At 57.8% G+C, this 65423-nt stretch overlaps 4 protein-coding genes across 9 annotated transcripts in view; 2 read left to right on the top strand and 2 right to left on the bottom strand.

Moving 5' to 3' along the window:
- The first annotated feature begins 13645 nt into the window (after positions 1-13645).
- Positions 13646-32078, top strand: COPG1 (COPI coat complex subunit gamma 1). The gene is made up of 24 exons (XM_069497727.1): positions 13646-13785; positions 14960-15012; positions 15811-15891; positions 16177-16248; positions 16439-16518; positions 18583-18658; positions 18875-18967; positions 19337-19423; positions 20202-20359; positions 20449-20582; positions 21115-21182; positions 21935-22123; positions 22900-22995; positions 23861-24104; positions 24802-24877; positions 25875-25978; positions 26129-26254; positions 26553-26621; positions 28190-28332; positions 28680-28851; positions 29616-29713; positions 30073-30211; positions 30361-30459; positions 31558-32078. The coding sequence occupies exons 1-24, from the start codon at positions 13749-13751 to the stop codon at positions 31686-31688; spliced, it is 2625 nt and encodes an 874-aa protein (XP_069353828.1). The 5' UTR covers positions 13646-13748; the 3' UTR covers positions 31689-32078.
- A 2919-nt stretch (positions 32079-34997) lies between these two features.
- On the top strand, positions 34998-44295 carry HMCES (5-hydroxymethylcytosine binding, ES cell specific). 4 transcript variants are annotated; one of them, XM_069497699.1, is made up of 6 exons: positions 34998-35589; positions 38270-38413; positions 39711-39836; positions 41381-41562; positions 42978-43170; positions 43945-44295. In XM_069497699.1, exons 1-6 carry the CDS (start codon positions 35407-35409, stop codon positions 44215-44217), a joined length of 1101 nt encoding a protein of 366 aa, XP_069353800.1. In that variant the 5' UTR covers positions 34998-35406; the 3' UTR covers positions 44218-44295. The 4 variants fall into 4 exon arrangements, with proteins under 4 accessions (XP_069353800.1, XP_069353802.1, XP_069353803.1 ...); XM_069497700.1 differs by having other exon boundaries at positions 35001-35589; positions 43984-44295; XM_069497701.1 differs by lacking the exon at positions 39711-39836 and having other exon boundaries at positions 34999-35589; positions 43984-44295.
- Positions 44296-49158: 4863 nt separating this feature from the next.
- H1-10 (H1.10 linker histone) lies at positions 49159-50579 on the bottom strand. Its single transcript, XM_069497710.1, has one exon. The coding sequence runs from the start codon at positions 50353-50355 to the stop codon at positions 49639-49641; it is 717 nt and encodes a 238-aa protein (XP_069353811.1). The 5' UTR covers positions 50356-50579; the 3' UTR covers positions 49159-49638.
- Positions 50580-58463: 7884 nt separating this feature from the next.
- Positions 58464-65423, bottom strand: part of RAB7A (RAB7A, member RAS oncogene family) — a 23027-nt gene continuing 16067 nt past the window's right edge. For all 3 annotated transcript variants that reach the window (XM_069497706.1, XM_069497707.1, XM_069497708.1), the window contains exons 4-6: positions 62457-62675; positions 60692-60820; positions 58464-58730 (exon numbers count right to left, since the gene is read on the bottom strand). In XM_069497706.1, coding sequence (XP_069353807.1) covers positions 58635-58730; positions 60692-60820; positions 62457-62675 — 444 coding nt within the window. In that variant the 3' untranslated portion in view covers positions 58464-58634. The remainder of the gene's footprint in view (positions 58731-60691; positions 60821-62456; positions 62676-65423) is intronic.

The following is a 65423-nucleotide window of genomic DNA, read 5'->3' as shown; positions in this document are numbered from 1 at the left end:
CTATTTCATTTTCGCTTGTAGCATCACATCTGAGATTGCCGAATGCGTGCATTGTCCTAAGAGCCGTATTCATTACCTTGCACGGGAGAGTCGCTAAGACTCAGGCATTTTCCACAGGCTTTTCCTGTTTTTTAAGTTCCTTCCAACTCTGATTTGCTGGCGACAGCACTTGGCTTGTGTTTTGTGCTGGCCCTTGTGATGACACGGATAACACGGCCAAGGGAATCTGGAATTTCCAGCATCGGTGTTAAGACGGATAGTTTTTAAGTGGAGCTATCGTACAACATGGGAAGGCTGGTGGCTAACTCAGGAGAGCGGGTGAGTTTAAAATAATGCTCTATAAGTAGTTTTTATACTATACATGCTACTTAAATGTCGTCTTGAGTGTCACCGTGTCAGAAATCAACCGATAGCCGGGCGCGGTGGCTCACGCCTGTCATCCCAGCACCCTGGGAGGCCGAGGCGGGAGGATCGCTCGAGGTCAGGGGTTCGAGACCAGCCTGAGCAAGAGCGAGACCCCGTCTCTACTAAAAATAGAAAGAAATTAGCTGGACAGCTAAAAATATACATAGAAAAAATGAGCCGGGCCTGGTGGCGCATGCCTGTAGTCCCAGCGACTCGGGAGGCCGAGGCAGGAGGATGGCTTGAGCCCTGGAGTTTGAGGCCAGCCTGGACAACATAGCAAGACCCCATCTCTACAAAAAAGAAAAATGAGCCGGGCGTGGTGGCACATGCCTGTCATCCCAGCTACTCGGGAGGCTGAGGCAGGAGGATTGCTGGAGCCCGGGAGGTTGAGGCTGCTGTGAGCGAGGCTGACGCCACGGCACTCTAGCCCGGGGGACAGAGCGAGACTCTGTCTCAAAAAATAAATAAATAAATAAATAAAATAAATTATGTAATGAAATGAACTAAAAATTTAATAAGCTTAGAATAAAAAAATGTAGATAGTATCCTATTTTTCGTATGAAAATGGATATAGGCCAGATGAAATTGACAAAATTTTTTTTTTTTTTTTTTGAGACAGAGTCTCACTCTGTCGCCCGGGCTAGAGGATAAAAAATTCTTGATTTCTGCATGAGCCCTGAACCTGGATCTGCTTGTAAATAACATGTTAATTTACCATTATTCATTTAGTTCCTGGCTCCCTGTGATGAAAGAAATGCTACCCCCCGCCCACGGGGTCCACGTAGGAGAGGAGGAACACAGAACCGTATGTGAGTCCATGGTCCCTTCGGCAAACATTTATTGAGCACCTACTGTGTGCCCGGAATGGGTTCCATGTAGGAGAGGAGGAACACAGAACCGTATGAGTCAATGGTTCCTTTGGCAAACATTTATTGAGCACCTACTGTGTGCCCGGAATGGGTTCCACGTAGGAGAGGAGGAACACAGAACCGTATGTGAGTCCATGGCCTCTTCGGCAAACATTTATTGAGCACCTACTGTGTGCCCGGAATGGGTTCCACGTAGGAGAGGAGGAACACAGAACCGTATGTGAGTCGATGGTTCCTTCGGCAAACATTTATTGAGCACCTACTGTGTGCCCGGAATGGGTTCCACGTAGGAGAGGAGGAAACAGAACCGTATGTGAGTCGATGGTCCCTTCGGCAAACATTTATTGAGCACCTACTGTGTGCCCAGAATGGGTTCCACGTAGGAGAGGAGGAAACAGAACCGTATGTGAGTCGATGGTTCCTTTGGCAAACATTTATTGAGCACCTACTGTGTGCCCGGAATGGGTTCCACGTAGGAGAGGAGGAACACAGAACCGTATGAGAGTCGATGGTTCCTTCAGCAAACATTTATTGAGCACCTACTGTGTGCCCAGAATGGGTTCCATGTAGGAGAGGAGGAACACAGAACCATATGTGAGTCAATGGTTCCTTTGGCAAACATTTATTGAGCACCTACTGTGTGCCCGGAATGTTCCAGGCACTGGGGATGGCCATAAAGGATGCGGATTCTTGCTCTCAGGGAGTGCGGTTTGCAAAGGGTATGTGTAGAGAGAGCTTTGCCAAAACCTAAGCAAGCACACAAACCCTGCCCGAAGGAGAATGCGGTGCATGCAGGTTAGCAGAAAAACCAAACGTCTCCCTTCTCAGCCAGGGAAAGCTCAACTCTCTGCCTTAGCAGAATGACCAAGTGACACTATCACGGGCCTTCGGGGTCACCGGAGGACAGGCCAAACCTACAAATGACAAGCAGATCAGGCTAGGACACCAGGAGAAGGGCTGAACACTGGGCCTGCGTATCCCTCCAGCCACACTGGACGGTGGGAAGTATTCTAGATGGTTCCGGCCTGCAGGCCTTAGCGTGTGCTCTTTGCTCTACCTGGAAGATCCCCGTCTTCCCCCCTGTCGCTGACTCCCGGGTGACTCACTCGTCCTTTGGTTCAAACATCGTCTCTGCAGACAGAACCTTGCAGAGACGCCTCAGGGACGAGATGTCCCGGCTCCCCGTGTCCCCTCTCTCCAGCGCCCGGTCACCGCCATTCATTCCCCTTTCTGTCTCTGTCGCTGTGACTACTCTGGGGACCCCACAGAAGGAGAATCATGCGGTCTTTGTGCCTTTGTGAATGACTTATGATACACTTAGCACAATGTCCCCAAGGTTTATGGTGGTGTAGCATCTTCCGGAATTTCTTTCCTTTTGAAGTCTCTCGTCTGGATTTTTCATGCCTTCATTTGGGGAGGGGGCCCGTCCGTGCGGGCCCCTGGCCACTGTCCCCAGACGCCGCCTTTGCGAGGATCAATCATTTGAACAAGGAGCTCAAACCTCTCAACATTGACCGGGGCTGAGAAGGAGCACAGCGGTCGTTTCTGTTTGCTTTGCCAAAAACCAGAAATCTCAATTGTGCTGAATCAGAGGAACTCTCAACGTTGTTTGCTTTTAAATATTTTACTTTCTCCCGCAGGCTTTCAGAGAATCACCCTGCAACTCGGTTTCTGAGAAATAGATAACAAATGAGTCAGCAGAGTCCGGATGCAAAATATCTGAGGCCTTCCCAGTCTAGGGCGAGACAATGAAATATAAATCATGGATTTTATTGTGTTCTGTAAATCTTTATAAAAAAGCGTGCATTAATTGGTACAAGGAAATTTGCGGTCTACATGAAACTGTAATATATAAAATATTTTATGCTTTATTTGTATATTTTATTTTATTTTATTTATTTATTTTTGAGACAGAGTCTCGCTCTCTTGCCCGGGCTAGAGTGCCGTGGCGTCAGCCTAGCTCACAGCAACCTCAGACTCCAGGGCTCAAGCAATCCTCCTGCCTCAGCCTCCCAAGCAGCTGGGACTACAGGCATGCGCCACCACGCCCGGCTCATTTTTCTTTTTTTCTTTTTTGTGGAGATGGGGTCTTGCTATGTTGTCCAGGCTGGCCTCAAACTCCAGGGCTCAAGCGATCCTCCTGCCTCAGCCTCCCGAGTAGCTGGGACTACAGGCATGCGCCACCACGCCCAGCTCATTTTTCTTTTTTTCTTTTTTGTGGAGATGGGGTCTTGCTATGTTGTCCAGGCTGGCCTCAAACTCCAGGGCTCAAGCGATCCTCCTGCCTCAGCCTCCTGAGTAGCTGGGACTATAGGCATGCGCCACCATGCCCGGCTAATTTTTCTGTATATATATATTTTTAGTTGTCCAGCTTATTTCTTTCTATTTTTAGTAGAGATGGGGTCTCGCTCTTGCTCAGGCTGGTCTCGAACTCCTGACCTCGAGTGATCCTCCCGCCTCGGCCTCCCAGAGTGCTGGGATGATAGGCGTGAGCCACCCACACCTGGCCTGATTTTTTTTGTATTTTATTTAGAGATGGGGTCTTGCTATGTTGCCCAGGCAGGTCTCCCCGGAGTGCTAGGATGACAGGCGTGAGCCACCGCACCCGGCCTAATAAGAAAGTTTTAAGGAGAGAAGAAAATATGTACCAAAGCAGAAATTTTCTGGAACAAGGGAGCGCTAATCACTTGGCTGAGAATCATCAGACAGTGGGCTATATTAGAGTTAAAGGGGGAGGTAATCACTGTTGAATTAAACACCGACACCGGAAGGAAAAGAAACTTTTAGGGGTGATGTTGCAATAGTCTAGAATCAGGCAGTTTGCACAAGAGAAATATTATAATTTCTCCGTCCCTTAGGAACACAGCAGCAGGTCTGGAGAGGCAGGGGTTCGGGGAAGGGGACCTTATCCCAGGCCTGCTCAAACCTCTCCCTTGGGCGTTGCTGCTGGAAACGTAAAAGAGGACAGCTGCCGTGGAAGACAGTTTGGTCGTTCCGCAAAAAATCGAGCAAGGAATTACCGTCTATATATAGAAAAAATGAGCCGGGCATGGTGGCGCATGCCTGTAGTCCCAGCTACTCGGGAGGCTGAGGCAGGAGGATCGCTTGAGCCTCGGAGTTTGAGGCCAGCCTGGACAACCTCGCAAGACCCCATCTCTACAAAAAAGCAAAAAAGAAAAATGAGCCGGGCGTGGTGGCGCATGCCTGTAATCCCAGCGACTCGGGAGGCTGAGGCAGGAGGATGCCTTGAGCCCTGGAGTTTGAGGCCAGCCTGGACAACATAGCAAGACCCCATCTCTACAAAAAACCAAAAAAGAAAATGAGCCGGGCGTGGTGGCGCATGCCTGTAATCCCAGCAACTCAGGAGGCCGAGGCAGGAGGATCGCTTGAGCCCAGGAGTCTGAGGTTGCTGTGAGCAAGGGTGACGCCACGGCACTCACTCTAACCCTGGCCACAGAGTGAGACTCTGTCTCAAAAAAAAAAAACAAAAACAAAAAACAACAACAACAAAAAATAATGCGAATGTACTTATGGTAACTGGAATACATTTTTAAATGGTTAAAATGATCAATTCTAGGTTATTGACATTTTACCCCAATAAAAACAAACACAAATATAATATATTTGGCACATAAAAAAAAAACAAAAAATGAATGAATTTCTGATACATGATTCAGCATGAATGAATCTTAAAAACATTTGTAATGGACACACCTGGAGCTCTGACTTGAGGGGACAGGCGGTACATGGGCAACGTATGTAACCGGAACTTTTCTGTCCCCCATAATAAGCTGAAATAAAAAAAACAGATTTGGGCCGGGCGCGGTGGCTCACGCCTGTAATCCCAGCACTCTGGGAGGCCGAGGCGGGAGGATCGCTCGAGGTCAGGAGTTCGAGACCAGCCTGAGCAAGAGTGAGACCCCGGCTCTACTAAAAATAGAAAGAAATTATATGGACAAAATATATATATACAAAAAATTAGCCGGGCGTGGTGGCGCATGCCTGTCGTCCCAGCTACTCGGGAGGCCGAGGCAGGAGGATGGCTTGAGCCCAGGAGTTTGAGGTTGCTGTGAGCTAGGCTGACGCCACGGCACTCACTCTAGCCTGGGCAACAGAGCGAGACTCTGTCTCAAAAAAAAAAAAAAAAAACAGATTTGTAAGTGACATCTGCTAGACACAAGAGGACGAATGTTGTAGGATTCCGTTTATATTAAAACCCTACAATAGGCAAAGTCGTAGAGACAGATCAGAGATCGCCAGGCGCTGAGGCAGGAGAACGCGGAGTCATTGCTTAATGGGCACAGGCTTTCTGGTCGGGGCGGTGGTGGCAAAGTTTTGGAAATAGATCTTGGTGACGGTTGCACCATGGTGTAATGAACACCACTGCGTGGCAACCTGCAAAAATGGTGACGATGGCAAATTTTCTGGTGTATGCATTTGGCCACCCGAACTAAAAAGAAAAAAAAAAAAACAAGACAAACCAGCCCTTATAGTGGTTCTGTTTTTTTGCAGAAGTAAAACTCCACGGGGCTCCGTGGCTGGCAGGCAGGTCCCCTCCCCCTCCCTGGAGCTGGCTCTGTTCCCCTCCCCCGGAGCGACTTCCCGCTTGTCACCTGCACTGGCCCGGCTCCACGAAGCCTTCTCTGGTTCCCTGGTTCCCTGTCTCAGCGTCTGTCTCTGTCCTGTGAGTAACCCAGCACTCGAGCACCACCCACCACCCCACCCTGCCCCTCCCAGGCCTGGGCTCTGAGTCATCCGGGCTGGCCTGGGGACTTTGTGCTCACTGATCATACAGACCGAGAAAGAGGAAGACAGCCAGGGCCGGCCAACCGCCAGGCTTTGGGAGAACCTTGAGTGAACAGAGAAGGCCACTGGGTTTGGTGGCTCTGCCACCAGCTCCCAGGGTGGCCAGGACGGGCCGTTGCCTCCCCCCCCAACCGTGGACCTGCTTTCTCTTCTGTAAAATGACAGGTCGCCCTGGGATCTCCAAGGGTGTTTTCCATTCCGAGATTTTGTGACTCACGTTGGGTAGCTGACGACAGCAAGGTAGACGTCACCTTCTTCGAAGCAGAAAGTCTTCCCAGAATGTGCAATGGATGATTTTACTCTCACTGCGGTACCTGGCGCCATCTTGAAAGGTTGCTAGAGAGAAACATGGAAAAAAATCTTTAACCCACCAAAGTTATGTTTTGTTTTGTTTTTTTTTTTTTTGAGCCATGGCGTCAGCCTCGCTTCACAGAAACCTCAGACTCCTGGGCTGAAGCGATCCTCCTGCCTCAGCCTCCCGAGTAGCTGGGACTACAGGCATGCGCCACCACGCCCGGCTCATTTTTCTTTTTTGTAGAGATGGGGTCTTGCTATGTTGTCCAGGCTAGCCTCAAACTCCGGGGCTCAAGCCATCCTCCTGCCTCAGCCTCCCGAGTAGCTGTGACTACAGGCATGCGCCACCAGGCCCGGCTCATTTTTTTCTATATATTTTTAGCTGTCCATATAATTTCTTTCTATTTTTTTAGTAGAGACGGGGTCTCGCTTTTGCTCAGGCTGGTCTCGAACTCCTGACCTCGAGCGATCCTCCCGCCTCGGCCTCCCAGAGTGCTGGGGTGACAGGCGGGAGCCACCGCGCCCGGCCTGTAGTCTTTTTTAGATAGATACTTGTGAACCTTTGTGGGCAATAGCTAATAGTTCTACTATGTAAAATTTGCAAGAACTGGACGCAGTGCACAAAGTCTAGATAGAAAATGCAAAACTTAAAAGTTGTTTTATAAGGCTGACCAGGCTTATGAATAAATTTCTCCCAATTTCATCAAACTTTATGTAACACTACACTGGCTTTAGAATAAAAAGTAACTCCTAACCACATAAAAAGCTAGGTTTCCTTTTTTTGGAATTTATGACATTAGGGAGAAAAGACAGAACCGAAATTTGTATCGTGCTACAATTATAGCTTTGTCCAAATATACCCCTATATAGAGAAGGACTCAAACAAGGGGGAAAGGATGCTAAGATGATTGAGGGCTTTCTAATTTTTATTTCCTTTATTGTTGTATTGCAACTCAAGAACGTGGGGAGGGCCGGGCACGGCGGCTCACGCCTGTCATTTTAGCACTTTGGGAGGCCAAGGCGGGAGAGGGCCGGGCACGGCGGCTCACGCCTGTCATTTTAGCACTTTGGGAGGCCAAGGCGGGAGGATCGCTCGAGGTCAGGAGTTCGAGACCAGCCTGAGCAAGAGCGAGACCCCCGTCTGTACTGAAAAAATAGAAAGAAAGTATATGGACAGCTAAAAATATATATTAAAAAAATGAGCCGGGCGTGGTGGCGCATGCCTGTAGTCCCAGCTACTCGGGAGGCTGAGGCAGGAGGATCATTTCAGCTCAGGAGTTCAAGACCAGCCTGAGCAAGAGCGAGACCACCGTCTCAAAAAAAAAAAAAAAGAAAGAAAAAAAATTTAAAAAAAAAAAGAAAAAAATTTAAAAAAAGAAAAAAAATTAAAAAAAAAAGAAAAAAAAACTAAAAAAAAAAAGAAAAAATATTAAAAAAAGAAAAAAGAACGTGGGGAAAGAACTTTTCATTGGTGTTTTCCCAGTTCCTGGAAGCTGTGTCTTCTTTTTCCAATGGTGAAAATCCCCTCTGTGAAATACAAACGGATCTGTTTGTCCCTGAAACACATTAACTCGAGCTACTGACCTTTGGAAAGCAAATCACAGGCTATATTGAGAAAGAATTGTCATCGGGCGCTGCGAGAGTTATTTAGGACACAGCCTCTAGCCCCAGCCCAGGGCCGGCAGGGTCATTGGGACATGCTGACAGCTACTGTGTTCTGGGGACAGGGAGGAGGATCGCAGCGGGCTGGGACCTGGGAAGGCAGCCCCAGGACTTCCTCGCCAAGCGCTGCCAAGCCAGGGGCAGAGTATCCGCCCTCGAGTGGTTTCTGCCATGGCTAAACACGGATTGCAAATGGAATGTGATCCAAGCTGATCAACTCCCTGCGATTTTAAAAAGCAAAGTCAATCCCAGACTTGATAGGGTTCACATCAGCTACACCAACGCCTCTTGGGTGGGGAGAGGGGTTATGAGACTTGGGCTTCTTCTAATTCGGTTTATGGAATGTGAAGAAATATCAAGGAAGGTTTAAAAATTCTGGCCGGGCGCGGTGGCTCACGCCTGTCATCCCAGCACTCAGGGAGGCCGAGGTGGGAGGATCGCTCGAGGTCAGGAGTTCGAGACCAGCCTGAGCAAGAGCGAGACCCCCCCCCCCCCCGTCTCTACTAAAAATAGAAAGAAATTATCTGGACACCTAAAAATATATAGAAAAAATTAGCCGGGCGTGGTGGCGCATGCCTGTCGTCCCAGCTACTTGGGAGGCTGAGGCGGGAGGATGGCTTGAGACCTGGAGTTTGAGGCCAGCCTGGACAACATAGCAAGACCCCATCTCTACAAAAAAGAAAAAAAGAAAAATGAGCCGGGCGTGGTGGCGCATGCCTGTAGTCCCAGCTACTCGGAAGGCTGAGGCAGGAGGATGGCTTGAGCCCAGGAGTCTGAGGCTGCTGTGAGCGAGGCTGACGCCACGGCACTCTAGCCCGGGTGACAGAGCCAGACTCTGTCTAAAAAAAAAAAAAAAAAAATCCATCAACCTGGGCACAGCCGAATGTTTACTGTGCCTGAATGTGATGATTTCTATGCAAGGAAGCCCTACTGCGGTGGCATCCCAGATACTCCATTTTGGTTTATTGGACTTTCATTGGACTGGGTGGAGATGCCCTGAGCCCTTCCTATCCATTGTCACCAGCTCTGGGTGAGTCACTAATAGCTCTTCCGCCACACCACCGCTCCTGGAGGGCGGGCAGAGTCTGTAGATGGGCGCTTCTCCTCCTGCTCAGCAGTGGCAGGAAGCTGGCTCTTGGTAACCTTGAAGTTCTCTGTGTGACAGTAACACACTCAGAAAATCAGAATGATGCTCATTTCGTTACTTCAGAACTGAGGGCCTACAAGAAGCCGTCAGACTCCCAGTCCGGGGCCTTTTCAACTTTATCACATGAAAAGGCGTCGGCCTCGCTCACAGCAACCTCAGACTCCTGGGCTCAAGCGATCCTCCTGCCTCGGCCTCCCGAGTAGCTGGGACCACAGGTATGCGCCACCACGCCCGGCTCATTTTTCTTTTTTGTAGAGCTGGGGTCTTGCTATGTTGTCCAGGCTGGCCTCCAACTCCAGGTCTCAAGCCATCCTCCTGCTTCAGCCTCCTGAGTAGCTGGGACTACAGGCATGCGCCACCACGCCCGGCTCATTTTTTCCTATATGTATTTTTAGCTGTCCAGCTAATTTCTTTCTATTTTTAGTAGAGACAGGGGTCTCACTCTTGCTCAGGCTGGTCTCGAACTCCTGACCTCGAGCGATCCTCCCGCCTCGGCCTCCCAGAGTGTTGGAATGACAGGCGTGAGCCACCGCGCCCGGCCTGAAACAATTTCTTAGGTAGAAAAAGAATAAAGCTAGAGTTGCTCGGACCAGGGCTAGAATTTGGGTTCTGTCATTGGTTCCTTCAACTGGTTTACTGAGCACCTACTATACGCCAGGTACAGAGGATATCGCAGACGAGAAACTTACATGCTAAGAGGGGCAAAGAGGAGATGACAGAAAAACGAGTGTGATGGTTAGTTTTGTGCGTCAACTCAGCTAGACCTCAGCTGCCCAGATATTTGGTCAACCGTTACTCTGGGTGTTTGTGTGAGAGCTTTTGGAGAGATTAACATTTAAATCAGTGGAGTGAGGAGAGCAGATTGGGCCCTTCCTGATGTGGGTGGGGCTTCAGGCGATCGGTTTCAGAGGTGTATCATGATTGCCCACTAAACAGATAAGAAGTTTTCAGCTTCTGGAAAGGCAACTTAAACCCCAAGGAGATACCATTTGAATCCACTAGATTGGCAAAAAGTTTAATTATACCAAGTTGGAGAGACTGTGCGTGCGTGGTGGGAATACAGATTGGTAGAAACACTTGGGAGACAATTGGCATTATTTTTTAGGGTTGAATATTCTAGGCAATTCCTCTTCTTAATATATATTAAAGAAGCAACCCTGTAGATACCCATCAAAAGACAAACACAAGGCCCGGCGTGGTGGCTCACGCCTGTCATCCCAGCACTCAGGGAGGCCGAGGCGGGAGGATCGCTCGAGGTCAGGAGTTCGAGACCAGCCTGAGCAAGAACGAGACCCTGCCTCTACTAAAAATAGAAAGAAATTAGCTGGACAGCTAAAAATATATGGAAAAAAATGAGCCGGGTGTGGTGGCGCATGCCTGCCGTCCCAGCTACTCCCCCAGTCCCAGCTACTCCCACAGTCCCAGCTACTCGGGAGGCTGAGGCAGGAGGATCGCTTGAGCCCGAGAGTCTGAGGTTGCTGTGAGTGAGGCTGATGCCACGGCACTCTAGCCCGGGCCACAGAGCGAGACTCTGTGTCAAAAAACAAACAAACAAACAAACAAAAAAAAAACACCACACACTCAGGTTAGGCCCAGGACAGCCAGGGTCTTAGGTGGAACTTTCATCCTCCTTCTCTGGCTTCTGAAAAACCAGACATAAAAGAGGAAGAGTTGGTGCCACCTAGCGGGCAAGAGGAGGCATTTCAGGAGGGCTGGGGAAATTCTTACAACAAACGTTAGGTTTTTCTTTAGTTGGAAGAGAGGTGGTGGGGGTGAGAAGGTATCATAAAAATAATCTCTACTTTTTTTAATGAAATTTTTATTGAAATAATCGTAGATCCACATGCAGTTGTAAGAAATGATACACAGAGATCCTTTATACCCAATGGCAACATTTTGCAAAACTATTGTATAGAAATCAAGAGTCCAGAAATAAACTCGTGCACGTTGATGATCAACTGATTTTCAGCAAGGGTTAGAAAGAATAATAAATGGCGCTGGGAAAAACTAGTATCATAGGCAAGAGTGAAGTTGGACCGTTGGCTCACACCATATGCAAAAATTAATGCAAATGGATCAAAGACCTAAATGGAAGAGATCAAACTATAAAACTCTTAGAAGATCCCCAGGAAGCCACTGTCAAAAGATCAAAAAAGAAAAAAGGAAAAAAAATAAAAATAAAAATGAAAAATAAAAAAAAATGAAAAATTAAAACTCTTAGAAGAAAACAGAGGGGTAAATCTTCATGACCTTGGCTTAAGTAGTGATTCCCTCTGCCCAGCGTGGTGCCTGGAGCCTGGAATCCTACACCCTGGGAGGCCGAGGGGGGAGGATCCCTTGAGGTCAGGAGGTCAAGACCAGCATGAGTAAGAAGGAAACCCCGTCTCTACCAAAAACAGAAAAAATTACCTGTGCATGGTGGCGCGTGCCTATAGTGCCAGCTACTTGGGAGGCTGAGGCAGGAGGATCGCTTGAGCCCAGGAGGTTGAGGTTGCTGTGAGCGAGGCTGACGCCACGGCACTCGAGCCCGGGCAACAGAGTGAGATGCTGTCTAAAAAAAACAAAAAGAAAAAAGTAATGATTCCTTAGATATGACACCAAAAGCCTAAGCAATGAAAGAAAAAAAAATAGATCAATGGAACTTCATCAAAATTTAAAATCTTTGTGCTCTAAAAGACACTATTAAGAGAATGAAAAGAGGCCGGGCGAGGTGGCTCAGGCCTGTCATCCCAGCACTCTGGGAGGCCGAGGTGGGAGGATCGCTCGAGGTCAGGAGTTCGAGACCAGCCTGAGCAAGAGCGAGACCCCGTCTCTACTAAAAAATAGAAAGAAATTATCTGGTCAACTAAAATATATATGGAAAAAATTAGCCGGGCGTGGTGGCGCATGCCTGTAGTCCCAGCTACTCAGGAGGCTGAGGTAGTAGGATCGCTTAAGCCCAGGAGTTTGAGGTTGCTGTGAGCGAGGCTGACGCCACGGCACTCACTCTAGCCAGGGCAACAAAGCAAGACTCTGTCTCAAAAAAAAAAAAAAAAAAAAAAAACCAAACAAAAAAAAAAAACGAGAATGAAAAGACAACTCACAGAATGGGAGAACGTATTTGCAAATCATGTGTCCAATAAGGGTGTAGTATTCAGAATATATAAAGAACTCTTACAACTGTTTTTTTTTTGTTTTTTTTTTTGAGACAGAGTCTCGCTCTGTCGCCCAGGCTACAGTGCCGTGGCGTCAGCCTCGCTCACAGCAGCCTCAGACTCCTGGGCTCAGGCGATCCTCCTGCCTCAGCCTCCTGAGTAGCTGGGATGACAGGCATGCGCCACCACGCCCGGCTCATTTTTCTACATACATATTTTAGCTGTCCATATAATTTCTTTCTATTTTCAGTAGAGACGGGGGTCTCGCTCTCGCTCCGGCTGGTCTCGAACTCCTGACCTCGAGTGATCCTCCCGCCTCGGCCTCCCAGAGTGCTGGGATGACAGGCGTGAGCCACCACCGCGCCCGGCCAATTTTCTTCTTTTGGATGCTTTCCTCCAGATAACGGGGTGGGGTTACCGATGAGAGATTCTGGACACTTCTCTGGCTCTTGACAATTTCATCTCAGTGCGAGATCTGCTTGCTCAGACCTCAGCCTCTGCAAAGCCGGACCGAAAGGAGAGCCTGGGCCCTTCCTGCCCCCACCCCCCACCTCCTGCCCCCTTGCTGCCACTCACCCCCTCGGTCACCAGCCCCCGGCCTCAACTCTCCCCAACCGGCTCACCGGGGCTGCTTGTCCCCGCGCTGCTGCGGGCTGTCCCCTCCCCAGGCACCCAGGAGCCACGACGTTTGCAGCCTTTGGCCCAACCCTGCCTGGGCTTTGCCCGTTGCCAAGGCAGCGTGGCCATACTGATCTTTCACTTCCGTTCGAGCCCTGAAAGTTTCGAGAAAGTTCCAATATGCACCAGGAGCAAATGTGACACAGTGCGGGCGCCGATGCATTAGAAGACCGGTTGCATGCTCTTAGTACTCATTCATGCAACCGGAATTTACTGAGCGACTACTACGTGCCAACGGCATCCGCTGCAGTGAATAAAAAGACAATAAAAGCAAGATGGTCGAAACAGTGTTAGGCAGACAGTGATTCGAGCTAGCGGAGAAAACCAGAAAACGGAAAGAAACCGGATATACGTAAGTCGGGCACGCGGCGCTGAGCTGGGGTGCGAGTTAGTGTCCCCACTTTCCGGCCTGCCAACACCCCTCCGGCTCCGTCGCGGACGGGGTTAATATAGCGCGCTGCTCGGGTAGCCCGGATGTGCGCATGCGCACTTAGCGCTGCGCGCCTGCGCACTTAGCGCTGCGCGCCTGCGCACAGGTGCCCCTAACGCGTCGCGCCTGCGCACAGGCTCCCGTAGTGCGTCGCGCCTGCGCACAGGCGCCCCCTGGCGCGCCGCGCCTGCGCAGAGCGCAAGCCGACGTGGCCGGCCGCAGCCCGGAAGTGGCCCGCGGTGTGGAACCGCTGCCGGGACCGCCGCTCCGAGCCGCGCCTGTGGGACGTTGCGGGGCCGCGTTGCGCCCCGGCCGGCAGCACCATGTTGAAGAAATTCGACAAGAAGGACGAGGAGTCCGGTGAGGGTGGGGGGTGGGGACGCCCCCAGGCTGGGATTTCGGGGGGGCCGGACCCCCGCGAGGGGCCGTAGGACCCTCCCCCGCTCTCCGTGGGATCCTTCCGCCGGGGCGACCGTCCCTGCGCGGAGGCTGAGGCCTCATGGAGGGACCGCGGCGGGTCTGCGGGTCTCTGGGTGACCTTGGGCGGATGGCCACGCCCCTCTCGGAGCCTCAGTTTCCCCTCGACCCCCTTCATTGGTTTATTCAGCAAACGTGTGCCCGGTGCTTACTGTGTCCCGATCCTGCAGCAGACCCGGGGGAGACGCGCGGTGTAGACCGGGGGGGACACGCGGTGTAGACCCGGGATATTGCAATTGCTAACGAAGCTGCAAAGTGGGGGGGGGGGGGGAGGGGGTAGCCTAGGTCACGTGATTTGCAGCCCCAAGAGCCAATTCTCGAGACGACGAGGTTTGCAAGGTTTGCAAAAGGAAGGGCATTTGAATGCAAAAGCCCAGTGTGGGGAGAAAGTCTCAGATCCGCCCGGCTGAGCGACGGAAGTCGAGGGCTTTTTACGTAGGTTGTGACACGCAGGTCACTTTGCATGGGGGTTGCAGTCAGAGGGTTTGCAGGGGGCGCTGAGCCAAGAAGGGGCTGCTGGCGATGGCTGGTGGGTCCCGGGGAGAGGCCGGTTAGGTCTGGTTGTGAGGTTGGACTGGGGTAAAATCTGACGGAACACGAACCAACCTGGGGCAAGGCGGGGGTCGTTTTGCAAAGCCGGTTCCGGAGCGCTCAGAGGCATAGCGGATTCAGACGTCAACCCGATGATTGCTAAACGTCGTTAATGACAAAGGTGACGTCTGCTGTGAAGGAAACTTGGCCAAACGGGGAGATTGTGGGCCCCCCCTGGCACATAGAGGTTCGGTTCAATATGAGGTGCTTGAATGAAAGCAAGGCATGGCACAGAAGGGACCGTCCCAGGGCTGCTGGGTGACAGGCCGAGTGGTTTAGGGCCGAGGAGAGTCCCCTTGCGGGACACTGCAAGGACCTACCGATAGATCGTGGCTGCGGCTGCTTAGGAGTTTGAACTTGACGGGGTGCACCAGGAAGGGACATTGTCACGTCTTCCGTTCCTCAGGTGCGGAGGGTTTTGAAATTCAGACTCACAACCTGTCTTGTCCATTCTCCTCGCCCGCAGGTGGAGGGTCCAACCCGTTCCAGCACCTGGAGAAGAGTGCGGTCCTGCAGGAGGCAAGTGTCCTTTGTCCCCCTCCGTCTTCTACTGTTCGACCTGGGAGCGGCTGAAATGCCAGGACATTCCGAGTGCCGCTTTAAAGAGCAGTAGGGGGCCGGGCGCGTGCGGTGGCTCACGCCTGTCATCCCAGCACTCTGGGAGGCCGAGGCGGGAGGATCGCTCGAGGTCAGGAGTTCGAGACCAGCCTGAGCAAGAACGAGACGCCGCCTCTCATAAACATAGAAAGAAATGAGCCGGACAGCTAAAAATACAGAGAAAAAATAAGCCGGGTGTGGTGGCGCATGCCTGTAGTCCCAGCTACTCAGGAGGCTGAGGCAGGAGGATCGCTTGAGCCCCGGAGTTTGAGGCCAGCCTGGACAACATAGCAAGACCCCATCTCTACAAAAAAGAAAAACTAGCCGGGCGTGGTGGTGCATGCCTGTAGTCCCAGCTACTCGGGAGGCTGAGGCAGGAGGATCGCTTGAGCCCAGGAGGTTGAGGCTGCTGTGAGCGAGGCTGACGCCATGGCACTGTAGCCCGGGCGACAGAGCCAGACTCTGTCTCAAAAGAAAAAAAACATTTGTTTACTAAGTATCTGCTAGTCAGCAGGTCAAGCACATCCCTGACTAATACTTAGGGAAGATTTCAGGATTTATTCATTGACGAGTAAAGAAAAACAAACTCTTTATGCAAATAAGCTTGCTCAGGCAAGTGTATGTATTTGCCCCGGGATCTCTCAGACCTTGAATGTCCTCGACGGCAAATGGGCCCGGCTGCACGGTGACGTCCTCGCTTGCTTGCTTGTTTCTTCTCAGGCCCGTGTGTTTAACGAAACCCCCATCAACCCTCGGAAATGCGCCCACATCCTCACCAAGATCCTTTACCTCATCAACCAGGTACGAGGGGGAGGCTTGGGGGAGGGGGAGGCTTGGGGGTGGCGAGCATGGTTCCGGAGGCTGTTGGGGACGGTGGAAACGTCCCGATCGCCTTTAGGCTGTTCAACAGGCTGCGTGTGGGTTGTAGGCAGCGGCCCGGGGTCCGGGTCCTCCCCGCAGCCGCCAGCTTTGATGCGTTGCCTTTGAGTCCCTGCGAGCTCTGAGAATCGGGCCTGGGCTGATGCAGCAGGAAGAGCCGCCTGGGCCCTGTGTCGCCAGCTGAGACTTCTTTCTCGATGACCACAGGGGGAGCACCTGGGGACGACCGAAGCCACGGAAGCCTTCTTCGCCATGACCAAGCTGTTTCAGTCCAACGATGTAAGTGCCGCCGTCCCGGCTTTCCTCGCGAGGTGGCAGCTGTGGGCGGGGCGGGGCGGGCGACAAGGGACAAGAGAAGCCGGCCCCACCCCGTGAGCCTGTGCTGTCTTTGTGCGGACTAGAAGTGTCTTCTGGCTGCGGCCCTCTCGCCCAGCCGGGGCTGATGGGGCTCTTCCTGTCTCTCTCCCAGCCCACACTCCGTCGCATGTGCTACTTGACCATCAAGGAGATGTCGTGCATCGCAGAAGATGTCATCATCGTCACCAGCAGGCGAGTCTGGGGGCCGGGGGGTGGCTCCTCTGACGGCTTCCATTGGCAGAGACCCGTTTTTTTTTGTTGTTGTTGTTGTTATTTTTTGAGACAGAGTCTGGCTCTGTCGCCCGGGCTAGAGTGCCGTGGCGTCAGCCTCGCTCACAGCAGCCTCAGACTCCTGGGCTCAAGCGATCCTCCTGCCTCGGCCTCCCGAGTAGCTGGGACTGTGGGAGTAGTTGGGACTGTGGGAGTAGCTGGGACTGTGGGAGTAGCTGGGACTGCGGGAGTAGCTGGGACTGCGGGAGTAGCTGGGACTGTGGGAGTAGCTGGGACTACAGGCATGCGCCACCACGCCCGGCTCATTTTTTTTCCTATATATATTTTTAGCAGTTCAGATAATTTCTTTCTATTTTTAGTAGAGACGGGGTCTCACTCTTGCTCAGGCTGGTCTCGAACTCCTGACCTCGAGCGATCCTCCCGCCTCAGCCTCCCAGAGTGCCGGGATGACAGACACGAGCCACTGCGCCCGGCCCCAGAGACCCGTTTTTCCTCACGCCGTACCAGACAGTGACACTTTGGGGCAGCATGTTGCTAGGTGCCATTTCCTGTTCTGTCCCTCTCGGCCTTCCGTCACTGCCGCCCACCCCATGGCAGCCTCCGGAGTGTGCTGTGTCCTCTTTGAATTCTGTCGCCCTGACTTGAACACACGCCCTTCCTTCCCTTGGCTCCTCTCAGTCAACCGAGCCTGCCTGGAACTTTCACAAATAACTTTAATGGAGTTTGAAGAAAGAACACGAGGAAAATAGATACAATGCAAGAGGCGTGCAAACCAGCTTGCTTACTGAGTACCGGTTCCTGCCTTAAGCCGAGCGATTGACGGGGCAAATGTCACTAAAGTGTAATCCCTGCTCTTAAGAACTGCGGCTGAGGCCGGGCGCGGTGGCTCACGCCTGTCATCCCGGCACTCTGGGAGGCCGAGGCGGGAGGATCGCTCGAGGTCAGGAGTTCGAGAGCAGCCTGAGCAAGAGCGAGACCCCGTCTCTACTAAAAATAGAAAGAAATTATCTGGATAACTAAAAACATATATATAAAAATGAGCCGGGCGTGGTGGCGCATGCCTGTCGTCCCAGCTACTCGGGAGGCTGAGGCAGGAGGATGGCTTGAGCCCCGGAGTTGGAGGCCAGCCTGGACAACATAGCAAGACCCCATCTCTACAAAAAACAAAAAAAGAAAAATGAGCCGGGCATGGTGGCGCATGCCTGTCGTCCCAGCTACTCGGGAGGCTGAGGCAGGAGGATCGCTTGAGCCCGGGAGTATGAGCCTGCTGTGAGCGAGGCTGACGCCACGGCACTCTAGCCCGGGCGACAGAGCCAGACTCTGTCTCAAAATAAAAAAAAAGAATTGGGGCTCATTTCTCCTATTTCTTCTTGCCCCAGTTTCGGACGGGGGTCACACGTTCCTTTGTAGGCTCGTGTAGACAATATTTAGGGAGCGCATTTGGGGTCCTGTGTGCAGTTCTGGGGGAGCAGCAGCAAGCGAGACAGACACAGCGTCTGTGGCCCCAGGATTTGCAGAGCAGTGGCCAGGCACTGAGGCCATTAAGACGGGTGCCATCTGGGTCCTGGCGGGCAGTCCGGGTGGGGGCTGCCAGAGGAGATCAAAAGAGCACCCAGCTTGATTTGGGTCCCGAAAGGCCTCCCAGCCCCGTGGTGTGAGCAGGGTGCGGATGGACGAGGGAGCAATAGCAGGGCAGGGGTGCTGGGCTGAGCGGCGCTCGAGGCTGCGGAAACAGCACATGCAAAGGCCTGCAGAGGAGGGAGCACAGCCTCCTGGGGCGGGGGGCGGGGGGGGGGACCTTCCAGAACTTTCTACGTGAGGTCGCTGGCGGGGATGTTTTAGCAATGGCCGGGGGGCGACCTGGTGAGTGTTGAGTCTGGCCCGGTGGGAAGGGAGGGAGGGAGAGAGAGTGCAGGGCGGGAGGCTCTTTCGGGTGGCGATCCAGGTGAGCGTGGTGGCAGGGGCCCCGGTGGCACCCCGCGTGGTGACAGTGCCTTCTGCCCGTCCCCCGCCACCCCTCGACAGCCTGACAAAGGACATGACCGGGAAGGAGGACAGCTACCGGGGCCCGGCCGTGCGCGCCCTGTGCCAGATCACGGATGTGAGTCGTGCGCTGCGCCCCTCCCCGCTGCCCGGCCCCTTCCCTGAGCCTCCCGGCCCGTCCTTGGCGAGGTTTCAGGGTGGGGGGGTCCCCATCTCGCTGAGCCAGGCAGGGTGGCGTGGGAGCCCCTCCCCCGCCCCGTGCGCCACCACCTGCCCGGCCGAGACTCGCCGAGGACTGATCGGGGTCCCCTCTGTCCCCGTTCCCCGCGCCCAGAGCACCATGCTGCAGGCCATCGAGCGCTACATGAAACAGGCCATCGTGGACAAGGTGCCCAGCGTCTCCAGCTCCGCCCTGGTGTCGTCCCTGGTGCGTCCCCGCGGCCCCGCGGGGGACGGGGTGGGACGTTGAGGGAAAGAACAAAGCTGCTTTCTAGAAGCGGCAAGAAAAGCATTTTGCGTCCCCACGGCTGAGAGTCCCGCCTGCCTTCTCAGGCCCGATCGACGGGGGGCCTGGGAGCGTGGCCTCGACCTGTCCCCTTGGGCTGAGAGGTCGCTCGCTGGACTTTAGATCGGGCAGAATAATCTTCAGCCAGGACGGGGCGAGGGCGGGCCGGGGGCCTTGGAGGGCCCGGATGGTGGTGGCGAGGCCCTGGCTGTGTCCGAGGGCAGACCAAGCACCGGGTGACAGGCAGGGGACCCGTTCTGCCTGAGCTTTAATGGCCCCCGTTGCCCGCAGCACCTGCTCAAGTGCAGCTTCGACGTGGTCAAGCGCTGGGTGAACGAGGCCCAGGAGGCGGCGTCCAGCGACAACATCATGGTCCAGGTGAGACGGGAGCGGACGGGGTGACATTTACAACACTCAGGTGTCACGCCTGTCACCCCAGCACTCTGGGAGGCCGAGGCGGGAGGATCGCTCGAGGTCAGGAGTTCGAGACCAGCCTGAGCAAGAACGAGACCCCGTCTCTGCTAAAAATGGAAAGAAATTAGCTGGACAGCTAAAAATATATATCGAAAAAATGAACCGGGCGTGGTGGCGTGTGCCTGTAGTCCCAGCTGCTCGGGAGGCCGAGGCAGGAGGATCGTTTGAGCCCTGGAGTTGGAGGCCAGCCTGGACAACATAGCAAGACCCGATCTCTACAAAAAAGCAAAAAAGAAAAATGAGCCGGGCGTGGTGGCGCATGCCTGTCGTCCCAGCTACTCGGGAGGCTGAGGCAGGAGGATCGCTTGAGCCCGGGAGTCTGAGGCTGCTGTGAGCGAGGCTGACGCCACGGCACTCTAGCCCGGGCCACAGAGCGAGACTCTGTCTCAAAAAGAAAAAAAAACAACACTTGGGAGGGCCAGGGAAGCTTCACCTGCCGCATCTGAGCCCTCAGGTGCCACTGTGTTAGGTGACATACTCACGCGGTTTGTTAGGTGTCGTGCTGGGCGCTGTCCAGACCGGGCACCTCGGGCGATCCACCCCGCGTGGCAGCCGCCACGGTGCCCATCTGAGAAACGAAACGGCCGCCGCCCACAGAGAGGTGGGGACGCGGTTAGGGCCCCACGGCTGAAGGCCCTGGGCTGGGCGTGGCCGTACCGTGTGGCCGTCTCTCGCCCTCCAGTACCACGCGCTGGGGCTGCTGTACCACGTCCGCAGGAATGACCGCCTGGCCGTCAACAAGATGATCGGCAAGTTCACCCGGCACGGCCTCAAGTCCCCCTTCGCCTACTGCATGATGATCCGGGTGGCCAGCAAGCAGCTGGAAGAGGAGGACAGCAGGTAACGAGGGCCCCCCGCCCCCCGGCCCTCCCCCCCGACCCGCCGCCCGGTTCGTCCCCAAACCCCTTGTCACCCGCGTTCTTTGGCAGCCACGGCAGCCCGCTGTTCGACTTCATCGAGAGCTGCCTGCGGAACAAGCATGAGATGGTGGTGTACGAAGCCGCCTCGGCCATCGTCAACCTGCCCGGCTGCAGCGCCAAGGAGCTGGCCCCGGCCGTGTCAGGTCACTGGGACGTTCCCCGTCACCCGGGCCACGCGCCCGTCCGCGCCCGCGGGGGACTGGGCCGGGGGAAGCAAGAAAACGCCCTCAGAGTGGCGGTGGTTCAGCGCTAGGGAACAGCGGTTGGCACCTAGCACACAAAAGAAGGGTTCTGTTATTTTAAGAAAAAACACAAATGCTAAGAAAAGCATCAGAGAACGAAAGCCAAGTTATACAGAAAGGAACATGGATATTCCAGAAAATGGTAGTCCCGTTCAGTACTACGAGCAAATGCAGAAATTTTGCTGTGAGCTTCCCGGCAGCCAGGGCAAGGAGAGGAACTAGACCAGCTGTCGTCATTGACGAGAGCCACTGGGTGCTTGCAGACATGGCGGCCTCTGCTCACGGCCGCCCAGGGCGGAGGCCAGCTCTCTGCCCCGGGTGGGGGGCGGGTGTCAGCAGGGAAAGGAACCCTGGCTCGCCCTCAGGGGCCCTGCCCTGGCTTCTCCCAGCTGCCCGGTGGTGAGGGAAGCTTGTGGCCTGTGTCTCCCCACAGTGCTCCAGCTTTTCTGCAGCTCACCCAAGGCCGCGCTCCGCTACGCCGCCGTCCGCACCCTCAATAAGGTAGGGGCGCAGGGGTGGGGAGGCGGGGGGAGCCCCGGCCCCTTGGCAGGTTCAGGGGAGGCAGGCCTCGTCTGGCTGGAGCTGTCTCCCAGCCCCCGGCCTGGCTGGGAGAGGCACAGCCCTGGTCTCGGTTATTTCCTTCCGCAAGGTCAGATGATCTTGTACAAAGGACCTGTGACCAGGCTGGACCCATCCAGGAAAGTGCTAGAATTTTTTAGTGGGGGGGGAGGGGGACAGAGTCTGGCTCTGTCGCCTGGGCTGGAGTGCCGTGGCGTCAGCCTCGCTCACAGCAACCTCAGACTCCTGGGCTCCAGCGATCCTCCTGCCTCAGCCTCCTGAGTAGCTGGGACGACAGGCATGCGCCACCATGCCCGGCTTATTTTCCTTTTTTTCTTTTGTGTAGAGATGGGGTCTTGCTATGTTGTCCAGGCTGGCCTCAAACTCCAGGTCTCAAGCCATCCTCCTGCCTTGGCCTCCCGAGTAGCTGGGGCTACAGGCATGCACCACCACACCCGGCTCATTTTTTTGTCTATATATTTTTAGCTGTCCAGCTAATTTCTTTCTATTTTTAGTAGAGACGGGGGTCTCGCTCTTGCTCAGGCTGGTCTCGAACTCCTGACCTCGAGCGATCCTCCCGCCTCGGCCTCCCAGAGTGCCGGGATGACAGGCGTGAGCCCCCGCGCCCGGCCGAAGTGCTAGAATTGAGGCCCGGCCCTCTTCGTCTCTCTCTCTCTCTCTCCCTCCCCAACGAGGTGGCCATGAAGCACCCGTCGGCGGTGACAGCCTGCAACCTGGACCTGGAGAACCTGGTGACGGACTCGAACCGCAGCATCGCCACGCTGGCCATCACCACCCTCCTCAAGACGGGCAGCGAGAGCAGCATCGACCGCCTCATGAAGCAGATCTCGTCCTTCATGTCGGAGATCTCGGACGAATTCAAGGTGCCCGGGCGCCCCCCCCAAGCACCCCTGCAGGCCCCCAGAGTGAGGAGGAGTCAAGGCGGGTTGTGCCCAGCGGGCAGAAATCTGCTCTGCCCGTAAGTCCCAAGGCGGCTTCGCAGGCCGAGCTGAGCCGTGACACGTGCGTTGGAGACAGAGCCTTCTGGATCTGCGTGCAGTAGCGTACAGCCGGGCGAGGAGGTTGTCGCGGTGGTTCACAAGGAGAGGACGCGGCCACCAGAGCTGGCCGGGGAGTAGGAGAGGGGGCTTGGTGTGAGACTCCTTCGGGGGAATAGAGCCACTCGGCACGGCACAGCGTGAGGGTGGCTTTGGGGACGCCGTTTTTCTGCTTGGGTTGACAGTGGCTCAGACCAGAGAGAAAGATCTGGAGTCGGTAGCATGGAAGAAGTAGCTAAAGCTGTAGGCGGAGCAAAGCTTGCCGATGACACAGAGGAGAGCAGAGGGCCAGGGACACGACAGTTAAGAGACAGGCTGGGCCGGGCGCTCTGGGTGGCTCCCGCCTGTCATCCCGGCACGCTTGGGAGGCCGAGGCGGGAGGATCGCTCGAGGTCAGGAGCTCGAGACCAGCCTGAGCAAGAGCGAGACCCCTTGGGGATCGCGTGCTCCTGAGCGTGGGGCAGTTCCTGTCACCTCCGTGCCCTCGTGTCGTGCCCATGGCCCAGCCTCGCCTAAGAAAGGACGCTGTTGGCACTCGCCGACCGGAGTCACTCCACCCGGCGGCAGGGGCTCACGTCTGTCTGTCTGTCTGTCTGACCCAGGTGGTGGTCGTGCAGGCCATCAGCGCGCTGTGCCAGAAGTATCCTCGCAAACACGCCGTGCTCATGAACTTCCTGTTCACCATGCTGCGGGAAGAGGTGAGATCACCATTCTTGGCTTTACGGACACAGCAGGCCGGGCGCGGTGGCTCCCGCCTGTCAGCCGGGCACTCGGGGAGGCCGAGGCGGGAGGATCGCTCGAGGGGTCAGGAGTTCGAGACCAGCCTGAGCAAGAGCGAGAGCCCCCGTCTGTATTAAACATAGAAAGAAATTAACAAAACAACTAAAAAAAAAAAAAGATAGAAAAAATGAGCCGGGCATGGTGGCGCATGCCTGTAGAACCAGCTACTCCCACAGTCCCAGCTACTCCCACAGTCCCAGCTACTCCTACAGTCCCAGCTACTCCTCTAGTCCCAGCTACTCCTCTAGTCCCAGCTACTCCCACAGTCCCAGCTACTCTAGTCCCAGCTACTCCTCTAGTCCCAGCTACTCCCACTGTCCCAGCTACTCCCACAGTCCCAGCTACTCCCGCAGTCCCAGCTAGTCCTCTAGTCCCAACTACTCCCGCAGTCCTAGCTACTCCCACCGTCCCAGCTACTCCTCCAGTCCCAGCTACTCCCACCGTCCCAGCTACTCCCACCGTCCCAGCTACTCCCGGAGTCCCAGCTATTCCCACAGTCCCAGCTACTCCCGGAGTCCCAGCTACTCCTCTAGTCCCAGGTACTCCCACAGTCCCAGCTACTCCCGCAGTCCCAGCTACTCCTCTAGTCCCAGCTACTCCTGGAGTTCCAGCTCTTCGGGAGGCTGAGGCAGGAGGATCGCTGGAGCCCAGGAGTCCGAGGCTGCTGTGAGCGAGGCTGGTGACCGGCTCATTCAGCACAACGTCAGGCGCCCTGCCTCGAGGTTCCGTCCCGGGTCCTGCTTCGCGTTCAGCCCCGTCCCCCATCCCCCTCCCACCCCGCAGGGTGGCTTTGAGTACAAGCGCGCCATCGTGGACTGCATCATCAGCATCATCGAGGAGAACTCGGAGAGCAAGGAGACGGGCCTGTCACACCTGTGCGAGTTCATCGAGGACTGCGAGTTCACCGTGCTGGCCACACGCATCTTGCACCTCCTGGGCCAGGAGGGGCCCAAGACCAACAACCCCTCCAAGTACATCCGCTTCATCTACAACCGGGTGGTCTTGGAGCACGAGGAGGTCCGGGCAGGTGGGTCTGAGCCAGGGCTGAACGCGGGCTCTTGGCTTGGTCTTGGGTGAATGTCCTGCTGGCAAAGGGACCTGAGCCCCCCTGTGGGGACCTGAGATGTCATCTAGTTCATTTTTATTTTTATTTTTTTTTTTTTAAGAGACAGGGTCTTGCTATGCTGCCCAGTCTAGAGTGCAGTGGTGTGATCATAGCTCACTCAAGCGATCCTCCTGCCTCAGCCTCCCGAGTAGCTGGGACGACAGGCATACGCCACCACGCCTGGCTCATTTTTCTATATATATATTTTTAGCTGTCCAGATGTTTTCTTTCTATTTTTAGTAGAGACGGGGTCTCGCTCTAGCTCAGGCTGGTCTCGAACTCCTGACCTCGAGCGATCCTCCCGCCTCGGCCTCCCAGAGCGCTGGGATGACAGGCGTGAGACCCCGCGCCCGGCCTCATCATAGTGATTTTTGAAAATCGCTCCGGGAAGCCCAGAGTGGGAGCTACAATCCCACTGGGCTCCCTTTTGATTAAGTCGATAAAGAAGTCAAGGCCCAAGATGGTGCCAAAGTCCACCCAAAAGCCACTCACTGCTCTGGTGGTGACTTTGGGCCTCCTCACTCGAGACTTCTTGCCCCTGGGGCTCTGAGCACGGAAAGTGCCGGAACAGTCACTGTCTGGGCGCACCGGGCGAGTCATATCTGCTTCCTAAACACAGGCGCCGTGAGTGCCCTCGCCAAGTTTGGAGCCCAGAACGAAGAGATGCTTCCCAGTATCCTGGTGTTGCTGAAGAGGTGAGTCCCGGCCCAGGGACCCTGGTGGATGACATTGTTCCCTTTGACCCAGGTCACGATTTCCCTTTTTTTTTTTTTTTTGAGACACAGTCTCACTCTGTCGCCCAGGCTAGAGTGCCGTGGCGTCAGCCTCGCTCACAGCAACCTCAGACTCCTGGGCTCAAGCGATCCTCCTGCCTCAGCCTCCCGAGTAGCTGGGACTACAGGCATGCGCCACCGTGCCCGGCTCATTTTTCTTTTTTGTAGAGATGGGGTCTTGCTATGTTGTCCAGGCTGGCCTCAAACTCCGGGGCTCAAGCCATCCTCCTGCCTCAGCCTCCCCAGTAGCTGGGACTGCAGGCATGCGCCACCACGCCTGGCTCATTTTTTCTATCTATATTTTTAGCTGTCCAGATCATTTCTATTTTTAGTAGAGACGGGGTCTCGCTTTGGCTCAGGCTGGTCTCGAACTCCTGACCTCGAGCGATCCTCCCGCCTCGGCCTCCCCGAGTGCCGGGATGCCAGGCGGGAGCCACCGCACGTGCCCGGCCTCATCAGCGACACTTGGGTTATTTCCTTTCTGTGGCCAGCACGCATGATGCTCTGCGAATTCACGCACGAGTTTTTCTGCGGACGTAGGTTTCCGTGTCTCTTGGGGACAGACCTAGGTGTAGACAGTTAGTCGCTGGGTCCTATCAAATGCTGTTGGACAGCGGCGTCTTGGATTCAGGGGCTGCCACGCTCACAGCGGTGGGCTTTAGGGCGAGGGGCCGGGCGGCGTGAGCGTGGCCCGCTGCCAGCTCAGTGTCACAGGCTGCGGGCCCCTCTGCGCTTCCAGGCTCTCGTTCCGGTGCTTTCCGGGTTCCTTATCTGGGGACTGAATTTTCAGAGCCTTAAGAGGTCTGCTTCCCCCGCCCCCCCCCAGCCCCCCGAAAGAGCAATGCGGGGAGCCCCCCGCCGCCCGCCCCCCGCCCCGAGCTGGGCTGCAGGCAGGAGCACCTTTGTGTTCTGGCTGCAGATGCGTTATGGACGATGATAATGAAGTCAGGGACCGAGCCACCTTCTACCTGAACGTGCTGGAGCAGAAGCAGAAGGCCCTCAACGCCAGCTACATCCTCAACGGTGAGCGGCACCCAGGATTTGTGATTCGGGAACCCCCAAGACCTCGGTCTTCCACGGGGGGTCCCTGGCGTGGCTTCCCTCGGGCCTGGCAGGCTCGGTGACATCTCTTTCCCTTCCCCCCCTCGCCACCCCCGCCACCCCGATCTCCAGGTCTGACCGTGTCCATCCCTGGTCTGGAGAGGGCTCTGCAGCAGTACACTCTAGAACCTTCTGAAAAGCCTTTTGACCTCAAGTCCGTGCCCCTGGCCACCACGCCCATGGCCGAGCAAAGAGCAGGTAACAGCGGTCCCCACCCCCCCGCCCGCCCGCCCGTCCCCGAGGCCTTGGCTGGAGGGTCTGCAGTGGCTTCGAAGCCACTAAAGGGACCAGGGTTGCGGAGTGGGGGGGCTTGCGCCAGCTGCAGGAACTACGGGGGTGACACACAGGTGCCTGGTCTTTGTCACATGTCCTGCGCTTCTCCCCCTCGCAGGAGGGCTGCCGTTTGGCCTCCCTGAGTCATAGCGCTGGGGGTGACACCCCGCCACCCCGCGATCGGAGCTCTCGGTCACCACGTGTGTGTTTTGTCCCCTTGCAGAAAGCACTCCCATCGCGACAGTCAAACAGCCCGAGAAGGTGGCGGCCACCAGGCAGGAGATCTTCCAGGGTGAGTCACGGCGCCGCGTGGGGCGCCCGGTGGCCGGGACCCCAGTCTGCTCACGGGGACAGAGAGTGAGAACAGTTACGGGGTCTCGCTCCGGAGCGCCGGGCGCCGGGGGACGTTGCAGGCCAGTTGTCGCGTTTGACGCAGGTGGACGTTGTTGGGTCCCTCTGGCGTCCGAGGAACCGGAAGTTCACAGAAAGTTGATTGGGCCCAAGTAGGAAGTGGAGGAGGCGGAATTAAGATCCAGATCTTGGCTGGGCGCGGTGGCTCACGCCTGTCATCCCAGCACTCTGGGAGGCCGAGGCAGGAGGATCGCTCGAGGTCAGGAGTTCGAGACCAGCCTGAGCAAGAGTGAGACCCCGTCTCTACTAAAAATAGAAAGAAATTAGCTGGGCAGCTAAAAATATATATAGAAAAAATGAGCCGGGCGTGGTGGCGCATGCCTGTAGTCCCAGCTACTCGGGAGGCTGAGGCAGGAGGATCGCTTAAGCCCAGGAGTTTGAGGTTGCTGTGAGCTAGGCTGACGCCACGGCACTCACTCTAGCCTGGGCAACAGAGTGAGACTCTGTCTCAAAAAAAAAAAAAAAAAAAAAAAAAAAAAAAGATCCAGATCTTAACGAGTGGCTCAGAGCTGCCCCAGGGCCCTGACTCCGCGGGCTCAGGTCCCCGTGGCCCAGGTAATTCAGGATGTCTGGCGGAGCACAGCACGGTCTCAGAGACACTGGAACATTCTGTGGGGTTCCATGTGTTCTGCCCGTGGTGTCTCATAAGGTGTTTTTTTTTTGGTTTTGAGACAGAGTCTGGCTCTGTCACCCGGGCTAGAGTGCCGTGGCGTCAGCCTCGCTCACAGCAGCCTCCGACTCCTGGGCTCAAGCGATCCTCCTGCCTCAGCCTCCCGAGTGGCTGGGACTACAGGCATGCGCCACCAAGCCCGGCTAATTTTTCTTTTTTGTAGAGATGGGGTCTTGCTATGTTGTCCAGGCTGGCCTCAAACTCCAGGGCTCAAGTGATCCTCCTGCCTCAGCCTCCCGAGTAGCTGGGACTACAGGCATGCGCCACCACGCCCGGCTCATTTTTTCTATACATATATTTTTAGCTGTCCAGATCACTTCTTTCTATTTTTAGTAGAGACGGGGTCTCACTCTTGCTCAGGCTGGTCTCGACCTCCTGACCTCGAGCGATCCTCCCGCCTCGGCCTCCCAGAGTGCCGGGATGCCAGGCGGGAGCCCCCGCGCCCGGCCTTCACCTCCTTTTTCAGAATCCTCGCTGGGCTTCTGAAGTCTCCCGATGGGATTAGGCCTAGGACGTCCCTTGGGGTGTCCCGGTCGGTTAGTTGCTGCTGAGATCTGTCCCAGGACGGGGGAGGGGCACAGCAGGACCAAGGTCAGGGACATGAGCAAATGCACACACCTGTGTTCCGGAAGGAGCGAGCAGCCAGTCGTAGGGACATCCTCCTCTGTGTCAGGGAGGGGGAGACGGTGACAACCGGCCCAGAGACTTCATTAGAAACGGTGACAAGTGTGTCTGGAGCTCGGAAAGCTGAGCGCCCGCGCGCGGCCTGTGGGTTTCAGAGCAACTGGCCGCGGTGCCCGAGTTCCGGGGGCTGGGGCCCCTCTTCAAGTCCTCGCCCGAGCCGGTGGCCCTCACGGAGTCAGAGACCGAGTATGTCATCCGCTGCACCAAACACACCTTCACGGACCACATGGTGTTCCAGGTGAGCAGGGTGGGCTGGGGGTCTGACGGCCCCCGGGGGGTCATGGCGGCCCCACACGGAGTTGGTTGGAAGCCCAGCGTGATGGCTGGATCTGCCACGGGCAGGTGTATCCCCACACCTGTTGACACAGGACCCCTCCGGCTCCATAGTGTCAGCGTGGAGATGGGGACTGGGGGTAGGGAGTCCCCTCGGTCCGTCGGGGAGAGGCGGGACCTGCCAGCTCTCCCCGTGCGTCACGGCGTGGACCGAGAGCCGCGTCTAAGCTGTCCCCTCCTCCTCCTCGTCGTCGTCCTCCTCCTCCTCCTCCTCCTCCTCCTCCTCCTCCTCCTCCTCCTGCCCCGGGCCAGTTTGACTGCACCAACACGCTCAACGACCAGACCCTGGAGAATGTCACCGTGCAGATGGAAGCCACCGAGGCCTACGAGGTGGTCTGCTACGTGCCCGCCCGGAGCCTGCCCTACAACCAGCCCGGAACCTGCTACACGCTGGTGGCACTGCCCAAGGAAGACCCCACAGCCGGTGAGCCTTCATCCCGGTCCTGCCCCGGCCTCGCGGGCGCCGGAGAGTCAGGAGGGGGCGGACAGCTCGGGGGCAGCTGCTGGCGTCCAGTAGGGCTCCAACGCCTCGATTCCAGTCCTGAGACGAAAAATGGCCAAGTCCCAAGGCTTGGATTTATTTTTTTTTTTTTTTTTTTTTTTTTTTTTTTTTTCTGAGACAGAGTCTGGCTCTGTCGTCCAGGCTAGAGTGCCGTGGCGTCAGCCTCGCTCACAGCAACCTCAACCTCCTGGGCTCCAGCGATCCTCCTGCCTCAGCCTCCCGAGTAGCTGGGACGACAGGCATGCGCCACCATGCCCGGCTCATTTTTCTTTTTTGTAGAGATGGGGTCTTGCTATGTTGTCCAGGCTAGCCTCAAACTCCAGGGCTCGATCGATCCTCCCGCCTCGGCCTCCCAGAGTGCCGGGATGACGGGCGTCAGCCACCGCGCCCGGCCTCAAGGGCTCTTCATGTACTGTCTCATGTCATCCTCCTAGAAAACCTGCGGGGAGAAGTTCCACTGGCCCTGTTCATACATGGGGAAACTGAGGCACAGGTTAAATGATCGTCTGAGTTCCTGTGACTGCAGAACCCAGGCCTGTCTGGCTGCTCAAACCAGAACTCTTTCTTTCAAAAAAAGACAAAAGCAGAGGCCGGAGGAGCAGGCAGTGACCCCCAGCCCGGCGGAGGAGCTTGTCCCCTGCAGGCTGGCCACGGCCTCACCACTCGGCCTCCTCTCCCCCCCGCAGTGGCCTGCACGTTCAGCTGCATGATGAAGTTCACCGTCAAGGACTGCGACCCCACCACCGGGGAGACTGACGACGAAGGCTACGAGGATGAGTATGTGGTAAGAACCTGGCGTCGGGAGGCTCAGTTTTGTGCCTGAGGCCGCAGGCCGGAGTCCTTTCCTTGCTGTTCTTTTTTTTTTTTTTTTGAGGCGGAGTCTGGCTCTGTCGCCCGGGCTAGAGTGCCGTGGCATCAGCCTCGCTCACAGCAAGCTGTGAGCACTTCGAGGACATGTCCCCAAGTCACGTTGCTCTGTGTCCCCAGGCCCCAGCACGGCCCTCAGCGCCCAGCGGGCACCCCCTGAGCAAGCCGCAGGAGGGGCTGAGCGGCGAGCTCAGAGCGGAGGCCGTGAGGCGTGGGGAGCAGGCAGTTTGTGCCCTGGCCGTGGGTCCCCAACTTCTTCTACCTCCGTCTCTGCAGCTGGAAGACCTGGAAGTCACCGTGGCCGACCACATCCAAAAGGTCATGAAACTCAACTTCGAAGCAGCCTGGGACGAGGTAGGGGACGAGTTTGAGAAGGAAGAAACGTTCACCTTGTCGACCATCAAGACGCTGGAAGGTAGAATCCCGGGAACGCCGTCTCCGGGCTGGGTGCCTCTCAAGACCTGGCCGCCGCCGAAGTGCCCCTCCCTGTCCCCCCCTGCGGGGACGCGGGGCCGTGTCGGGATCACAGTGTCAAAGGCCACTCTGTTTGATCTCTCCCCGCAGAGGCCGTGGGCAACATCGTGAAGTTCCTGGGCATGCACGCCTGCGAAAGGTCGGACCGAGTGCCGGATAACAAGAACACGCACACCCTGCTCCTGGCCGGTGAGCGCCACTCCCGGGTGGGGCGGGCCTGGGTCCCCTACAGTCTGGAGGCTGGGACGACAGGCATGCGCCACCACGCCCAGCTCATTTTTCTTTTTTGTAGAGATGGGGTCTTGCTATGTTGTCCAGGCTGGCCTCAAACTCCAGGGCTCAAGCCATCCTCCTGCCTCAGCCTCCCAAGTAGCTGGGACTACAGGCATGAGCCACCATGCCCGGCTAGTTTTTCTTTTTTGTAGAGATGGGGTCTTGCTATGTTGTCCAGGCTAGCCTCAACCTCCAGGGCTCAAGCGATCCTCCTGCTTCAGCCTCCCGAGGAGCTGGGACCACAGGCATGCGCCACCACGCCCAGCTCATTCTTTCTATATATATTTTTAGCTGTCCAGCTAATTTCTTTCTATTTTTAGTAGAGCCGGGGTCTCCTTCTTGCTCAGGCTGGTCTCGAACTCCTGACCTCGAGCGATCCTCCCGCCTCGGCCTCCCCGAGTGCCGGGTGGGATGACAGGCGGGAGCCACCGCGCCCCGGCCCCTTTGTCGAATTTTCTAGTGGATCCGTTGGTCTCTTGTAATAGGAATGGATATTTAAGCATTTCGGCCTGGAAATTTTCAAACAGACACAAAAATGAAATAGTATCGTCCACCCAACGTGCTCATCTTCCAGCGTCAACAACTAACACACCCGTAGCCACACTCATTTCCGCCTCCCCGGGATTTACTAGAACATTCCAGACACGGAATTTTAGATCTAACTGCTGCTTCATCTGTATGTTTCTCTGAGAAATAATGACCACCAAGCCCCGCCCCCTCGTTTTTTTTTTTTTAAAGGGCAATGCAATCATTGTACCCAAAACAGTTAAAAGGAAGTGAGATTTTTTTTTTTTTTTTTTTTTGGCCGAGTGTTTATAAACAGAGTTGGGAGGATGTTCCGCTTCAGTGCCCTGCTCACAGCTGACACTGCCTCCCCGAGCCCGTCCTTTCTGTCCCCACCGAAGCAGCCCCGTCCCCTGGGTCTCGCAGACACCTGCTCTGCGGTTTTCCCCCTGGTGGGGCTGTCCCCTTCTGCCTCACTTGCCCGCTTTTCTTCTCCGTCCCCTTTTGAAGGTGTGTTCCGGGGCGGCCACGACGTCCTGGTGCGGTCCCGGCTGCTGCTTCTGGACACGGTGACGATGCAGGTGACAGCCCGCAGTTCAGAGGAGCTGCCCGTAGACATCATCTTGGCGTCCGTGGGCTGAGGGGCCCGCCAGCCTGCAGAGATCCCCCCCTCCCCGACTCCCACCCCGTCCCCCTCCCAGACACTACGGAGAAGTTCGCGCCCTTCTCAAGAAACCGCTGGAAACCCCTTCTCCCCAAGCGTCCTTGTTCAAACGCAGTTAGGAATCATTGCATCATTGCAAATATTTTTTTTTTTTTTAATTCTACTCCCCTCCCGCTAAATCCAGGACTCTTGGAGTGGGGGGTGACTTTTTTTTGTTTTTTTTTTAGTAGGGGTTGATTTTAGCTTGTCCTAAATCTTGTCGTCCTGCCTGCCACAGAAGCAGGGTGGTCGTAAATGACTAAAAACATTGGCACCTCCCTTGCAATTCTTCCCCCGCAAGAAACTGTCTTATCCCTGGAGTAATAAATCAGCGTGTATTTATTCGGCGACCGACCGCTAACCTCTGCGAGACTCATGCTCAGGTGCTCGCCCTGCCCCGTGGGGGGCGTCCGGCCGCCAGGTAGAACACCTGCCCTGTCCCCTTTGCACCCACAGCCCTGTGGTGGCCGTCCTCGCTGCCTGCGTGCGTCGCAGGACCCTCTGTTTGTCGCTCTGCAAGCGCCAAGCCCCGGGAGGGGAGCCGTGAAAGTTTGTTGCGTGAATGCCATTAGCTAAGGGGCATTGCATCGCAGTCATTTACCCCGGTGGTGTCACCCGGCGGTGTCACCTGGCGTGTCACCTGGCGGCAGGTGTGACCTGGGTGGTGTCACCCAGCAGTGTCACCTGGCGTCTCCTGTTGGTAGGTGTGACCTGGGTGGTGTCACCCGGCAGTGTCACCTGGCGTCTCCTGGCAGCAGGTGTGACCTGGGTGGTGTCACCTGGCGTGTCACCTGGCGGCAGGTGTGAGCTGGGTGGTGTCACCCGGCAGTGTCACCTGGCTTCTCCTGGCGGCAGGTGTGACCTGGGTGGTGTCACCCGGCAGCAGCAGCAGTGTGACCTGGAGGCAGGTGTGACCTGGGTGGTGTCACCCAGCAGTGTCACCTGGCGTCTCCTGTTGGTAGGTGTGACCTGGGTGGTGTCACCCGGCAGTGTCACCTGGCGTCTCCTGGCAGCAGGTGTGACCTGGGTGGTGTCACCTGGCGTGTCACCTGGCGGCAGGTGTGAGCTGGGTGGTGTCACCCGGCAGTGTCACCTGGCTTCTCCTGGCGGCAGGTGTGACCTGGGTGGTGTCACCCGGCAGCAGCAGCAGTGTGACCTGGAGGCAGGTGTGACCTGGGTGGTGTCACCCAGCAGTGTCACCTGGCGTCTCCTGTTGGTAGGTGTGACCTGGGTGGTGTCACCCGGCAGTGTCACCTGGCGTCTCCTGGCAGCAGGTGTGACCTGGGTGGTGTCACCTGGCGTGTCACCTGGCGGCAGGTGTGAGCTGGGTGGTGTCACCCGGCAGTGTCACCTGGCTTCTCCTGGCGGCAGGTGTGACCTGGGTGGTGTCACCCGGCAGCAGCAGCAGTGTGACCTGGGGGCAGGTGTGACCTGGGTGGTGTCACCCAGGAGTGTCACCTGGCGTCACCTGGCGGTGTGACCTGGGTGGTGTCACCCAGCAGTGTCACCTGGTGGCAGGTGTGACCTGGGTGGTGTCACCTGGCGGCAGGTGTGACCTGGGTGGTGTCACTCAGCGGTGTCACCTGGCGGCAGGGGAGATGTGGGAGACCTGGGTCGTGTCACCCGGCGGTGTCTCCTGGCGGCAGGTGTGACCTGGGTGGTGTCACCCGGCGGTGTCACCTGGCGGCAGGTGTGACCCGGATGGAGCGTGTCGCGCACAGGGAGTGAACAGAGCGAGGGAACCGGCCTGTGTCGCTGCAGACGGCGACGTCCCCGGCTTAGGTTCCCAGGGAGCAGGCCGGCTGTTGCCCCACCTCGGTGGCACCGAGACACGCCTGTAACCCCGTTGTTTTTTTTTTGTTTTTTTTTTTTAAGCATCCGGGTCCCACCCTCGGAGATGGCGGTTGGGGGACGGGGCGCCCGCACAGCCTCGTTGCGGCGCGGGCGACCTGCGGGGTCCCCGACTTCCGCTTCCGCTTCGCGGTGTCCCCGCTCCCGCCGCGCCCGGAGGCCGCAGGGCCGCGAGGCGAAGACGGTGGCGTTTGTGGGTTGCGGGGACGCGGGGACCCTCCCGCGCCGTCCCTGGGGTCCCGCTGCGCGGAGCCGAGGACGGCGGGGCCGGGGGGTCGCGGGGGACGCGGCCGTCACACGTTGGCGGGATCGTCCGCGTCGGCCCAGGAGCGCGGCCGCCCCAGTGACCCCGCCGCGGGGGCGGGGCTGACCTCCGGGGGGCGGGGCCCGGCGCGGGGGCGGGGCTGACCTCTGGGGCGGGGCCTGGCGCGGGGGCGGGGCCTGGCGCGGGGGCGGGGCCTGGCGCGGGGGCGGGGCCTGGCGCGGGGGCGCGGGGCTTACCTGCGGGGGCGGGGCCTGGCGCGGGGGCGGAGCTGACCTCTGGGGCGGGGCCTGGAGCGGGGGCGGGGCTGACCTCCGGGGGCGGGGCCTGGAGCGGGGGCGGGGCTGACCTCTGGAGCGGGGGCGGAGCCTGGAGCGGGAGCGCGGGGACGCCGGGCGGCGGGAGCGGAGGCTGAGGCGGAGCGGGGCGGCCACTGTGAGGGCAGCGACGCGGGGCGGCGGGCTGGGGACCGGGCCGAGGGGAGGGGAGGCGACGCTCGGAGGGCGTCCGGGCCGAGGGGAGGCGACGCGGGGTGGTCGGGGCTGGGGACCGGGCCGAGGGGAGGCGACGCGGGGCGGCCGGGGCTGGGGACCGGGCCGAGGGGAGGCGACGCGGGGCGGCCGGGGCTGGGGACCGGACTGAGGGGAGGCGACGCGGGGTGGCGGCCTGGGGACCGGGCCGAGGGGAGGCGACGCTCGGAGGGCGTCCGGGCCGAGGGGAGGCGACGCGGGGTGGTCGGGGCTGGGGACCGGACTGAGGGGAGGCGACGCGGGGTGGCGGCCTGGGCACCGGGCCGAGGGGAGGCGACGCTCGGAGGGCGTCCGGGCCGAGGGGAGGCGACGCGGGGCGGCCGGGGCTGGGGACCGGGCCGAGGGGAGGCGACGCGGGGTGGCGGCCTGGGGACCGGGCCGAGGGGAGGGGAGGCGACGCGGGGTGGTCGGGTCTGGGGACCGGGCCGAGGGGAGGGGAGGCGACGCGGGGCGGCCGATCCCGAGAACGGGGGACGGAGAGAAGGCGCAGCCGGAGCGGAAGGAGGCGGTTTCCGGACGCCGGGCTGCCGGGTCGCCGTGCGGGGGTCGCCGTGCGGGGTCCCGGTGCGGGGGTCGCCGTGCGGGGGTCGCGGCGCGCCGGCGGGGGGCGCTGAGCCCCGCGGGGGACAGAGAAGGACTGGGGGGGGGGGGCGGGGGACGCCGAGTCACCCCGCGGAACGAGCTGGTGGCTTCCCGAGTGACCCCGGTGACCTCTCCCCTTTCCTGGCCTCCTCGGGGAAAGCGCTTTCTTGCTTTTCCGTCGCGCATTCGCGGGGCGCCTCCTAGTGCCTTAGTGACCCGCACGGCGGGCCTCGTCGTCACCCAGACGGGCAGACCCTTGTCCCCAAGGACCTTCCTGGGGAAGACGTCACACCCGGGGGGTGACACAGAGCCGCAGTCGGTGCACCGGGACTGCGGGGCCCTATGGGGATCGAAAGGGACCTCGCATTTGCGATGCATAAACCTTTTCCTTACGTTTGGTGACACAAAGGTCGCGAGAGACGGGCCGCAGAATGTGTGGGCGCACGTCCTGTCACCTGCCCAGGGATGTCCTCACTCGAGCTTGCGCCTATCGGGACCGGCAGGGCCAGCAGCGGCTCCCGGCCTGGAGGGACCCCGACAAGTATTGTCCCTCTTACAACAAGAGTCCTCAGTCCGACAGCCCCGTGCTGCTGTCTCGGCTGCACTTCGAGAAGGTAACCAGCTTTGCATCACACCGTCCCCTTGCCCGGCGTCACCGCGCTGTCATCCTCTCCTGTTTGGTGGATTCTCAGCCTCTGGGATGATATTTATTCATTCATGACACAGTCTGGCTCTGTCGCCCGGGCTACAGTGCCGTGGCGTCAGCCTCGCTCACAGCAGCCTCAACCTCCTGGGCTCCAGCGATCCTCCTGCCTCGGCCTCCCGAGTCGCTGGGACTACAGGCATGCGCCACCACGCCCGGCTCATTTTTTCTATATATATTTTTAGCTGTCCAGCTCATTTCTTTCTATTTTTAGTAGAGACGGGGTCTCACTCTTGCTCAGGCTGGTCTCGAACCCCTGACCTCGAGCGATCCTCCCGCCTCGGCCTCCCAGAGTGCCGGGATGACAGGCGTGAGCCACCGCGCCCGGGCGATGTCTTAAATATTTTAAATACCTTCGATGTGTTTTTAAAAACCATGATTGTTTCCTTCCTGGATCTTCATTCTGTTTGATCCATGATGCTAAAATCACTTTATGAAGATTATATCTCTGATACATAGTCTTCAGAACTCTGGTGATAACATGGTAGTCAAAAAGGATTCATTTATACATGATAGGGATCACGTTATTATTTTTTTTTCTGTTATTTTTTTTCCAGATCAGTCCAAGTTGATCTAAGGGATCACATTGTTTTGAAATGAATAAACCAAATAACGATCTTTTTGGTTGAACGAAGCCATTTCCATGAAATAGTTTATTCATGAGTTACTTTTAGAGGATGCGAACTTCCCTGTTGAAACTTTTTTGAGTGAGAGGGAAATCCAGATGAAATATCCTAGAGAACCTTGAAGGGGAAGGGAAAAGATAAAAGGAAGGCATAATTCAGGGTGAGAATGGAGAGAAGGATTAAGTATGTGAGCATTATTCATTTTTAGCCTTAGTGCTCTTCATACTGCCTCTGTAGAATTATAGAACGTTAGCTGGAAGAAAAATGAGTGTAACAGATGTGAAGATGGAAGTATAGAAAGATCATGACTTACAGCCTGAGCAAGAGCGAGACCCTGTCTCTATTAAAAAAAAAAATAGAAATTATCTGGCCAACTAAAAATATATAGAAAAAATGAGCCGGGCGTGGTGGCGCATGCCTATAGTCCCAGCTACTCCTGCAGTCCCAGCTACTCCCACAGTCCCAGCTACTCCTCTACTCCCAGCTACTCGGGAGGCTGAGGCAGGAGGATCGCTTGAGCCCTGGAGTTTGAGGCCAGCCTGGACAACATAGCAAGACCCCACCTCTACAAAAAAGAAAAAAAGAAAAATGAGCCGGGCGTGGTGGCGCATGCCTGTAGTCCCAGCTACTTGGGAGGCCGAGGCAGGAGGATCACTTGAGCCCAGGAGTCTGAGGTTGCTGTGAGCGAGGCTGATGCCACGGCACTCTAGCCCAGGTGACAGAGCCAGACTCTGTCTCAAAAAAAAAAAAAAAAAAGAAAAATCATGACTTATTCTAGGTTGCCCGGGCAGTGAGAGACAGAGCTGGAACTGAGATCCCAGCCGCCGTCCCACTCCAGTGGCTGTGTCCTGGAACCAGGAGTGGGGACAGGGGAGCCCCTGGCAGACGTGGCCCTCCTGTGGGTCACCGCTGTGAATTTGCTGATGTCCTGTTTGACTCCGCATCTCTAATACGTTTTGTTAAGATTGCCAGAGTTTCTGAGTTCTGATAAATATCTGATATTTCATTTTTCTCAAACCTGCGAGTTACAGAGCAACATCGGAGCTATTTCAGCAGCTCATTCAAATCGTCAACAGCCAGTGTATATGTGTAGATTGCAACATTGACATTTGAAACCACAGATTTGCAAATGACTTCCTCTTTCACTCAGCCACCCCAGGGCTACCAGCTGTTCTGTTCTGGAGTCCGAAAAGGCAGAGAAAAGATGACTAATACTGAGCAATATTTTCAGTCTATTGGCTGCTCGGCCAGTTTCTATTCGTTGCCCTCACGTTTGGGTTTGGTTAACACTTGTTCGCTGAACACGCTCAAAGGTGATCAGCGGAATTTGCGAGAGTAGAATTTCTCACTCTGCACACTATTAACATTTTGGCCAGAATAATTCTTTGTTTTGGGTTTTTTTTTGGAGACAAAGTCTTGCTCTGTCGCCCGGGCTAGAGTGCCGTGGTGTCAGCCTCGCTCACAGCAGCCTCAGACTCCTGGGCTCAAGCGATCCTCCTGCCTCAGCCTCCCGAGTAGCTGGGACGACAGGCATGCCCCACCACGCCTGGCTAATTTTTCTTTTTTGTAGAGATGGGGTCTTGCTATGTTGTCCAGGCTGGCCTCAGACTCCGGGGCTCAAGCCATCCTCCTGCCTCAGCCTCCCAAATAGCTGGGACTACAGGCATGCGCCACCAAGCCCGGCTCATTTTTTCTATATATTTTTAGTTGTCCGGTTAATTTCTTTTTATTTTTATTTTTTATTTTTTTTCTTACTTTATTTTTTTTATTTTAATTTTTTTTTTATTTTATTTATTTATTTATTTATTTTTTATTTATTTTTTTTTTTTAGTAGAGACGGGGGTCTCGCTCTCGCTCAGGCTGGTCTCGAACTCCTGACCTCGAGCGATCCTCCCGCCTCGGCCTCTGATTTTCCCAGTTTCATCACGATCTCCTCACTGGATCTTAACCTTTCTCCTGTGACAGGACGCAGACCCGTCCGAGCGCATCCTTGCTCCCATGCGATGGGGCCTGGTCCCCTCTTGGTTCAAAGAAGATGACCCTTCCAAGCTGCAGTTCAATACCACCAACTGTCGCAGTGACACCATTATGGAGAAACGGTCGTTCAAGGTGGGTAGCCGGTCTGGGGAACAGGTGCACACTCTGTTCTTCTCGCTAACAGAGCTGTCAGCGCCTTGTGTCTCTGAGAGATGAAACAAGTTTCCAGAGAGTGACCGGGCACAGTGGCTCACGCCTGTCATCCCAGCACTCGGGGAGGCCGAGGCGGGAGGATCGCTCGAGGTCAGGAGTTCGAGACCAGCCTGAGCAAGAGCGAGACCCCGTCTCTACTAAAAATAGAAATTAGCTGGACAACTAAAAATATATAGAAAAAAATGAGCTGGGCGTGGTGGCGCATGCCTGTAGTCCCAGCGACTTGGGAGGCTAAGGCAGGAGGATCGCTTGAGCCCCAGAGTTTGAGGCCAGCCTGGACAACATAGCAAGACTCCATCTCTACAAAAAAGAAGAAAAAAATCAGCCGGGCGTGGTGGTGCATGCCTGTCGTCCCAGCTACTCGGGAGGCTGAGGCAGGAGGATCGCTCGAGCCCAGGAGGTTGAGGTTGCTGTGAGCTAGGCTGACGCCACGGCACTCTAGCCCGGGCGACAGAGCCAGACTCTGTCTCAAAAAAAAAAAAAAAAAAAACCCAACAAAAACAGAGAGTCTTCCCAGCTGTTAACGTGGAGAGCTGTTCTGTCCCTGCAGAACAAACCACACTGACACTTAGTGGTTTCAAGCAAAACAGTCCCATTCTCTGGGCTGACTGGGCTCAGCTGGGCGGTTTTCACTCCGATATTCTTACGGAGTTGTGATCAGGTGGTAACGGGGGCCTGGATGCCCCGGATGGCTTCTCCGCCCACATCTGGCACCTCTGCAGGGATGGCAGAAACAGCTGGAAGCCTTTCCACATGCCTAGCTTTAGCGGGGTGTCGGGGTTGTCAGGTTTCTGCCATGGGGACTTATCTGTCGCAGAGCGCGCGATGCATCAGAGCAGGACGGAAGCTTCTAGGCTCAGAGTCCCAGCCTTTGCCGTGAGACAGCGTCGCTTCTGCGTTCCGGCTAGACAGAGCCAGCTGGGTTCAGTGTGGGGCGCGGGGGCTGAATACTGGGGAGCCAACACTGGAGACTCGATGCCGTGAAGTACTTTCTAGAAAAGAGCTGGCGGCTTGTGTGTGCGTGATTTCCTCTCTTCCACATCTGCGTGGGCTGTGACTTCAGGGACAAGAAGAGGGAGGCGTACAGAGAAATCAAGTACGTGTTCTAAGCTCACGCTTTAGAGCGTGAGATTCGAACTCAAGTTCCACGTCATGGCAGCCTGTGCAGCGTGACCGCGTCCCTAAGACCCCGTGTCTTGTGCGTCTTTCCCCTCAGGTGCCGCTTGGCAAGGGCCGACGCTGTGTCGTCCTAGCAGACGGATTCTACGAGTGGCAGAGATGTCAGGGGACAAACCAGCGGCAGCCGTACTTCATCTACTTCCCCCAGATCAAAACAGAGAAGGTACCACCGTCGGCACTCACCGTGGATGCCTGGAGAGGTCCAGGGAAACCAGTGATCCAAATTCAGGGATGTCTCAGTCTCTCAAAGATGAGCGATCGTTATCACTAATTTTATTTATTTATTTATTTATTTATTTTTGAGACAGAATCTCGCTCTGTCACCCGGGCTAGAGTGCCGTGGCGTCAGCCTCGCTCACAGCAACCTCAAACTCCTGAGCTCAAGCGATCCTCCTGTCTCAGCCTCCCGAGTAGCTGGGACTACAGGCATGCGCCACCACGCCCGGCTAATTTTTTCTATATATATTTTTAGCTGTCCATATAATTTCTTTCTATTTTTAGTAGAGACGGGGTCTTGCTCTTGCTCAGGCTGGTCTCGAACTCCTGAGCTCAAACGATCCGCCCACCTCGGCCTCCCAGAGTGCTGGGATTACAGGCGTGAGTCACCGCGCCCGGCCTGTTATCACTAATTTTAGAACGTTTTATTCTCCCTAGAAAGAAACTCCAGATTCCATTGGCAGTTGCTCTTCATGTTCCACTCCCGCCAGCCTACTTTCTGTCTCTGTAGACGTACCGATTTTAGACATTTCATAAAAATAGACTCATACGCTGTTTGGCCTTTTGCGACTGGCTTCTTTCACTTAGCGTAACGTTTTCAGGGTTCATCCACGGTCGGCATATGGATCAGAACGTCCTTCGCTTTTGGGGCTGAATAAACAGTCCATAGTTGTGCCCGGCACTCGGGGAGGCCGAGGCGGGAGGATCGCTCGAGGTCAGGAGTTCAAGACCAGCCTGAGCAAGAGCGAGACCCCCGTCTCTACTAAAAATAGAAAGAAATTAGCTGGACAGCTAAAAATATATATATAAAATTAGCCGGGCGTGGTGGCGCATGCCTGTAGTCCCAGCTACTCCTGTAGTCCCAGCTACTCCTCTAGTCCCAGCTACTCCCACAGTCCCAGCTACTCCTCTAGTCCCAGCTACTCCCACAGTCCCAGCTACTCCCACAGTCCCAGCTACTCCCGCAGTCCCAGCTACTCCTCTAGTCCCAGCTACTCCCGCAGTCCTAGCTACTCCTACAGTCCCAGCTACTCCTCTAGTCCCAGCTACTCCCACAGTCCCAGCTACTCCTCTAGTCCCAGCTACTCCTGCAGTCCCAGCTACTCCCGCAGTCCCAGCTACTCCCGCAGTCCCAGCTACTCCTCTAGTCCCAGCTACTCCCGCAGTCCCAGCTACTCCTCTAGTCTCAGCTACTCCTCTAGTCCCAGCTACTCCCACAGTCCCAGCTACTCCCACAGTCCCAGCTACTCCCGCAGTCCCAGCTACTCAGGAGGCTGAGGCAGGAGGATGGCTTGAGCCCAGGAGTCTGAGGTTGCTGTGAGCGAGGCTGACGCCACGGCACTCTAGCCCGGGCGACAGAGCCAGACTCTGTCTCAAAAAAAGAAAAAAAGAAAAATGATTTCCATGCTTTTCCGCCTGCAGTAGGGCCCGAGCTGCACAGAGGAGGCGGCTGCCGGGCGCATCTAATCCGCCCGTGTGTTTCGCTTGCAGTCCGGCAGCGTGGATGCCGCAGACGGCGCTGAGAGCCAGGAGAAGGTCTGGGACAACTGGAGGCTGCTGACCATGGCCGGGATCTTCGACTGCTGGGCACCCCCCGAGGGAGGAGACGTCCTGTATTCCTACACCGTCATCACCGTCGACTCCTGCAAGCGCCTGAGCGACATCCACCACAGGCGAGTCACGCTCTTCCCCGGATCTAAGAGGATTCAAAAGAGGATCTGTCCCCCCGTCTTTCTGGTTTGGTAGCTTTAGAGACTGGAAAACTGAGTTGTTCCGAAAAATACAGTTACAGTCAGTTCAGCTATAACATGACACACATCGCTGAAAATCATCGCACGATGCAAAACTGTACAATAAAAACCACATAAGTTATGGGGAAAGTGGGTTTAAAGAGACAGACTTAAAAACTTTGTCGGCCGGGCACGGTGGCTCCCGCCTGTCATCCCAGCACTCGCGGAGGCCGAGGCGGGAGGATCGCTCGAGGTCAGGAGTTCGAGACCAGCCTGAGCAAGAGCCAGACCCCCGTCTCTACTAAAAAAAAAAAAAAAATAGAAAGAAATTAGCTGGACAGCTAAAAATATATATAGAAAAAATGAGCCGGGCGTGGTGGCGCATGCCTGTAGTCCCAGCTACTCGGGAGGCTGAGGCAGGAGGATCGCTTGAGCCCTGGAGTTTGAGGCCAGCCTGGACAACATAGCAAGACCCCATCTCTACAAAAAAGAAAAATCAGCCAGGCGTGGTGGCGCATGCCTGTCGTCCCAGCTACTCGGGAGGCCGAGGCAGGAGGATCGCTTGAGCCCAGGAGGTTGAGGTTGGTGTGAGCGAGGCTGTCACCAGGGCACTCACTCTAGCCCGGGCGACAGAGCCAGACTCTGTCTCAAAAAAAAAATAAAAATAAAAACTTTGTCAATGGTACATTAAAAAATAACAGGACCCTACTAAAATCAGTGGCACTGTTTTATTCATGCTAAGTGGTTAAGAAATCACAAAAACTGCAGGAAATGCCACACTTTACCTTATTAAGACCTGACGTTTCTTGCGGAAGTGGGTGTTAGAAGAATTGCGGCTCGTGCGTGACCGTGAATTTGTGGAAGGAAAGTTACACACAGTTTTTATTCTTTTGCGGTCTCAAATCCTGGGGCGTGTTCTTTTGGCCTTGAACGTAGTTCCTTTGAGGCCTGCGTTTACTTATTTTTATTATTATTGTTTTTGGAGACAGCGTCTCGCTCTGTCGCCCGGGCTAGAGTGCCGTGGCGTCAGCCTCGCTCACAGCAGCCTCAGACTCCTGGGCTCCAGCGATCCTCCTTCCTCGGCCTCCCCAGTAGCTGGGACTACAGGCATGCGCCACCACGCCCGGCTCATTTTTCTTTTTTGTAGAGATGGGGTCTCGCTATGTTGTCCAGGCTGGTCTTGAACTCCTGGCCTCCAGTGATCCTCCCGCCTCGGCCTCGCTGTGCTCATTAACAGATGTCTGTTTGATCAAAGTGAAATACTTGATCCAGTGTGCTCAGCGGACTCAAGTCTCTCTCCCCTCTCTTCCTCCCCTCCTCCTGCCTCTCCCGCCCCACACCCTGACCCCGCTGGCCAGGATGCCTGCCATATTGGATGGGGAGGAGGCGGTCTCTAAATGGCTGGACTTCGGCCAGGTCTCAGCGCAGGAAGCCATGAAGCTGATTCACCCCACGGACAACATCGCCTTCCACCCTGTGTCTCCCGTGGTGAACAACTCCAGAAACAACACCCCTGAGTGCCTGGCTCCCGTCGACCTGGTGGTCAAGAAGGTAGGCAAGGGCGCGTGACTTCTCTAGTCCTTTTGGGCTTTCGGCCTCCTGCCGGGGTGGCCTTTTCTTTGAGGATATGACCTTTTACAAACAGAACTTTTTTTTTTTTTTTTTTTTTTTTGAGACAGAGTCTGGCTCTGTCACCCGGGCTAGAGTGCCGTGGCGTCAGCCTCGCTCACAGCAGCCTCAGACTCCTGGGCTCCAGCGATCCTCCTGCCTCAGCCTCCCGAGTAGCTGGGACGACAGGCATGCGCCACCACGCCTGGCTCGTTTTTCTTTTTTTCTTTTTTGTAGAGATGGGGTCTTGCTATGTTGTCCAGGCTGGCCTCCAACTCCGGGGCTCAAGCCATCCTCCTGCCTCGGCCTCCCGAGTAGCTGGGACGACAGGCATGCGCCACCACGCCCGGCTCATTTTTTCTATATATTTTTAGCTGTCCAGCTAGTTTCTTTCTATTTTTGGTAGAGACGGGGTCTCGCTCTTGCTCAGGCTGGTCTCGAACTCCTGGCCTCGAGTGATCCTCCCGCCTCGGCCTCCCAGCGTGCCGGGGTGACAGGCGTGCGCCCCGGCGCCCGGCCTACAAACAGAACCTTAATTGGATCCTCTGCAGAACCTTCTCTGAGAGCTGCTGCCCGGCCCCTCGGGGCACCCTTTGCTCTTCCCACCCCGCACCCCCGTCCCCGGCGTCGGACCCTGGGTAACACTTTCCGAGCCTGCGTTGGTACCTGACGCCCGTTCCGTTGCGTCTTCCCTGAGCGTTGGCCTCTTCCCAACAGCCTGAGCGGGACTCTTTGAGCTTTTCCTCCTCCTCCCAGGAGCCCACGCCAAGCGGCAGCAGCCAGAAGATGTTGCAGTGGCTGGCCGCGAAGTCGCCCAAAAAGAAAGAGCCGGACGCACCCCAGAAGGAAGAGCCGGACGTGCCCCGGTGGTCCAGCCAGTTCCTGCAGCACAGCCCGCTCCCTCGCAAGAGAGGCGGGGCGGGGCTCCTGCAGCGCTGGCTGAAGCGAGAAGAGGAGGAGCCTGCGGCCAAGCGGGCCCACAGCCAGTGACGGCGCAGGACTTCAGGGGACCCAGGGCAGCGTCTCCTGCACCCACTGCCCTCCGGGATGGTGGCTTCTTGCATCGTATGTGTGTGTGTGTGTGTTTCTGCTTCACGAGGAGGTGGCACGGTGCTAGTTGACGGTCGTGGGCTTTCAGGGAAGGGCCGTTGCGGCGTGCCTAGGAGCCCCCCATGGGGCACTGTGCCCACCCTTTCCGGTCTTCTCTAGCCCGTCTGGGAGCTCTCAGCCCCGACCCGGTGCTCCCGGCAGCGTGCTCTTTTCCTCTCCGTCGTCTACAATAAGTTCCTAAAATGCGTTTTGTTTTTTTTTCCCTGAGTAAATTATATTTGATAAACCTCCGCCTTCGTTCCGGAGAATGATGCTGGTGGGAGAGAGTTCTGGATCTTTCCCCCGTTTTCTCCTGCATCGGAGCCAAGGCGCGGATTTGGTCCCAAACGGGGCGCTGGGGCTTTGGGAGGACGACGCTCCAGAATGCTGCGGGGCGCGGCAGGGGGTCCTTGTCGTGTCCCTCTTCACTCTGTACACTTGGGGGGCGGTGTCTGAATCCTCCGGCTTGAGACCAGCCTGAGTGCGGGGCTTGAGAACGGAGTCGGGGGGCCCGGCCGTGTCCCTCCCGCGGGGAGCACCGGGTCTGCGGGGACTCCCCGGCTGAGGTTGGCGGGGGCTTTGGGGCCGGGAACTAAGGCCGCGCGCGCCCCTTGCCTTCTTGGCTCTGAATCGCTTCCTAATTAGATGGGGGGCGTAGGGGGCTGTCTATTGCCTGTCTCCTCGCCCCGATCCTTAGTCCCATGAAAGCAAGAGCCACCTTTTTGCCTTCGTCTTCTCCCCGTGTTAACAGTAGATGCGGAAAATACTGTCTGGTGACTTTGAGCACTTGTCCCCCTTTTTGCCTTTCCCTTCTCCCCGTGTTAACAGTAGATGCGGAAATACTGTCCGGTGACTTTGAACACTTGTCCCCCTTTTTTGCCTTTCCCTTCTCCCCGTGTTAACAGTAGATGCGGAAATACTGTCCGGTGACTTTGAACACTTGTCCCCCTTTTTGCCTTTCCCTTCTCCCCCGTGTTAACAGTAGATGCGGAAATACTGTCCGGTGACCTTGAGCCCTTCCCCCCCTTTTTGCCTTTCCCTTCTCCCCGTGTTAACAGTAGATGCGGAAAATACTGTCTGGTGACTTTGAGCCCTTTCCCCCCTTTTTGTCTTTCCCTTCTCCCCGTGTTAACAGTAGATGTGGAAATACTGTCCGGTATTTCCGGACTTTGAACACTTGTACCCCTTTTTGGCCTTTCCCTTCTCCCCGTGTTAACAGTAGATGCGGAAATACCGTCCGGTGACTTCGAGCACTTGCGGGGTGCCCAGCCCCGTGCTGCAGCAGGGACCCGGCCGGCGTTCATTAGCCGGAGACCGCACCTTGGCGAGAGTGGCAGTGGCGTGGCGGGGCCTGCGGGGAATGACGGGGCGCCCCGCAAGGCTGCCCCTGGGGACCCCCAGGGGGAGGTAGAGGCGGCGCGGAGAAGCGGCCGGGCCTTCCCGGGGAGCGTGGGGAGGACGGGGAGACTCCCGCCAGGAGCTGCAGCCGCGCTTCCCCGGCCACACGCCGTCCCCGTGTCCCCAGCGGCCCCGGCGGCCCCGGAGGAGGAGCAGCGAGGCGACCCGGGGAGGACGGGGCTGCGCGGCGTTCCGCGATCCAGCTGCGCGCGGGGGCGCGGGCCCGGGGCCCTATGCAAATGAGGGATCGGAATTCCCGCCAATCAGAGGCGAGCTCGGGCCGGCGCCCGCCAATGGGAGCGAGCGGCGCTGCGGCGCGCGCCCCCGCGCCGGGCTGGGCGGGGAGAGGCGCGCGGGGGCGCGCGGGCCGGCTGGGGGCCCCGCCCCGTCCCCGCCCCGTCCCCGCCCCGGTCCCGCGCTCAATTCCTGCTCCGCGCGGCGTCCCTTCCGGCCGGGGGGCGGGGTGGCCGCTGGTGGCCGCTGGTGGCCGGCGCTGTGGTCACAACCGCTTTGCTGCGTTTCTTAAGTCGCAGCCCTGAGACGCGGGGACGTGGGGGGCGGGGGTGGCGACAGCAACGGAAAACAAAGGGAATTGCATTTTTGTTGTCGCTGAACTGGAAGCCAGCACGACACAAAGTAGCAATCCCCCGGGGACGTTCTAGCAGGCGATCTGTTCGCAGAAGGGCAGATCCGAAAAGCAAAGGCCACACACGGGGACAAGAGACGGGTCAACCAGACCTCGGGGGTCTGCGCTGGCGCTAGAGCCCCCCCCTCCCCCCAGTCCGGAATGTCCCTCCCTGGAAGGTGCTGGATTATCTGTCTGTCATCCTCGTGCAAGTGGCCAAGGCCCTGTCCCTGCCTCTGTCCCCTCCGCCCCCCAAGCCTGGCACAGTCTGCTAGACGGGGGGGGGGGGGGGGGCCCAGCCAGTAGGTGCTGAGTGAATGACTGTGGCCCGGGCCCTTGACGTATGAGATGTCCTTTTGGTGTCGCATACGTCTGCAAGTGTCACTGTACCCATTTTGCGAGTGGCCCCAACAGCAGCTGCCGCGGGGAGAACCAGGGCCTCTTTGCCGCCTCACCCGAGGTCTGATGCCCGGGACAAGGAGGTGACAAGAGTCGCTGTGCTCAGACCCTCCCCTCCCCCCCGCCCCCTGCAGGCCACGTGCTCAGCGCCACGCCCTACGCTGGCAGAGCGACAGGGTCAGGCCAGGTAGGGACAGGGTCAGGCCAGGTAGGGACAGGTTGAGGCCAGGGTCTCTAGATCCTATTCTGCAGGTCCCTGAGGCTCAGGAGTCTGTGTCCCAAAGCAAGCTGGGAAGAAAGGAGGCGCGGGGCCTGTGGGCGGCGAGTGGGACATTAAACAAGGGTGGGTTTGGAGGAAGAGCAGTTTGACAAGGTCCAGGATGTGAGTTTGGGGACGCTGAGTCAAAGGAGCGAGGGACCGGGATGCGAGCGACAGAAACCCAATTCGGGCTGGCTCATGTGAGAAGCAGCGTATGGGTTCACGTGATAGCCAGGTCGAGCAGGGCTTCAGGCACGGCTGGATCCAGGAGCTCCATTAATGTCGTCCAGCATCTGCACGTTTCCCGGCTCCAGCTTTCTCAGTCTGGGTTCCTTTTCCGGGTGGGCTTTTCCTGTGTGTTGACAAAAGATGGTCACTGGCGACTCCGGCCCTACCCTTTGGTGAGCCCAGGGGACAGAGCAGGCGTTTCTCAATAGTTCCAGGAAAAGTCCCAGGGTTGACTCGCATCAGGCCCACTGAGATCAAGAACCCATTTTTCTCTTTTTTTGATGGGGACAGAGTGTCGCTCTGTCGCCCGGGCTAGAGTGCCGTGGCATCAGCCTCGCTCACAGCAGCCTCAACCTCCTGGGCTCAAGCGATCCTCCTGCCTCAGCCTCCCGAGTAGCTGGGACTACAGGCATGCGCCACCACGCCCGGCTCATTTTTTTTTTCCTACATATTTTTAGTTGTTCAGCTAATTTTTTTTCTATTTTTTTAGTAGAGACGGGGTCTCGCTCTTGCTCAGGCTGGTCTCGAACTCCTGACCTCGAGCGATCCTCCCGCCTCGGCCTCCCAGAGTGCCGGGGTGACAAACGTGAGCCACCGCGCCCGGCCCAAATAACCCATTTCTGACCCCATCACTGTGGCCAAGTGAGGTCTTGGGTCATGTGACCATCGCCAGGGCCGGAGGTGGCAGAACCCCCAGACCCCTGTTGGCCCGAGACTGGCACGTGGGAGGGGCGAGCCGGGTCCCCAAGGGGCAATCACAGTGACGTCCGCGAAGTGGAAGGCTGAGGGTTCAAGTTCTCTTGGAGGACGCAGCGGCGGGCAGCACCGTCCCCGGCCACCGCCCTTCCCGGCCCCCTCTGGAGCTCAGAACCACCTCGAAGCCCTTGGTCACCAGGCCGATTCCCAGGCCAGCTGCTGGTGGTGGCCGGGACGTGGGCTGGCCACAGAGAGGGACAGTCTCCGAAGTGCCCGCAGACAGCCCCCGTCCAGTCTAGCCGTGTCCCAGTGACAGTGTCCCCTGTCACGCAGTGTCGCGAGAGCAGGGAGCGGCCACCCGTGTGGCACAGACTTGAGCAGGGAACGGAGTGGCCAGTTGCCCAGGGGGCCGCCTCCCGACCCCACCTGTACGCAGGGGGACAGGGGGACAGGGGGACAGGGGGACGGGGACGGTGGAGGCCCGGATCAGGGACACCAGCAGGGCTCCCTCCCGCCGACCCTGCCATCCCCCCAAAGCCCTTTTCCCACCTGAAGTTTCCAGAATCTTTTACACAGAGAGTAAAACAACAGCATCTGCGCATGCATAGCCAGTGTTCTAGAACCTTCTCTAGCTACCACTGCCCCCAAAGCCTTCCCTCATTTTGCAGTTGTCCCTTCTTAGGGACATCTGCCTGTTGCCCAACTGGAGCGACAACTATCCCCGTATGCCGGACACCGGGGCTGGTCCCAGCGCCGGGAGCAATTTCCCTTCTGAAGTCCCCCACTAATTCTCTGGGTCCCCTTTGCGCTCCAGGTGTGGTCCTGACCCTGCCACCTGCACAGTCCCGGGGCCATCCCTCGTGCCTGTCACATGTCACCATGAAGAAAGTCTCATCGGATTCAGAATAAGCTAAACTCTGGGAAGGTGGCACAGTCTGGTGACATTGTAAGGCTGTCCCCCCCCCCACCAGGGTACAAAATTCACTTTCTGGGCCGGGGCCCGGGGACTCCCAAGATCCGTCCCCTACTCGGGACTTCCTGTCCCTGCCGCCCCCCCAGATCGGACCTTAAACGTCCTGTCACCTCTGCTCCCAGGACGTCCCCTGCCGTCCCCACCTGGGGCCCAGGGTCGCCGGCTCCCGCACATCTGGGGTGCGGGGACCCGCCATCCAGCCCACGCTGCGCGCCCACCCCTGCTCCACCCGGCAGAAAAAAAAAAAACGGGGATTCAAACGGTTTCAACAGTTTATTGTTCCTCCCTCCCAAAAAAAAAACAGGCCGACGGAATGAACGGACACGGCGCGCAGCCCCCGAGCCCGCGGCGACCGTTGTCGCGCACGGAGGACCCGGCGGCCAACGAGCTTGGAGGGCCCCGCCGGGCGGACGGGCAGGCGCGGCCTCGGCCATTGGCGCCCAGGGGCTGGTAACCATGACGACGGCCGTTGCCAAGGACGAGAGCCAATGGGGGCGTCGCCAGGGCTGTTTCAAAAACCTAAGGCAAACAACAACGCGAATCGCTACCCGGTTGGGGGAGGGGCGCGGCGCGGGGACCGTCCCCGCGGCCACGCCGGGGCCAGCCAGCCGCGCACGACCTACGCGCACCACTTGAACTTGGGTTTCAAATTAAAAAAAAAAAAAAAACGAAAAAAAAAAAACGGGAAAAAAAAAAACGAAGAAAAAAAAACCCAACGAAAAAGTCCGGACACACCGAACGCGCTCACTTGCGCCCCTTGGGGACTTTGGGGACGCTGGGCTTGGCCGCCTTCTTCACCTTCGTGCCCCCGGCGGCCGCCGCCTTCTTGGCCTTGCCGCCTTTGTCCTTGCGGGTGGCCGCGCCCTTCTTGTGCGACCGCTTGTCCGGCGGCGTCGGGGCCCGGGCCGGCTGCTTGTCCCCGCCGCGCCGGGGCCCGGCCGAGCCCGGGGCCGCCTTCTTGGCCTTGGACGCCGCCGCCGCCGCTGCAGCAGGGGCCGGGCCGGGGCCAGCCGCGGGGGTCCCCCCGCCGCCGCCACCGCCGCCACCGCGCCGGTCCCCGCCGCCTTCCAGCTTCTTGCGGTTGAGCTTGAAGGAGCCGTTGGCGCCGGTGCCCTTGACCTGCAGCAGCGTGTCGTTCTGCACCAGCGCCTTGATGGAGTATTTGAGGTAGGTGCGGCCGTTCTGCTGGTCGAACCACGGCACCTTGCGCGCCTCCGCGTAGACGCGGGCCAGCGACGAGCCCCCGCGCTCGCCCAGCCTGCGGATCGTCTCCACCACCAGCTGGCTGTACTTCCCCGGCTGGCTCTTCTTCCTGCTGCGCCTGCGCTTCTTGGCCGGGGACAGCGCCGCCGCGCCACCGCCGCCACCGCCACCACCGCCACCACCGCCGGCCTTGGTCGCCTTCTCGGCCGTCCCCTCGGCGGTGGTGGGCGGCAGGGCCTCCTCCAGCTCCACCGACATGGTGGCGAGCGGGTTGGTGGCGGGCGGCGCGCGGAAGCCGGGAGGCCGCGCCGGGAAGAGGAAGGCGAGGGGCCGAGGGGACGCCGGGGGACTCGGGGCGCGCGGCGGCTCCAGGCGGGAGCGGCCGCGCCCGGGCCTGGGACCGGGCGGCAGGGCTGGGGCCGGGGCGGGGGCGGGTCGCGGCAGGACGCGGGGCTCGGGGTGCGGGGAGTCGAGCGGGAGCGGGAGCGCGGGGACACTGGGCAGGACGCGCGCCACTGCTGTCGCCGCCGCCGCAGCCACCACCGTCGCCGGCTCCGGAGCTCGCGCCGGGCGTGCGCGCCGCGCTCTGGCGGGGAAGGGCGGCCCCGCTCCGCTTTTATGGCGCCGCGGCGGACCGCGTTGAGAACAACAACATCCTGGTCCGGGGCCGGCGCCGACTTGTGCTTCTTGGAGCCCCTTTGGCGGCCGCTGGCGGCCCGGCCCGCGCGTCCCCGGCGTCGCCGCGCCCACGGCCGTGCGCCCCGGACGGGGCCCGAGCCCCGGAGGCGGCGGAGAGGCGACCCGCGCCCTCGGAGGCCTCGGCAGACGGGGACGGAGAGGTGCGCCCCGGGCTTGGGGAGCGCGACAGGAGGGGGGCACCCGGTTTGGGGACCGATGGCGGGGACCCCGGGGGAGCCCGCGCGCCCGGGAGGTTTGCACGTGGCGGGGAAGAGCGCGCCACGCGCGCCCGCGCCCTGGCCGGGTCCAGGGGACCCCGGGCCCGCCCGCGGGGGGACCTTTAATTTGTCCCAACTAACACAGAGCACGCCCTCACGTGGTCGGCCGGGGCAAGGGACCTGCGCCGGGACGTCGCCGAGGGGGGTCCCCGCCGGATCCAAAGGGGACAGCGCTGGGGGGGCAGGAGGAGGCGCCCTCGGGCTGCGCGCCCGGGGTCTGGGCACAATCTGGGGACCTGGGTGGGGGAGGGGACGGCCTGGCCGCGGGGGGTGCGCCGGGGACATCGCCTGGCTGCTCCCACCCTTGCCGCGGTTGCTCCGAGTGCCCCGTTTTGTGTCGCGCCAGTAGCTGTCGCCGGTCCCCACTCCCCCCCAAAAGCCACATGGGGACTCCAGGGTGGGGCAGGGGGAGCCCCTCCCCCCCATAGAGGAGTTTCCCGGCCGCTCCCCTCCCCCTCTCGGGTGGGGGAGGGGCGGGAGTCATCCCGGGACCAGGCGACGTCCTCCCAGGGGGCTTTTGCAAGGCTGGTGGCCTGAGCTCTCCCGGGTCCCGCAGTGGGGGACCAAGAAGCCTCCGATTGGGAAAGCTGGAAGGGACACCCCGAGTGACCCTGGGGCCCAGGCCCGCGTGGTGGCCCAAGACACCAACTCCTGAGACCCCAGCAGGGCGGGGCCACAGAGGGGGGACGCGGGACAGGGCGCCCGGTCCCCGTGGACAGGGAAAGGCACGTTTCCAGGTAGAGCGAGACCCTGTCCCCGAAGAAGGGGTGGTCGGTGGGCACATTTGCAGCCTCAGGCCCGAGCAGGCGCCCTCCCCTCGTCCCCGGCCCAGGGCTGTCACAGACGGATCCCCTTTTGTCCCCCGGACAGGTGACTAAGCCGGGAGATGGGGAAGTTGAGGCCAGGTGGGAAAAAAGGTGACATTGGGTGGGTTTTTTTTGGGGTGGGAGGGGGCTCGGGGGTGGTGGTCAGGGGCACGGAGCCAGCAGGCTGGGTCAGGGACACGGTCCCCAGGTCACCCACGGAGTGGCAGGGAGGATGCTCTGTTGGAGATACAGGAGGAAGGGTCAGAGAGGAAGCAGGGGACCCAGGTGTGGCCAGTGTCACTGCAGCTACGGAGGAGGGAGTTTGCAGAGAGAGAGGGCTGTGGCCACCACCCACGCGCTGGTGACGCCCCCTCCTGTCTCCTGGCACAAACTCCCGCCGCCACCTGCAGCTGCCTCAGGACCTTTGCACTTGCTGTGCGTGGCCCGAGGCTGCCGGCCCCTGAACGCCCAGCGTGATTTTCTTGGTAGCACCTGTCATCTTCATCATCATCATCGTCGTCGTCGTCATGGGACCCGTTTTGTCTGTCGCCCCGTGTGCTGGGAGCTCTTTCCGAGCGGGTCTGGGGCGGGCCCTGTCCCCGCCCGGCCTCAGTTTCCCGATTTTTGCAAAAAAAATGGGGGCTGGAGGTGCGGAGTTTGCATGGTCCTTCCAGCTCTGACAGTCTGATTCTAAGCTTGGGGACGAAGGAGGTGTCCCCGAGAGAAAGGAGGGCTCAGCCTCGCTGGGAGGAGGTGACGGGACCCCGAGGCCCCGGGGGGGGGGGGGGCAGAAGGTGAGGACAGGTCCTCGCGGCCGGCAGTCCGGGATTGGGATCTCGCGCCCTGGGCTCCGCGTGGGCCTCAGTGTTACCGTCTGCAAAATGGGTCTATTTGCACGTGCGCTCGAGGCCTGGGAGGGGAGCCACAAGCCCTGGGGACCGGGGGGTCAAGGACCCGCCTGAAGGCCAGTCCGCAGGTGGCCCCGCTACTGCGGGACAAGGGGGACACAGAGCCTGCCCCCCCTGCCCCCCAAAAGAGGTTTTAACCCAGAGGTTGGCTCGGGCCTCGGCCTGGGCTGGCGGGGAGGCTGGTGGGGCCCAGGCAGGTTCGGGATTAAAATGAAAACAGGGGCACAAAGGGGACTGCGGGGACATGTGGCCTTTAAGATGCAAATGTGTATTGTGTAGCCCCTGAAAGGGGGACATTGTTAGGGGCCCGGGGGCCCCTCTGTCTCTTTGAGGCTGGGGAGGGGGGACCTTGGGGGGAGGGGGAGCTGGGGGAGGGGGAGGGGCGCCCCGGGAGGGTTCAGGCCTGTCCCCTGCGCACGTTTGAACGAGGGGACTTTCAGGGGTCATCGCGACACCCAGCCCGCCGGCCTCCGGCCTTCACACCTGCAGCTCGCGCTGTTGGGATTTGCCATCGCAGTAAGGGACGGGGACAGTGGCCCGGGGTGGCGGCAGTGTGTTCTGCACCCTGGCACCCCCCTGAGTGAGGACAGCAGCCCCTGAGTGACCGTCCCCAACCTCAGGGTGTCATCTTGAAAAGCTGAACGAGTCGGGAAGACGTGGGGATTGGAACCTGTCCCTCCACTAGAGGGACCGAACCGAGGGCGGGAAGGATTTGGGGACAGGCTCCGCGGAGGGTGGCAGACGGAGGTGGCCCCGGCCTGTGGTCACACTGCCTCCCCCTGGGCTTCTAGAAAGACGTCTTCAAAATCCAGTCGCTTTGTTCTTGATAAAGCCGTTAATAAAGGTGTCCCGTTTATGTCCCCAAGGTGGACGCCGCACAGCTGGCCCTGCGTCGGGCTTTTGGCGACTTAGCGCCGAACTCTGGACGTCCAGCCCGGAAACCCAGAGGTGACTCGTTGAACTGGGGACGGCCGCGGAGTGGCTCCGCGGAGTGACGCGTCCGAGTCTCCCTGGGGCAGCGGTGGCTTTTGCTCTGGGTTCTGGAAGTTTCTCCGTCAAAGACAGTTTTGCTGCTGGACGGCCTGTGTGGCCGGACTCCCAGGGCCTGTGTCCCTTTCGTGCCAGCCTGCCTCTGTCCCCTGGGTCCCCTATCCGTCCTTGAGCTGCCGTCACAGCCAAACTCTCAGTGACCTTCCTGTCCCCGACGTCCCCAGCCCGGCTCAGTCCCCGCTGCCCCATCTCCCGGACCAGGCAGGGCACAGGTTTCTTGGGCTCTTTCGAGGACAGGCATGGTGACCCCATGCCCCCCACAGCCTGGCTCCCGCTGATGTTTCTAATGTCACCTGCCATTTCTCGTTCCCGTCACAGAAGTCCCGGCCTCTGGCCAGTTGGTAGTGGCCGCGCGCGGGGCTGTCCCAGGCCTGCTGCTGTCCTTGCCCGCGAGTCTGGCCGGTGACCGGCCTCCGCTTCCCCAGGGGCCTCCCCGGCCACGCACCTGTCCCCTGGACGGCCGTGATGGCCCGTAAGGGGGTCTTCCTGTCGCCAGGTCTCCACAGACGCCGAGGCCTTGTCCCCAGCCCTGTGCACCAATCTTCCCAGACTTTCCCAGGCCCCGTCTGCCGCCTCTTGCCAAGCAACTCAATGCCGCCTCCTCCGGGAAGCCCTCCGTCAACGCCCCGTCTGAGGCAGGATCACCCCCCCCCACCGCCACCCCGTTTCCGTTTTGCGCGACTCGGTGTTTTCTGCGTTTTACACCCAAGTTGCTCAGCCCGGGCTCAGCCTGCCTGTCGCGTGTCACCGGGCCCCGTGCGCGGCAGATGCGTCTGCGTAGAGGAGCCGCCCGGGCGACCCGGGCAGTGAGACGTCGGCCCGGCCCCGCCCCCGTCTCCATGGAAACTAACCCAACGCGCCCCCCCAACTGGGGCCCCGCCCCATCTCCATGGAAACCGGGGTCCCGCCCCGCCGCGCCTGCGCGCGTCCCCGGCTGCGGGACTTCCCGGGGCGCCTCTCCGTGTCCCCCCCACCGCGTCCCTGCGAGAGGCGGTCGCCGGGGCTGGGCGGGGACGTGGGGACCCACCTCGACAGGTGCGCGGAGCCGCCCCTGGGCCGGAGGTGGCACCTGGGCTGTTGTCACTGGCGCTCCAGGTCCCCAAAGCGTCCCTGCCGCCGCGCGCTCCCCGGAGCCCTTCTCCGTGCCGGGGAGGCGTCGGACGTGACCTCCCCGTGCGTCCCCTCCGAGGGTGACAGCCCCGGGGAAGGCCCCTGGACGCCGCCATGCACGCGACGCCCCCTGGCAGAGCCACCTTCCAGGGGGACCTTCCGGCTGGTCCCCGCTGGCCAGGGGGCGCGCGGAGGCTCCGGTCCTGGCGCGTCTGCACGCGCTGCGCCCCCATCCCTGGGTTCCAGACGGTCCCCCGTGGTGTCGCGGACACCGGGGCTGGCGTTTCCCAGTCGCCCGAGCACAGAAGCGCCCGGTGCATGGCGCGGAGCCACCCCCCGGTGCGACACACCCCCGTCTGGGCTGCTGCTCCGCTCAGAAGCATCCGGTAGCTTTCTGCAGGGTCCCCAAGCTCAGGGTCCCCAAGCTCACGGCCTACCTGGCGGGGCAGGTGACACATCTGAGCGGGGTGGCAGGGGAGGGGCTGGTGACAAGGGCGGAGGGGCTGCAAGACGTTCTCAAGAGAACCGAGAAACCAGCAGTTTGTAAATGCGTGGGGTGGGGGGTGTGCGCGCGCGCATGTGTGATTTAAACACTGGGGTCTTTAAAAATTCGGATGCAAAGACGTGGAGAAGCGCAGAACACACCTGCAGCTCAGAGGGGGGACCCGCAGGCCGCCTGCAGCGACCCCGGAGCTCCCTGCCCACCCCGGGACCCCGGCACGGCTCCACTTAACCCCCTGGGCGCAGACCCCCTGCAGGATCGGGGTGCGGCGGAGCCAGCTAGCACCCTAGGTGGGCACATGAGCTTGGGGCCCATCGTCCCGGGGAGCCCGCGCCTCTTCCGGACCTCGGTGTGGCCTCCTGAAGGGACGGCATAGCCGCAGGGTCCTCCAGGAACCGTATCCATTCACATACACAAAGGACCAGGAGGCCAAGGCGGGAGGATCGCTCGAGGTCAGGAGTTCGAGACCAGCCTGAGCAAGAGCGAGACCCCGTCTCTACTAAAAATAGAAAGAAATGATCTGGACAGCTAAAATATATATAGAAAAAATGAGCCGGGCGTGGTGGCGCCTGCCTGTAGTCCCAGCTACTCGGGAGGCTGAGGCAGGAGGATCGCTTGAGCCCTGGAGTTTGAGGCCAGCCTGGACAATATAGCAAGACCCCATCTCTACAAAAAAGAAAAAAATGAGCCGGGCGTGGTGGCGCATGCCTGTAGTCCCAGCTACTCGGGAGGCTGAGGCAGGAGGATTGCTTGAGCCCAGGAGTTGGAGGCTGCTGTGAGCGAGGCTCTGTCTCCAAAAAAAATAAAAAATAAAAAAAAAAAAAAAACCTTCAAAGTCAGAATGATGTTTAGGGCTGGCGGGGTAGGGGACGGGTGGTCAGAGTCGACCCCATGATGTTCAGGATGACCATGGGTTACAAGATGAGGATGAAGAGCAGGGTCGACGCTGGCTCAAGGCCAAGGTTAAAATTAGGGTGAGACGTAAGAGCAAGGATGCAAATGAGGGTCAGTGAAAACAGGACATTCATTTCGAGATAAGGCGGGTCCATGTCTGGGTGATCATCAGTTTCAGGATGAGGGTCAAGGAGATGGGGGGGGGGGAGAAAAAAATGTGTTTGCATGTCAAGGTCAAGGTCAGGATCACACAGGGGTCCAAGGAAGGCCCAATCGCCAAGCTGGAGAGGCCTCTATGCTCCTCTCGAGGCCAAATAACACCCCAAAAGGCCCAGCATGAAACACAGGACCAGGGAAGACTTAAGCCTCGCACCCCCAGCACCCCCAGCCAGGGCGGCGGGGGAGGGGAGGGGGCATCTGAGCTTCTAGAACAACAACGCTATTTTTCACACACCGGGGAGGCCCTTTTGCAAAACCTACACTGACCAGCTCGCTGGCTCAACTGCTGTTTTCTACGATCGCTTCTCGGTGGCATTGCTTGTCGGTGGCATTGCTCGTTGGTGGCAGCCGTCCCGTTCTGGCTGGTGGCTTGGGTTCCCTGGAGCACAGGTACCGCGGGACCCGATGCGAGGAGGCCTCTCTGGATCGCCTAGGACCACCCAACGTGGTCTCCCCCGAGCTAAGGTTCTGGAAGAAGAAGAAAATAAAAAAGAAAAAAAAAAAAACGAAAAACGAAAAAAAAAAAGGGGAAAAAAAAAAAAAAAAACAAAGACAGGGCAAAGGCCAACGATGTTTGTTCTTGTTAAATTTTATTGGCATCACGCTCATCTCTTTACAGAAGAACTCAGCCCACACCCTAGAATGTAGACCTTTGGAAAAAAGAGGGGGGTTGCTCCGCTAAGCAAGCTACGTACGACGCAGGGCCGGGTCCCCGGACGGGAGTGCGACACTCCCAGGGTTCCGACCAAAGAAACCGGTTAATCGGTGACGGGAGACGTCGGGGAGGCGGGCGGGTGGGGAAGAGGAGAAAAAGAGGTCTGCTAACCTACGGATACCAACAACCCTGAAAGGAGTGTGCCTTCTAGAACAAAGGTAAAAAAAAAAAAAAAAAAAAAAATCACTAGGACAGATCGGTGAGGGTTTTTCCTTTCCCGGTTATAGTAGATGCTCATTTAATAGGGGGCAGTTTGGAAGTGTGGAGCAGGAAGGAAGAAAAAACAAAAAAGAAAAAAAAACAGAAAATGAGAATTTTTAATTCCCCGAAATAACAGCTGTTTTTTATCCATTGCACATACCGCCGTGTTAGGCGAAATCGACCTTTTGGAAAATTTAGACGCAGAAGGGAACCGGACGTTTTTTTTTCCCCCTTGGAGAGATGAAAAAGCTTTTTTGGCTCTTGAGTCTTTGACAAAAGGCGTCCGTAATTCTGGTGGCGTCGGCTTGGACAGAATAGTGGGTCCGAGTCACTCGCGGTCTGCGGTCCAGACAGGGTGCGACCCTCTGTCGTGCGAGCCAGCCTGCGTCGCAGGACTTTGTAAGACACGTCATCCGAGAAGTTTCTTACGCTAATTCATACATTGTGGGTTTTTTTTTTTTTAATTGGTTGCATATATTAACATGTACTATAAGATTCTTTTCCTAAGAAGCATTACATAATAAATGGATACTGTAAAAAGATCTGATTAGTTAAAAGTAACGGGCATTAACAGATACATACAAAACTCAGCCTTGGGCGACCGGGGTGTGGGCCTGGGACGCCGCGGGGCGGGGACAGCAGCCTTCTGAGGGGTGGCAGCCTTCAAGGGGGGGGGTGGGGCTGGGGAGGAGGGGGGCGGGGCTGGGGGGAGGGAGGTAAAAAGACCACAAGACCGTTAAAAATAATCAGATAACTCATCAATTAGACGCAGATTAACTGTAAACAGTTCTCTGTCTGTCTGTCTCTCTGTCTCTCCAGTGGACAAAAAGAACGAGCTTCCGATGGCGACTCGGCGACAGGGAGGTGACCGCGCTGTCCCCACCCACGGGGGGAGGGGGGGCGGACCCCCCCCCAGAAGCCGTCCCAGGCGTGAGCTGGAGTTTGCGTGCGTCAGACCTGTGCGTGTGTGTGTGTGTGTGTGTGTGTGTGTGTGTCTGTCGTGTGTCGTGTGTCGTGTATGGGCCGTGACCGTGTCTGGGGGGGGAGGGGGTGTCTTTTGGCAGCTGGAGGGGAGAGCTCGGTGTCTGTTTCGTTCGAGGAGGAAGGGGGCTCGTGTCGAAGGCCTACGTGTGTCCTCGGTCCGCGGGGGCCCCGTGCTCCGCGCCCGCCGCGCGCTCAGCAGCTGCAGCTCTCGGCCGAGGCCTTGGCCCGGTCGTTCTTGTCCAGCTTGATGGGCTCCGGGAACTCGTTGTACAGCTCCACCTCCGTCTCCTGGGGGGACACAGAGAGAGGCCGGTGACGTGGGGACACGGGCAGGCGTCAGGCTCCCACTCTGAGCCCTCCGGCCCGGGGGCGGGGGGGGGGGACCCGGGGGGCAGCCGAGACCGAGCGGAGAAGGGAGACACTGGCAGAAGGTGCTGGATCCCGACAGGCTGGGCAGGGAGGGGACAGAGGCTGCGACCACCCCGGGCCGGTGGGGACATTGTAAAACATACAGGAGGTTGATAACGGCAGCGGGGGGGGGGGGGGGAGGCCTCGCCCTGCGCCTCGACACCCTGTCTGTTTCCCCGTGGGGGCTCCCCTGGCACTTTGGGGGGACGATTCCTCATCAAGCAGGACTGTCCCTTTCGTCACGGGACACTTCCTGGCAGCTGCCACCCATGCGAGGATCCCCCTCGTCCTGGGAACAAGCATTCGGAATCTCAGCCTGTCCCCACCTCCAGATGTCCCTGTCCCCACCCAGAACTGGTGCCCTCGACAAGTCTCGTTTCTTGAGTCACCCAGACCTGCCTTGTCCCCGACAGCCACCCCTTGTCCCCGACGGCCACCGTCTGTCTCCCTGAGTGTCCCCGGCAGCTCAGACACCCGCCTCGCTTAGCCAGCCCCCCCACACAGCCACTAAACCAGAACATTCCACGGCTGGTCCGATGGCAGCGGGTTTTCAGAACTTACGAATATTAGTGTCACTAAAGTCGGTATCCGATGCTCTACTGCTAAATTTGACTGGCTTTGAAAAAAAAAAAAAAAAAAACTAAAAAAAAACAAAAACAAACAAAAAAAACCAAAACAAAACAAAAAAAAAAACACTAAAAAAAAACAAAAAAACAAAAAAAAAACGGCCTTTCAATTTGCACAGACGTAGTTTCGTCTCATCACGGCAAAGGTTATTACCGAGAAGTTCCGGGAACTGTACTCCTCAAATAAAGTTTTCCTGCGTTTTCTTTCTCGATTGTGTTGTTTACTTAACTGTTCCCAGAAAAAAAAGACGGTGACTTGTTGGTACGTGAGAGTTGAGAGAATGGCCGTCTCGCTGAATCTTCGCAGAGATTCCCACCGTACAGGCGAGGGAGGGTCACATGATTTAAAAATAAATAAGTAGGGCCTGGCGTGGTGGCTCCCGCCTGTCACCCCAGCACTCTGGGAGGCCGAGGCGGGAGGATCGCTCGAGGTCAGGAGTTCGAGACCAGCCTGAGCAAGAGCGAGACCCCATCTCTACTAAAAAAATAGAAAGAAATTAGCTGGACAAATAAAAATATAGACAGAAAAAAATATGAGCCGGGCGTGGTGGCGCATGCCTGTAGTCCCAGCTACTCGGGAGGCTGAGGCAGGAGGATGGCTTGAGCTCAGGAGTTTGAGGCTAGCCTGGACAACATAGCAAGACCCCATCTCTACAAAAAAGAAAAATGAGCCGGGCATGGTGGCGCATGCCTGTAGTCCCAGCGACTCCAGAGGCTGAGGCAGGAGGATCGCTTGAGCCCAGGAGTCTTGCGGTTGCTGTGAGCGAGGCTGATGCCACGGCACTCTAGCCCGGACGACCGAGCCAGACTCTGCCACACAAAAAAAATAAATAAATAAGTAAATAAAACACCCAAACTAGATACAATGATCGACAGCAGAGCTGGGGTCTGAGTTCAGGTTCAAGTCCGTCTCCTCCTTAAATAGAAGCAGGGACGTGATCGGGGACCCGGCGGTGGCCTGGCCTGGAGGGAACAAGCCCAGGAAGCCAACGGTGGGTGGCCTCAGCCCAAGTCCTCACTGTCCCTCTAACCTTCCAGATTAATTCACAAGACAAAGTGGAATTTCTAGAAGCTTAAGCAAAACAGGCCGGAACCTTCTCGGCTGAGCACGCAGGTTTCTCTGGCTGTGCGGAGGACGGCTGGCCGGGCAGGGAGACCGAGGCCAGGCGGCCAGGCGGCGGCTGGGTGGGCCGTGGGGCGCCCCCCGAGACCCACCTGCTTGAGCGCGTTCCGGGCGATCGTCTGGAAGGCCTGCTCCACGTTGATGGCCTCCTTGGCGCTGGTCTCGAAGTAGGGAATGTTGTTTTTGCTGTAGCACCAGGCCTGCGCCCGCTTCGTGGCCACCTGCAAGGAGCGGGCACACGGAGCTCGCTATAGCAACAGCCGGCGCGGGCCCCGCCCTCCCCGGGAGGGACCCTGGCCCCGGCCTGCGGGTGGCCCTGCGGGGCGGTGAGGGTCTGGGGGACACACCTGCCCAGGGCCACCCTGCCGGCTGCGCTCAGTACAGCTGGGGCTCGATCTCATCCACAGCCCGAATCTCCTCACCTCCAGCTCTACTGAAAGCAGGTGGTGGCTGGAGTGGGAACCCTGGCCGGGGACAAAGGACCTGCCTCTCCTGGGCCCGCAGGGGGACATGCCCGGCAGCCCCACAGGCCGCAGACCCCTCCCCGCCGCCGCTGCCGCTGCCGGTACGTCCCCCGTGCCTCGCGCTCCAGCGCCAGGGGACCGGCAGCTGTCACCAGCACCCCGGCCACCCAACATCCCTGTTCCCCTCCCAAGGCCTCCCCCGATTTCAGCCACGAGACCAGGATGGAGTCGCTTAGGAAGGGGAGGAGAAGAAGAGACCGATGGTCCGACATACACGTAGCTGTCATTAACGACAGAGTCTCTAACACATGCGATTTGAAACTACACGGGAGGCCGGGCGCGGTGGCTCACGCCTGTCATCCCAGCACTCTGGGGAGACCAGCCTGGACAATATAGCAAGACCCTGTCTCTAAATAAAATACAAAAAAATCAGGCTGGGCGCAGTGGCTCACGCCTGTCATCCCAGCTACTCTGGGAGGCCGAGGCGGGAGGATCGCTCGAGGTCAGGAGTTCGAGACCAGCCTGAGCAAGAGCGAGACCCCGTCTCTACTAAAAAAATAGAAAGAAATTAGCTGGACAGCTAAAAATATACATAGAAAAAATGAGCCGGGCATGGTGGCGCATGCCTGTCGTCCCAGCTACTCGGGAGGCTGAGGCAGGAGGATGGCTTGAGCCCTGGAGTTTGAGGCCAGCCTGGACAACATAGCAAGACCCCATCTCTACAAAAAAGAAAAAAAGAAAAATGAGCCGGGCGTGGTGGCGCATGCCTGTCGTCCCAGCTACTCGGGAGGCTGAGGCAGGAAGATCGCTTGAGCCCAGCCTGGACAACATAGCAAGACCCCATCTCTACAAAAAAGAAAAAAAGAAAAATGAGCCGGGTGTGGTGGCGCATGCCTGTAGTCCCAGCTACTCGGGAGGCTGAGGCAGGAGGATCGCTTGAGCCCAGGAGTCTGAGGCTGCTGTGAGTGAGGCTGACGCCACGGCACTCTAGCCCGGGCCACAGAGCCAGACTCTGTCTCAAAAAAAAGCAAAAAGAAAGTACACAAGAGCAGTTTCACTCGAGCCGAAAGCAAACTCCTACACACCCGGAGATCCAGGCAGGCCCTGGAGGGGCTGGAAGAGCAGGGAGAACAGCAAAGCTTAGTTCTCTCCTTTAAACACAGAAAGAGAACTGAGGTGCGGAGAGCAAAGATGGTGGCCCAAAGTCACAGCCTGCCGGGACACCATGGGGATGTCAACCAGGCCACCTAGGCCCTGGCCCTCAAAGGCGGCTGCTCTGAAAGGCTGTTCCGGGGTAGCAGACACTCCCTTCTAGCACCTTCCAGCGCCTTCCAGCGCCATCCCGAGGGGCAGGCGGCGGCGGTGAGGACGCCCCGCCGTCTCCGGCACTCACTTGTCTGTTTTCGAGGTCGATCTTGTTTCCCAGCACGACGAAGGGGAAGTTCTCGGGATCCCGGGGGCTGGCCTGGATGAGGAACTCGTCTCTCCAGCTGTCCAGGGTTTTGAACGTGTTGGGGGCCGTCACGTCGAACACCAGGACGCAGCAGTCGGCGCCCCTGTAGAAGGCCACGCCCAGGGACTGGAACCGCTCCTGTCCGGCCGTGTCCCAGATCTGAGGGTGACAGGACATTGACTGCTGGGGGGGGGTGCGGGGTGGGACAGCGGGGGGGGGGGGGCCGGGAGGGAGGGAGAGAGACAGACAGAGACAGAAAGAGAGAGACGGAGACGGGGAGAGAGAGAGAGAGACAGAGGGAGAGAGAGACAAAGCGAGAGAGACAGACAGACAGAGACAGAGGGAGAGAAACAGAGGGAGAGAGAGACAGAGAGGGAGAGAGACAGAGAGAGAGAGATGGAGAGACAGAGACACAGAGAGACACAGAGACAGAGACAGACAGAGACAGAGACACAGAGAGACAGAGAGAGGGAGACACACAGAGAGAGAGAGAGAGAGAGAGACAGGGAGAGAGAGAGAGACAGAGGGAGAGAGAGACAGAAACACAGAGACAGAGGGGGAGAGAGACAGAAACACAGGGGGAGAGAGAGATGGAGAGAGAGACAGAGAGAGACAGAGACAGAGAGGGAGACGGGGGAGAAAGAGAGAGAGAGAGAGAGAGAGACGGAGAGAGACAGAGACAGAGAGAGAGGGAGACAGAGGGAGAGAAACAGAGACACAGAGAGAGACAGAGACACAGAGAGACAGACACAGAGGACAGAGAGACACACAGAGAGAGACAGAGAAAGAGACAGAGGCAGAGAGACAGAGACAGAGACACAGACAGAGAGAGACAGAGACACAGGGAGAGAGACAGAGAGAGACCGAGAGACAGAGACAGAGAGAGAGACATACAGAGGGAGAGACAGAGACAGAGGGAGAGACAGAGACAGAGACAGAGAGAGACAGAGACACACACAGACAGAGACACAGAGACACAGAGACACACAAAGAGAGACAGAGAGAGACAGAGACACAGAGAGAGAGAGAGAGACGGACGGAGAGTGGGGGGGGGGGGCAAATTGCAGGGCCACCCACAAAAACAAATGACTTCAAAGTCCAGGCAGCAGATTTGAGCCCCAGAGTCCCCAAACCACCCTGACAAACAGTGCGTGTGCGCGTGTCTACAACGCGGTGACGCCGAGTGCCACCCGTGGGGTGCTGGAGATTTTTTTGTATCTTGAGCCAGCCAGTGGTCACGCGGGTAGACACGTGCGGAAAATCCAAGCCGCAAATGTAAGATGGAGGTGCTCTGGGGACTTCCCAGGAGGGGCAGCAACGGAGGGAAATGATTACTCGTTGACCACTTCGGTTCACCATATGTAAAGTTCACCCCCAAACAACAAGAAGGATTGGTATGTTTGATTTCTGCTACACCTCGACTGAAAAGCAAAACGCAGAACCTTAACGGAAAGAGGCCGAGAGGAAGATGAGGACCACACACACTAGAGTGAGGAAGAAAAGTGGGCACCGCGGACCAGTTCAGGGACCGCCATCACCGTCACTCTGGGCCACGCCAGGATCGAGAGCGAGGCCGCCGGACTCCTCGCTGCCCTGGGTCCCCGACAGCCACCCGGCAGGACCAGAGAGGTGTGGTGGGGATGGCTTGGAAATGAGGATGAAGGGTGATAAAAACCAGATTTAAATCCCATTACTCTACCTGCCTCTCGGCAGGGCGGGGGGACTACGTGTTCCCCGGCCCTAATAATGCACTAAAGCGGGTTGCGACTAATCGATCACAATCCGTTAGATTCCTTTGCTCCTTCTCCACTCTCGCTGCTTCACCTGACCAGCCTTTAAAAAAAAAAAAACAAAGAGGCCGGGCGCGGTGGCTCCTGCCTGTCATCCCGGCACTCTGGGAGGCCGAGGAGGGAGGATCGCTCGAGGTCAGGAGTTCGAGGCCAGCCTGAGCAAGAGCGAGACCCCATCTCTATTTAAAAACAAAACAAAACAAAACAAAAAAAAAACACGAAAAGTATAATCCAAAAAAAAAAAAAAGTATAATCCAAAAAAAAAAGTATAATAAAAAAAAAAAGTATAATCCAAAAAAAGAAAAAAAAAGTATATAAAAAAAAAGTGATACAGCTTCGTGATCCGCTCCGTTTAAATTTTTCATGCATACTTCATGACTCTACCTACGGTTTAATATTAATCGATGTCCAGCTTCTTGCTGAATAACAAGAATTTTTTTTTAAAACCTCGAAACTTAATATTCATGCATCTTCCCCTACACATTGAATTACATAGTTTCGATCTTTGCTTCCTTGTATGAGTTTGGAAGTTACATCCTCTTAGAGTCGTAATTCCAAAACCGGATGCGTGCAATTAAAGCGTGATTCCTCATCACAGACCTTGCTACACGACGTCACTTTCTTTCTGACTCGATGTCCTTTACAACTTCTGCCGCTGGAACTTAAAAGATGAGCTTTTTATTTTAACAATCGTGAGGTACTTGCTTTAGAAAGGAGGTCCCTTTCAGTGGGGACAGAATACTGTGCTGGGGCCGGGCGCTGTGGGTGGCTCAGGCCTGTCACCCCGGCACTCTGGGAGGCCGAGGCGGGAGGATCGCTCGAGGTCGGGAGTTCGAGACCAGCCTGAGCAAGAGCGAGACCCCGTCTCTGCTAAAAATAGAAAGAAATTAACTGGACAGCTAAAAATGTATAAAAAAAAAAATGAGCCGGGCGTGGTGGCGCATGCCTGTAGTCCCGGCTACTCGGGAGGCCAAGGCAGGAGGATGGCTTGAGCCCTGGAGTTGGAGGCCAGCCTGGACAACATAGCAAGACCCCATCTCTACAAAAAAGAAAAAAAGAAAAATGAGCCGGGCGTGGTGGCACATGCCTGTAGTCCCAGCTACTCGGGAGGCCGAGG

This window comes from Eulemur rufifrons, chromosome 22 (genome assembly GCF_041146395.1).
Source record: "Eulemur rufifrons isolate Redbay chromosome 22, OSU_ERuf_1, whole genome shotgun sequence".
Taxonomy (NCBI): domain Eukaryota; kingdom Metazoa; phylum Chordata; class Mammalia; order Primates; family Lemuridae; genus Eulemur; species Eulemur rufifrons.
The sequence above is the reverse complement of the archived record's forward strand: the minus strand, read 5'-3'. Positions and strand labels throughout refer to the sequence as shown.

Excerpts from the sequence above, each read along its gene's own strand:
- COPG1 (XM_069497727.1), top strand. The coding sequence starts at position 13,749 with ATGTTGAAGAAATTCGACAAGAAGGACGAGGAGTCCG. Across the intron at positions 16,519-18,582 it reads GTCATCATCGTCACCAGCAG|CCTGACAAAGGACATGACCG; the intron begins GCGAGTCTGGGG and ends ACCCCTCGACAG. Across the intron at positions 28,852-29,615 it reads CAAGGAAGACCCCACAGCCG|TGGCCTGCACGTTCAGCTGC; the intron begins GTGAGCCTTCAT and ends TCCCCCCCGCAG.
- HMCES (XM_069497699.1), top strand. The coding sequence starts at position 35,407 with ATGTGTGGGCGCACGTCCTGTCACCTGCCCAGGGATGTCCTCACTCGA. Across the intron at positions 38,414-39,710 it reads TGGAGAAACGGTCGTTCAAG|GTGCCGCTTGGCAAGGGCCG; the intron begins GTGGGTAGCCGG and ends CTTTCCCCTCAG. Across the intron at positions 41,563-42,977 it reads CTGAGCGACATCCACCACAG|GATGCCTGCCATATTGGATG; the intron begins GCGAGTCACGCT and ends CCCGCTGGCCAG.
- H1-10 (XM_069497710.1), bottom strand. The coding sequence starts at position 50,355 with ATGTCGGTGGAGCTGGAGGAGGCCCTGCCGCCCACCACCGCCGAGGGG.